We start from the raw sequence: 72,089 nt of genomic DNA, 5'->3' as shown, positions 1-72,089 counted from the left end.
ATAACCCAAATTAGTGGATATTATTTGGTCTTTGTGAAAGTTAGAGAGTCTACAAACTGTGGTGTGAATCACACAAAATTGATCACATCTGATGTACTGGTGGCCGATCTCATTTCTTGCGACCCGAACAAGCCAGGAAAGTACAAATATCCCCAATTGACCCCTTTTTTGAAAGTAGACATTCCAAGGTATTCAGTAAGAGGAATGATGAGCTTTTTGATGTTGTAATTTTTTCTCACAATTCTTTGCAAAATTAAGATTTTTTATTTTATTTTAATTTTTTTCCACAAAATTGTCATTGTAATAGGTTATTTCTCTCACGTGGCATGTGTATACCACAAATAATGCCCCAAAATAAATACTTCTACTCCTCCTGAGTATTACGATACCACATGTGTGGGACTTTTCCACAGCCTGGCCACATAGAGAGGCCCAACATACAGGGAGCACCATCACGTGTAACTTGTTGACTACCTATTGCACTTTTGAAGGCCCTGGAGCATCAGGACAATGACATGTGACATCGACGTGGCACTGATGACAGATGGCACTGATACGTGGCACTGATGACAGATGCCACTAATACGTGGCACTGATGAGACGTGACACTGACAGATGGCACTAATCTGTGGCACTGATGACAGATGGCACTTATACGTGGCAGTGAAGACACATGGCACTAACACGTGGCACTGATGATAGGTGGCACTAATACGTGGCACTGATAACACGTGGCACTGATGACAGATGGCACTGATAGCTGCCATTGATGACATGTGACACTAACAGATGGCACTGATGACAGATGGCACTGATACGTGGCACTGATGACAGATGGCACTAATATGGGGCTCTGATGACACGTGACACTGATATTGCACTTATGACAGATGGCACTATGTGGCACTGATGACACGTGGCATTGATGTGGCACTGATGTGGCACTGATGACAGATGGCACTATGTGGCACTGATGACAGGTGGCACTGATATGGCACTGATGACAGGTGGCACTGATGACAGATGGCACTTATACGTGGCACTGGGGACAGATGGCACTGAGGACAGGTTGCACTGATGACAGATGGCACTGATGACAGGTGGCAGTGGGGGCAGATGGCACTGACAGGTGGCAGTGGAGGCAAATGGCACTGACAGGTGGCAGTGGGGGCAGGTGGCAGTGGGGACAGATGGGCACTTTATTTTCTTTTTATTTATTTATTTTTTACACTAACCTCTGCATCTCTGCAGTGGTTCATCTCTCCCTCCTCACACACTGTCTGTGTGAGGAGGGAGAGTGGCGCTAAGAGATAATCTCATATGTTTACATATGAGATCATCTCTCATTGGGCACATCGATCGCGCTTTAAACGGCCGCTGTGATTGGGGGACACAGAACTTCCCCGATGTACGCCCGCGGCGGTGCGCAGAGGGGAAGTTAAAGGGAGGATGTCCAGGCACAGCCTCCCGGCAGATAGCGTCCGCGCTGCAGCCGTCTTTTGGCTATAGCGTGGGCACAAAGTGGTTAAAGACAATAACTGCAAATATTGTACAGTGGCTGGATAGTATGAAAGCAGCTTGGTAAGGTCACAATATAAGAGGGAGGAAGGAGGCAGGTTTTATCTTGAACTAAACATTAGAATGTATTATTTGAGCGACAATAACGACAATATTGTTCAGTCACTGGACAGCATGTGAGCATATTGGTAAAGTTGCAATGTAAGAGGCAGGAACTTTGAGACACAAGTCAGAATTTGTTCTGCATTGTAAAGACATCGCCAGTCATGATGCCCGTTGCCCACCGACTCACGGTAAGAAAAAAACAGCGGAACTGGTGCAAACTGATCCTGATGCTACTTCTCTCTAAGTAATAGCTTCCTGGGCTTTTATCAGCTATATAAGGGAAGGCTCAGTGGTGACATTTAGCTGTAATGGGAGAGGTTCTTCCAAGCTGGCATTGAGACACTAGGTATGGAAGTGATTTGTGGACATTTTTTTCTTTTGTTCCAGCAGCTGCAGAAAAGACATCTGCCTTGGGAAAAATGGAGCAGGAGACAGCAGGGTAGGTGTAGGAGAATTCTGCAAAGGTTCAAGCTTTCACTTGACCCTCCACAGTATGGTCCTATGATCCATCTCCCTGCCTAATTTTGTATATCCTAAGCCTTTGAAACCCCTTGTGAGACTTCCCTCCCTGTCATTAGGCCACAAATGATTCAGTAGATGCAGCAGGAGAATGCATAAAGTGAGTGCTGTAGAGGGGAAGGAGGACTGTGGGCCTTTTGTTGTCATATTTAGGCTTCCATGGAACTCTGTAATGCAGAGACATGTTTCCTCATACATGTGATACCCAAATGACTGGTGCTTTTACAACTGTTGATGCACTGCAGGTAGAGGCTGAAGACCCCAGCTGTGCTGTCAGCAGCAGATATATTGAAGAAGACTCACACTGCAGAGCTCTACAGATTGGTCCTAGGGATGCCAGTGGTCTACACCTGTGAGGCTGTCCTCTCCAATGGATTAATGGATGGTCACCCCCTCTAATACTCTGCTTCTACTTCCTCTTCTCCAATCTTTGGCACCCACTGAGGTCAGATGCCTCATCAGCTGCTGGAACTTCACTGCTTATTTCTGCTCCCTGTCAGGTGTCCCCTCCCTCTGTGGTCCTGGCTGGGAGTGCACAGTCACTAAACAGAAACAGTTGTTGCTGACAGACACACAACAGGTAGTCCTAAAAAGTACCGTATTTACTGGCGTATAACACGTGTCGGCGTATAACACGCACCCCAAATTTAGGATGGAATTTTAAGGAAAGAAACTTTTTAAGGAAAAAAACTTACATTTAAATGCCCATCAATGCAGCCTTATCAGTGTCCATCTGCATGCTTGTCAGTGTCATTTGCAGCCTTGCAGCCTTGTCAGTGTCCATCTGCAGCCTTTGTAGTGTCATTTGCAGCCTTGCAGCGTCCATCTGCAGCCTTGTCAGTGTCAATTGCAGCCTTGCAGCCTTGTCAGTGTCATTTGCAGCCTTGTCTGTGAATATCTGCAGCCTTCTCAGTGTCATTTGCAGCCTAGAAGTCTTGTCAGTGTCCATCTGCAGCCTTCTCATTGTCATTTGCAGCCTTGCCCAGGCTTCAGTTAAATTGAAGTGAAGGGAAGCGAAAGAAAAGCAGTGTGCAAGTGCAACACATTTGTGGGAACTTCAACACTGCAATAGTGTCTCAAATAACTTTTTGAAAAATATTTGGTTTTCAATGTAAAACTTTTGGCCAGTGTAAAGCTATATGAATGTAATGGTTACATGCATCTGCACTGTAGTACACATATTTGTGTGTGTGAATGATGGTGGGGGACCTTGGGGCCCCTGGTGGGATAGGTTTGATCGCAGTAAGCACTGCTCTCTGTAATGGCACATTGGCTATTGATTCAAGTGTGCATGCTTTACTTGACAGCGCATCACTGGTGTCTTTTTCTGTTACATATGTGGACTCCTCATTTTGCCTGCTGTGAATTTCAGGAGAAGATCTGGAAGCTCCTGAGCTGTCGAGCCTGGTATAGTGAATTAAAAATGCTCAGGGCATGGATAGCAAACTTAATAAAGAGGCTAGAGTAGAAGACATTGGTCAAATTTACCTTAGCAATCACCATTGTGTTTATTTTTTTTTCTTCTGGTGAGGCCACCCTATGTATTCAACAATTATTGCATTAGCAATATTCCCTAAAAGCGGTTGGGTAGTACCTTTTTGTGAGTGATTCGCTAAGCTAGGTACTGGGACAAGGAGTGATATCCCTAAGGAGCAAAGTAAATTTTGATATTGTCAAACCCAGCTGTACAAGAGTCTTGTATAACTTCTAATAACAGAACATTGCTACTTAATAATAAAGCATTCTCTTCGTGGAGTCAGTGTCATGTGCAGGAATTAGATGGACTTGTATCTTTTGTCAACCGGACTATGTAACTGTGAAACTAGTGGGCATACATAGTACATCTGTCTACACATAGATTTAAAAAAGAAATAGAAATTTAATTCTGACACATTATTATGGGGCAAACTGAAAGATGAAATAGGTAAGGATTAGGTCATACAGAAGGTAGTCATGCAGAATATTAACATAATTTTAAAAACTCTGCTAAGAATTCACTGCAGAAATGTGGCTCAGTCTATATTTCACAGGCTGATTTACTACATGTACAAATACAAAGTGATGGATTCCAGATTGGATAATCATATCACATTATTAGGGCCAAGTGAAATTTGTTGTGAAGAAATGCAGATGGCCCTAATAACATGATATGCTTTTTACACTATTTCATAGAATTTATGGCAAGTAGATTCAATTTCCTCATTGTTTGATTGTTTTATGTGGTTTCTTAGAAACATTATATACAGTAGCATGGGGAAAATGCAACTGTCCTACAGACCTTCATCTGTACTTTGGTGTGCTCTAAACGTTATGCCATATCATAAATACAGGAGCAATTTTATGACCATCTCCACAATAAGTGTATTAAAGGCACTTTGTAGAGAGACATAACTTTTACTGAAGGCAATATTCTAGAGTTTTAAAAAATGGAATACTGTAATTATACATTAAAATATAACCAGCACTATTTTAAGTGGTCGGCTTATGGCCATTTAAGACATTATGTGAAATTTATAACATAAATCAATAATATTAATAATATTCATAATAATATATAGTGAAACTAATAATCCCTAATCATTCTAATTCAGTAAAAGTCCAGTTCAAGTCAGTAAGGGACAAATGTTGCTGATAAACTCTTTATTTCAATCCTGCTGAGACAGTCCCTCTTTTCCATCCTTACAAGTGGTAGGAGTGTTCTTTAGTATAGTCTGATCTCATCAGACATCCAAATCACACATCCCTGTGTGAAGATACTCAGTCTGTTTACTTCTCTGAGTTCTTTCCTGATTGTGGTCAGCTATGGGAGGGATCTGGTCATTAATCAGCAGCCGCTCAGTCCCTTTCCCACATATATGCTTGCTTCGAGGACTGTCCCCTCACAGTGCAATGTAGCATCGTACAGAGTATGATGGCAGCAACCGTCATTGATCAACCCTCTTCTCCTGGGCTCAGCACAGCATCAGATAGCTCCAGCAAACTCTTGCCACACACCACTGTTCCCCCTCCACTGCAACCTTGTGGTATCTCTCAACGACTCAGCACAGGAAAATGGTTGCAGCAGGACATGGTCCCCAGAGTAGCTTCCCCCATGCATTCTGCAGGCAGATGGCACAAGAGACCCCCTTTCTTTAGCAGCCCCATTCACAGTCAACTTGCTCAGCTGCATCAGCCAATCACTGTAAAGCCAAGATTGCTGTCGCCTCCACTGGAGATACTCCATAGATGAGCATAACAAAGTGGTCTCCTTAAAGATGGCAGCTTCACTTCTGCAATAATGAATACACAGTTTAACCCTGTCCACACTGCAGAGGGTAATGCATCAGCAACAAACAAAGAACAGCAGTTATCAGCTACAGGTCACAATATCATTAGAGAACAATGGCAAACTGCTGGCAGAATATTATATGAAATACACTGGTTACACATCCTTACAGCGGAGATGCTAACTTTGAATATTAGAACACTTACCTGTCCAGGGAGCTCATGATGTCGGCACCGCAGCCAATTTTCGGACCCGCTGTTGGGTGCAGCCACCGCCATTGCCAGTAAGTGAACCTGGCAGTGAAGCCTTTCAGCTTCACAGCTGGTTTCCTACTGCAGATGGGCAAAGCGCGCTGCACTTTCTAATTGGCTTGGTGGCAGAGGAAGGAGGAGGGGGCCGAACTTCTGAGAGACGGGGTAGCAGCCCCAACTCTTGGAAGTGGAGATGCCAAAAACAGGTCCCTGTTCCCCCTCCCCCCCCCCCCCCCGGAAGGTGCCAAATGTGGTACCGGATGGGGGGAGGAGACGAACAAGCGTAAGTTCCACTTTTGGGTGGCAATAGATGGATTGAAATTTGGCCAGTTGAGCCATTTGATCCATCTATGGGCAGGCTGGTTGTACAGAAGTTGATCTATCAAATAAATTTAGTACAACCAGCCTGTTGGAAATTTTTCACTCAATCAGTTGCGGCCGGTGCTAATGAATGTTTTCTGATGACGGGGATACCTCCCGCTGTCAGAATACAATAGCTCCATGGGAGGGATTACATAGTTACATAGTTACATAGTTAGCTTGAAAAAAGACACAAGTCCATCCAGTTCAACCATAAAAAATTAATAAATAAAATAAAAAATATCATCATACAATCTCATATACCCAATCCTATGGCCAAAGTTGATCCAGAGGAAGGCAAAAAAACCCCCAGAAAAGCAGGATCCAATTTGCTACAGCAGGGGAAAAAATCCTTCCTGATTCCAGAGAGGCAATCAGATTTTCTTTACCAACTTTACCTATAAATGTTAGTGCCCAGTTATATTATCTAAATTTAGGAAAGAATCCAGGCCTTTCTTAAAGCAATCTACTGAGCTGGCCAGAACCACCTGTGGAGGGAGTCTATTCCACATTTTCACAGCGCTTACTCCGTATTTGGAGATGAAATCTCTTTTCCTCTAGACCAGGGATCTCCAAACTATGGCCCTTCAGCTATTGCAGAACTACACATACCATGAGGCATTGTAAAATTCTGACATTCACAGACATAACTAAGCATGATGGGAATTGTAGTTCCTTAACAACTAGAGGGTCGCAGTTTGGAGACCCCTGCTCTAGACGTGAAGAGTAGTGATGGCCGAACGGTTCGCCCGGCGGTCGTTTCGCGGCGAATTTCCGACTTTCGCCGTCCGCGGGTTCGAACGCCTTTTTCCGTCGTTCGCCCCGGCGGACTTACGTGTTTAATGTATACAAGAACTTTAACCTTTCGTGACACGTTTATCATGTGTTACAGGACAACCAATTGAGACATGACAGCTCATGGACACTTGGACATTCCCCCTAACCTATAAATACACCCGATCCGGTGGCCATTTTACATTCTTTCTTCTGTCACTGTAGGGAAAGGATCCTGTGTGGAGTAGGGACAGAGAAAACGCTAGCTATTTGGTACACAAAAGTTCTTTTCAGGACTGGTATAGGTGTTAGGTCAGCAGCCTGAGTTTCTTTTGTCAGTTTAGATAAAGGGACAGAGCGCTGTATGCTGCTATTTTAGGGACAGCTCAGCCAGATTAGTCTTTCTTCATCATCATCATCATCATCATCATTAGCTGTTACTATCAGGTCCACAAAAGAGCTGTTCCAGCTAATCGTTCCAGCCTACTCTTTTTTGCCAATTTGTATAGGGACAGGCAGGAAGCAGTGTGTCAGGCAGTGAGGATAATTTTAAAGACTTGCTGTTACTATTAGTTCCACAAAGGTTCTTTTCAGGACTGGTATCAGTGGTACGGTAATAGGCTTGTACACGTATAATATTCTTTCTTCCAAATATAGAAAGAATATTATACTTGACTGCTGCCCTTCTGCTGCAGTCTGCTAATCATTCACAACTCACTTGTTCCACAAAAGTTCTTATAAGGACTGGTAACTTGGTCTGTCTAGGGTGCTACGGTACATAGGCTTGGGTGCGGTACAGTCTGCTGTTCTGTAAGGACCGCTATCGGTCCACAATAGATAGGGTTGCCGTGCACTACTGCTGACCGCTGCCCTATACTGCAGCAGTCCTTCAGCGGTATAGGGACTGACGCACAGTCTGCTAAACACTAATACACAACCTGCTTGGTCCACAAAAGTTCTTATAAGGACTGGTAACTTGGTATAGGGTGCTACGGTACATAGGCCTGAGTGCGTTACAGTCTGCTGTTCTGTAAGGACCGCTATCGGTCCACAATACATAGGGTTGACGTGCACTACTGCTGACCGCTGCCCTATACTGCAGCAGTCCTTCAGCGGTATAGGGACTGACGCACAGTCTGCTAAACACTAACACACAACCTGCTTGGTCCACAAAAGTTCTTATAAGGACTGGTAACTTGGTATAGGGTGCTACGGTACATAGGCCTGAGTGCGTTACAGTCTGCTGTTCTGTAAGGACCGCTATCGGTCCACAATACATAGGGTTGCCGTGCACTACTGCTGACCGCTGCCCTATACTGCAGCAGTCCTTCATTGGTATAGGGACTGACGTACAGTCTGCTAATCACTAACACACAACCTGCTTGGTCCACAAAAGTTCTTATAAGGACTGGTAACTTGGTATAGGGTGCTACGGTACATAGGCCTGAGTGCGTTACAGTCTGCTGTTCTGTAAGGACCGCTATCGGTCCACAATACATAGGGTTGCCGTGCACTACTGCTGACCGCTGCCCTATACTGCAGCAGTCCTTCAGCGGTATAGGGACTGACGCACAGTCTGCTAAACACTAACACACAACCTGCTTGGTCCACAAAAGTTCTTATAAGGACTGGTAACTTGGTATAGGGTGCTACGGTACATAGGCCTGAGTGCAGTACAGTCTGCTGTTCTGTAAGGACCGCTATCGGTCCACAATACATAGGGTTGCCGTGCACTACTGCTGACCGCTGCCCTATACTGCAGCAGTCCTTCATTGGTATAGGGACTGACGTACAGTCTGCTAATCACTAACACACAACCTGCTTGGTCCACAAAAGTTCTTATAAGGACTGGTAACTTGGTATAGGGTGCTACGGTACATAGGCCTGAGTGCGTTACAGTCTGCTGTTCTGTAAGGACCGCTATCGGTCCACAATACATAGGGTTGCCGTGCACTACTGCTGACCGCTGCCCTATACTGCAGCAGTCCTTCATTGGTATAGGGACTGACGTACAGTCTGCTAATCACTAACACACAACCTGCTTGGTCCACAAAAGTTCTTATAAGGACTGGTAACTTGGTATAGGGTGCTACGGTACATAGGCCTGAGTGCGTTACAGTCTGCTGTTCTGTAAGGACCGCTATCGGTCCACAATACATAGGGTTGCCGTGCACTACTGCTGACCGCTGCCCTATACTGCAGCAGTCCTTCAGCGGTATAGGGACTGACGCACAGTCTGCTAAACACTAACACACAACCTGCTTGGTCCACAAAAGTTCTTATAAGGACTGGTAACTTGGTATAGGGTGCTACGGTACATAGGCCTGAGTGCAGTACAGTCTGCTGTTCTGTAAGGACCGCTATCGGTCCACAATACATAGGGTTGCCGTGCACTACTGCTGACCGCTGCCCTATACTGCAGCAGTCCTTCAGCGGTATAGGGACTGACGCACAGTCTGCTAAACACTAACACACAACCTGCTTGGTCCACAAAAGTTCTTATAAGGACTGGTAACTTGGTATAGGGTGCTACGGTACATAGGCCTGAGTGCGTTACAGTCTGCTGTTCTGTAAGGACCGCTATCGGTCCACAATACATAGGGTTGCCGTGCACTACTGCTGACCGCTGCCCTATACTGCAGCAGTCCTTCATTGGTATAGGGACTGACGTACAGTCTGCTAATCACTAACACACAACCTGCTTGGTCCACAAAAGTTCTTATAAGGACTGGTAACTTGGTATAGGGTGCTACGGTACATAGGCCTGAGTGCGTTACAGTCTGCTGTTCTGTAAGGACCGCTATCGGTCCACAATACATAGGGTTGCCGTGCACTACTGCTGACCGCTGCCCTATACTGCAGCAGTCCTTCATTGGTATAGGGACTGACGTACAGTCTGCTAATCACTAACACACAACCTGCTTGGTCCACAAAAGTTCTTATAAGGACTGGTAACTTGGTATAGGGTGCTACGGTACATAGGCCTGAGTGCGTTACAGTCTGCTGTTCTGTAAGGACCGCTATCGGTCCACAATACATAGGGTTGCCGTGCACTACTGCTGACCGCTGCCCTATACTGCAGCAGTCCTTCAGCGGTATAGGGACTGACGCACAGTCTGCTAAACACTAACACACAACCTGCTTGGTCCACAAAAGTTCTTATAAGGACTGGTAACTTGGTATAGGGTGCTACGGTACATAGGCCTGAGTGCAGTACAGTCTGCTGTTCTGTAAGGACCGCTATCGGTCCACAATACATAGGGTTGCCGTGCACTACTGCTGACCGCTGCCCTATACTGCAGCAGTCCTTCAGCGGTATAGGGACTGACGCACAGTCTGCTAAACACTAACACACAACCTGCTTGGTCCACAAAAGTTCTTATAAGGACTGGTAACTTGGTATAGGGTGCTACGGTACATAGGCCTGAGTGCAGTACAGTCTGCTGTTCTGTAAGGACCGCTATCGGTCCACAATACATAGGGTTGCCGTGCACTACTGCTGACCGCTGCCCTATACTGCAGCAGTCCTTCAGCGGTATAGGGACTGACGCACAGTCTGCTAAACACTAACACACAACCTGCTTGGTCCACAAAAGTTCTTATAAGGACTGGTAACTTGGTATAGGGTGCTACGGTACATAGGCCTGAGTGCAGTACAGTCTGCTGTTCTGTAAGGACCGCTATCGGTCCACAATACATAGGGTTGACGTGCACTACTGCTGACCGCTGCCCTATACTGCAGCAGTCCTTCATTGGTATAGGGACTGACGTACAGTCTGCTAATCACTAACACACAACCTGCTTGGTCCACAAAAGTTCTTATAAGGACTGGTAACTTGGTATAGGGTGCTACGGTACATAGGCCTGAGTGCAGTACAGTCTGCTGTTCTGTAAGGACCGCTATCGGTCCACAATACATAGGGTTGACGTGCACTACTGCTGACCGCTGCCCTATACTGCAGCAGTCCTTCATTGGTATAGGGACTGACGTACAGTCTGCTAATCACTAACACACAACCTGCTTGGTCCACAAAAGTTCTTATAAGGACTGGTAACTTGGTATAGGGTGCTACGGTACATAGGCCTGAGTGCAGTACAGTCTGCTGTTCTGTAAGGACCGCTATCGGTCCACAATACATAGGGTTGCCGTGCACTACTGCTGACCGCTGCCCTATACTGCAGCAGTCCTTCATTGGTATAGGGACTGACGTACAGTCTGCTAATCACTAACACACAACCTGCTTGGTCCACAAAAGTTTTTATAAGGACTGGTAACTTGGTATAGGGTGCTACGGTACATAGGCCTGAGTGCAGTACAGTCTGCTGTTCTGTAAGGACCGCTATCGGTCCACAATACATAGGGTTGACGTGCACTACTGCTGACCGCTGCCCTATACTGCAGCAGTCCTTCAGCGGTATAGGGACTAAGAGTTTTGTCACAGGGTGATTTAAAAAATGACAGGCAGAGGAAGAGGCAGGCCCTTCCGCAGGGGTGGTAGGGGTAGGGCAGGAGCAACAGCCTTGAGCCAAAGTGGGAAGTTGCAGAAGGTGCGTTCAATTACTTTAAAGGACGCACCAGACTTGGTTGAGTGGCTCACTCAGCCTTATTCTTCTGCACCCTCCTCATCCTCTCGATCTGCACCCTCTTCTTCACTCTCTGCTATGTGCACCCCCAAAGACACTACCACCAACAACACCACCACCACCACATACCTTCCGCTTGAGTGCAAATGGGGGCCTTCATGCTCCAGTGTTTTAATAGGGACCCCCGTATAAAAAGCATGAGGGTCAAGGACCAGTACTGGGTGGCAACGTACTTAGATCCCCGGTACAAACACAAAATGGCGGAAATGTTACCGCCGTCGCAGAGGGCTGTCAGAATGCAGCACTTCCAGGCCTTGCTTCGAGAAATGCTGCATTCTGCTTTTGCGTGCGCTGGCAGAGGAGCAATTCCCACTCCCAGAGAAGGATTTGCGGGTACCAATCCAACAGCGCCTGCAAGAAGAGGCCGGTTTGAAGATGTGTTGGTGACTTCGGATATGAGGTCATTCTTTCAGCCGACCCATCGACAGGTGTCATCCGGATCCAGCATCAGGGAACGCCTAGACCGTCAGGTGTCCGACTACATTGGGTTAACGGCCGATGTGGACGCTCTGAGGAGTGATGAACCCCTAGACTACTGGGTGGGCAGGCTTGACCTCTGGCCAGAGCTTGCCCAATTTGCAATCGAACTGTTGGCTTGCCCCTCATCCAGTGTCCTGTCCGAAAGGACGTTCAGCGCAGCAGGGGGGATTGTGACCGATAAGCGTACTCGCCTAGCTCACGACAGTGTTAACTACCTCACATTTCTAAAAATGAATGAGGCATGGATCTCGGAGGAATTCAACACATGTGATCAGTAGACCATGTATATGTCTATAAACAATTTTTGGAATCAAGCACACAGACCTTCTTAATTCATTTGGCTCACTTCCCTGACCCAAAAAAGCACACCGTACTATATGCCCCTACCCTCCTCTTTGAAGAGGTTGAGCGGTGTCATATTTCTACTGGGGCTGCTTATTATGAGGGGTTCCCACCATCCCTGTGCTGTGCTGACTTCCTCCTGGGTGTTCTTATTATGAGGGGCTCCCACCATCCCTGTGCTGTGCTGACTTCCTCCTGGGGGTTCTTATTATGAGGGGCTCCCACCATCCCTGTGCTGTGCTGACTTCCTCCTGGGGGTTCTTATTATGAGGGGATCACACCATCCCTGTGCTGTGCTGACTTCCTCCTGGGGCTGCTTACGGTGCTGCTGTCAGCGCTGTATGTCACGGAGCTGCTGTCAGCGCTGTATGTCACGGAGCTGCTGTCAGCGCTGTATGTCACGGAGCTGCTGTCAGCGCTGTATGTCACGGAGCTGCTGTCAGCGCTGTATGTCACGGAGCTGCTGTCAGCGCTGTATGTCACGGAGCTGCTGTCAGCGCTGTATGTCACGGAGCTGCTGTCAGCGCTGTATGTCACGGTGCTGCTGTCAGCGCTGTATGTCACGGAGCTGCTGTCAGCGCTGTATGTCACGGAGCTGCTGTCAGTGCTGTATGTCACGGAGCTGCTGTCAGCGCTGTATGTCACGGAGCTGCTGTCAGCGCTGTATGTCACGGAGCTGCTGTCAGCGCTGTATGTCACGGTGCTGCTGTCAGCGCTGTATGTCACGGAGCTGCTGTCAGCGCTGTATGTCACGGAGCTGCTGTCAGTGCTGTATGTCACGGAGCTGCTGTCAGCGCTGTATGTCACGGAGCTGCTGTCAGCGCTGTATGTCACGGAGCTGCTGTCAGCGCTGTATGTCACGGTGCTGCTGTCAGCGCTGTATGTCACGGAGCTGCTGTCAGCGCTGTATGTCACGGAGCTGCTGTCAGCGCTGTATGTCACGGAGCTGCTGTCAGCGCTGTATGTCACGGAGCTGCTGTCAGCGCTGTATGTCACGGAGCTGCTGTCAGCGCTGTATGTCACGGTGCTGATGTCAGTGCTCTGTATTACGGTGCTGCTGTCAGTGCTCTGTATCTCCTGCACCCTCTTGTTTGCCTACCCTGGTCCCTGACCTTCCCTCTCCTCCATTGCCTTCATTAGCTCCATAGTCCTGAATTGTCAGAACAATTTCCCAAATAAAAAAAAAATGCTTGTAGTTATCGATCCCAAATTCACCTCATACATGTATTATGCTATTGTCCAGGTGGTGGGACTACGTGCTACCCCCTAATAATTACCCCGTGGCCGCAAATTCGACCTAAAGGTTTGCGAAATTCGCCTCCCATTGAAGTCAATGGAGCCCGCGGCGAACGGTCGTTTTCGCGAACGTTTGTGCCCGTTCGCGTTTCGCGTTCGCGAAACGTCCCGTCGGAAGTTCGTCCATCACTAGTGAAGAGTGCCCCCTTGTCCTTAGTGATGACCGTAAAGTGAATAACTCAACACCAAGTTCACTATATGGACCCCTTAGCCCTTGTACACTCAGACATTCCGACAACAAAATCCGTCTGATTTTGTCCGAAACTTGTGTACACACGATCGGACAAAGTTGTCGGAAAATCCGATCGTGCGTAACGTGATGACGTTATTTCGTTACGATGGGACTACGTTCAGGCTAGTAGCCAATAGCTTTGGTCTAGGAATTTGTTCTGAGCATGCGTGGCACTTTGTCCGATCGGAATTCTCTACACACAATCGGAAGTCCGATCAGATCATGTTGTCGGAAAGTTTTATAGCCCAGCTCTAAAACTTTGTCCGTCGGATATCCGACGGAATCAGTCCGATGGAGCCCACACACAGTCGGATTATCCGACAACACGGTGATATTTTCCGTCGGAATGTCCGACTGTGTGTACAAGGGCTTATATATTTGAACATGTTGATCATATCATACCCCCCCCCCCCCCCAATATCAAATGTGAGGGTGGATGAATCAAGTCATTCTCTTTTATTCAACACCCTGGTTGATTGAAACAAAATGAATCATGTATGACCTGCCTAAGTTAAAATTTTTGTATTCCATGCATGATGAGATGAAAAAATGGCAGAATTACTCATGTCAGTAAAAGCACCAACATGTAATTATTTAAACGAAAAAAAAAATATTATAATAATATTAGATTAGATTAATAATATTAAAAAACAACGTTTCTGTAACGCATTAGTAGCATTGTGGTTTTTAATAACTCAAAGCGTATATTGTTTTCATATTTAGACATGTTTTATTGGCACATGACAGAGACCTTGATGTGTGATTTTTCTGTTTGCCATCCACCACAACTAAAGATCTTGTGCTGAGCAGGTGATTCCTGTCTTGATTGAATATAAAAAGATAAGAATATAAAGCACTAGATGATGTTTTCTGATGGCTCCACTACCAGACCTCTTATCAGCACTCTTAAGGGTTTTTAACAGCACGGGTGAGCGCTGTCTGTTGATGTCTTGTACTCTTTTGGACAGAGCTATCATCGGGCTTGATCCATGAGAAAAATAGGGAAGAGATGAATGGAAGAGACACTTGTCCTGTCACTCTGCAGAAAGCCATGATCTCATGTCTCATTCGCTCTCCAAATTTCATTTCTTATACATGGGACATAGAGGCCCTCAGGGTATGTGTTTAAGGATGCAGACAGAGCAGCAATACATTGCTCAATGTCTGCAAGTATAGCAATAAAGCACCAATTAGATAATTACACTATTTTTGTCTGCATTCTCCAAAACATAATCATAAATGGCATGGGAAGAGCAACTGGAAAGTCTCCTTTAACTAATCATTTATAAATAGATATTTAGAATGCACTCTTTTAGTAATGATGAAGACATGATTCATTCATTTAAATATAATTACAGTTTTGCTTACCTTTATAATATGTCAGCACTGTATAAGCATAAGTGTACTTTTTATGTAAAAATATAGATGCAAGTAGGAGACAGATAAATATAACAGGTATTTAAGGTAAGTAAGCAGAACAAAACTCTGGATAGCCACACACCGGAGAAAGACCTAAAATCCCATCTTTTATTAAAACAACGTAGGTTTCATCAAATCAAGAATCAAATAATCCACAGCAAGAAGATAACGGGGTAAAAAGAAAACTGACGTGTTTCGCACCGTGATCAGTGCTTACTCATAGTTGGGATTTAAGGTAGATCGTGTTATTTTTGTGAGCTATATTAGAAGCCAACAGGTAGAGGCTATGATGACTAGTGATGGCCGAACGGTTCGCCCGGCGGTCGTTTCGCGGCGAATTTCCGACATTCGCGGTCCGCACGTTCGAACGCCTTTTTCCGTCGTTCGCCGCGGCGGACTTACGTGTTTAATGTATACAAGAACTTTAACCTTTGGTGACACGTTTATCATGTGATACAGGACAGCCAATTGAGACATGACAGCACATGGACACTTGTACATTCCCCCTAACCTATAAATACACCCGATCCGGTGGCCATTTTACATTCTTTCTTCTGTTACGATAGGGACAGGTTCCTGTGTGGAGTAGGGAGAGATAAACCACTAGCTATTTGGTACACAAAAGTTCTTTTCAGGACTGGTATAGGTGTTAGGTGTTGATAGGTTTGCTGTGCTGCTGATTCTTGCAGCAGCCTGAGTGTCTTTTGTTAGTTTAGAGAAAGGGAAAGGACGGTGTATGCTACAGGGACAGCCAGATTAGTCTTTCATCATCATCATCATCATCATCATCATTAGCTGTTACTATCAAGGTCCACAAAAGAGCTGTTCCAGTAACCACTAATCGTTCTCTTTTTTTGCCAATTTGTATAGGGACAGGAAGGAAGCAGTGTTGTCAGGCAGTGAGGGTAATTTTAAAGACTTGCTGTTATTATTAGTTCCACAAAGGTTCTTTTCAGGACTGGTATCAGTGGTACAGTAATAGGCTTGTACATGTATAATATTCTTTCTTCCAAATATAGAAAGGATATTATACTTGACTGCTGCCCTTCTGCTGCAGTCTGCTAAACATTCACAACTCACTTGTTCCACAAAAGTTCTTATAAGGACTGGTAACTTGGTATAGGGTGCTACGGTACATAGGCTTGAGTGCGGTACAGTCTGCTGTTCTGTAAGGACCGCTATCGGTCCACAATAGATAGGGTTGACGTGCACCACTGCTGACCGCTGCCCTATACTGCAGCAGTCCTTCAGCGGTATAGGGACTGACGTACAGTCTGCTAAACACTAATACACAACCTGCTTGGTCCACAAAAGTTCTTATAAGGACTGGTAACTTGGTATAGGGTGCTACGGTACATAGGCTTGAGTGCGGTACAGTCTGCTGTTCTGTAAGGACCGCTATAGGTCCACAATAGATAGGGTTGACGTGCACCACTGCTGACCGCTCACCTATACTGCAGCAGTCCTTCAGCGGTATAGGGACTGACGTACAGTCTGCTAATCACTAACACACAACCTGCTTGTTCCACAAAAGTTCTTATAAGGACTGGTAACTTGGTATAGGGTGCTACGGTACATAGGCTTGAGTGCGGTACAGTCTGCTGTTCTGTAAGGACCGCTATCGGTCCACAATAGATAGGGTTGACGTGCACCACTGCTGACCGCTGCCCTATACTGCAGCAGTCCTTCAGCGGTATAGGGACTGACGTACAGTCTGCTAAACACTAATACACAACCTGCTTGGTCCACAAAAGTTCTTATAAGGACTGGTAACTTGGTATAGGGTGCTACGGTACATAGGCTTGAGTGCGGTACAGTCTGCTGTTCTGTAAGGACCGCTATCGGTCCACAATAGATAGGGTTGACGTGCACCACTGCTGACCGCTGCCCTATACTGCAGCAGTCCTTCAGCGGTATAGGGACTGACGTACAGTCTGCTAAACACTAATACACAACCTGCTTGGTCCACAAAAGTTCTTATAAGGACTGGTAACTTGGTATAGGGTGCTACGGTACATAGGCTTGAGTGCGGTACAGTCTGCTGTTCTGTAAGGACCGCTATAGGTCCACAATAGATAGGGTTGACGTGCACCACTGCTGACCGCTCACCTATACTGCAGCAGTCCTTCAGCGGTATAGGGACTGACGTACAGTCTGCTAATCACTAACACACAACCTGCTTGTTCCACAAAAGTTCTTATAAGGACTGGTAACTTGGTATAGGGTGCTACGGTACATAGGCTTGAGTGCGGTACAGTCTGCTGTTCTGTAAGGACCGCTATCGGTCCACAATAGATAGGGTTGACGTGCACCACTGCTGACCGCTGCCCTATACTGCAGCAGTCCTTCAGCGGTATAGGGACTGACGTACAGTCTGCTAATCACTAACACACAACCTGCTTGTTCCACAAAAGTTCTTATAAGGACTGGTAACTTGGTATAGGGTGCTACGGTACATAGGCTTGAGTGCGGTACAGTCTGCTGTTCTGTAAGGACTGCTATCGGTCCACAATAGATAGGGTTGACGTGCACCACTGCTGACCGCTGCCCTATACTGCAGCAGTCCTTCAGCGGTATAGGGACTGACGTACAGTCTGCTAAACACTAATACACAACCTGCTTGGTCCACAAAAGTTCTTATAAGGACTGGTAACTTGGTATAGGGTGCTACGGTACATAGGCTTGAGTGCGGTACAGTCTGCTGTTCTGTAAGGACCGCTATCGGTCCACAATAGATAGGGTTGACGTGCACCACTGCTGACCGCTGCCCTATACTGCAGCAGTCCTTCAGCGGTATAGGGACTGACGTACAGTCTGCTAATCACTAACACACAACCTGCTTGTTCCACAAAAGTTCTTATAAGGACTGGTAACTTGGTATAGGGTGCTACGGTACATAGGCTTGAGTGCGGTACAGTCTGCTGTTCTGTAAGGACCGCTATCGGTCCACAATAGATAGGGTTGACGTGCACCACTGCTGACCGCTGCCCTATACTGCAGCAGTCCTTCAGCGGTATAGGGACTGACGTACAGTCTGCTAATCACTAACACACAACCTGCTTGTTCCACAAAAGTTCTTATAAGGACTGGTAACTTGGTATAGGGTGCTACGGTACATAGGCTTGAGTGCGGTACAGTCTGCTGTTCTGTAAGGACCGCTATCGGTCCACAATAGATAGGGTTGACGTGCACCACTGCTGACCGCTGCCCTATACTGCAGCAGTCCTTCAGCGGTATAGGGACTGACGTACAGTCTGCTAAACACTAATACACAACCTGCTTGGTCCACAAAAGTTCTTATAAGGACTGGTAACTTGGTATAGGGTGCTACGGTACATAGGCTTGAGTGCGGTACAGTCTGCTGTTCTGTAAGGACCGCTATAGGTCCACAATAGATAGGGTTGACGTGCACCACTGCTGACCGCTCACCTATACTGCAGCAGTCCTTCAGCGGTATAGGGACTAAGAGTTTTGTCACAGGGTCATTTAAAAAATGACATGCAGAGGAAGAGGCAGGCCCTTCCGCAGGGGTGGTAGGGGTAGGGCAGGAGCAACAGGCTTGAGCCAAAGTGGGAAGTTGCAGAAGGTGCGTTCAATTACTTTAAAGGATGCACCAGACTTGGTTGAGTGGCTCGCTCAGCCTTACTCTTCTGCACCCTCCTCATCCTCTCGATCTGCACCCTCTTCTTCACTCTCTGCTATGTGCACCCCCAAAGACACTACCACCAACAACACGACCACCACCACCACCACCACATACCTTCCGCTTGAGTCACTGGAATTATTTTCCGATCCATATCAAGAGGACATTTCTGATGCGCAGCCACTCTTGGTATTGGATCAGGAAGAGGAGGTAGCAACAAGCGCTACTCAGCAGTCTGACGCCAGTACCCAGATCAGCCCAAGGAGGAGGTTGGTCCCCGGTGTTGCTGCCTACTCCGAGATCTCTACTTATAGCGGTGGGGAAGGTGACGTTGATGATGACGTGTCTAGTGATGTCACGTGGGTGCCCACAAGAGAGGAAGAGGAGGGGAGTTCAGAGGGAGATATGGACCAGCAGATAGGGAGGAGAAGCAGCAATGACTTACATTGCACAGCAGGGACAAAGCAGACTGCAAATGTATCAGGAGCGAGTCATCGACCATGTACGGTCACATCTGGCGCTCCCAGGACACCGGCACATGGCTCCGCAGTGTGGGCTTTTTTTAACGTGTCCGCTGCTGACAATAGCGTTGCCATCTGCAATCTTTGCAGTCAACGCGTTAGTCGCGGTAAGCCCAATACTCACCTAGGGACGACCGCCTTAAGAAGGCACATGAGCAGCCATCACCGAGCCCAGTGGGAGCAACGGAACACACAAAGCCACACTGCAGGCTCTCACCGTCCAGCCTCGTCTTCTACTTCTCCTTCTCCTCTCTCCTCACAATTGTCCTCCACTCCACCTTCCATCACGCCAAGCTCACATTTTTCTGCAAAAAGGCAGGCTTCCGTGGGCCTAATGTTTGAGCGTAAAAAAATGATGATGCCGGATAACCCTCTTGCCCAACGGTTGGCGGCTGGCTTGTCAGAACTCATAGCCCGCCAACTACTGCCATATAAACTGGTGGACTCGGAGGCCTTTCGCAAATTTGTGGCCATTGGAACACCACAATGGAAGGTCCCAGGAAGGAAGTATTTCTCAGAGAAGGGCATCCCAGAGCTATATGGCCATGTTCAGCGGCAAGTGAATGTATCTCTGGCACACAGTGTCGGTGCCAAGATACATCTGACCACAGACACGTGGTCTAGCAAACACGGGCAGGGAAGGTATATCAGTTTTACTGCCCACTGGGTGAACCTTCTGACGGCCGTCAAGCATGTAACCCGTGGCACCCGTGTAGATTTGGTTTTACCGCCACGGATTGCATGCAGGCCTGACTCTTCTTCTCCTCCTCCTACTCCATCCTCCTCCCTCTCCTCCTCAGCTGCCTCCTCCTTTTCCGCTGCTAGCGTCTCTTCCACTGCACCGCCCAAGCTCCCCAGAACCTATTCCACATGCCAGGTGAGACGTTGCCATGCCGTGCTGCGTCTGTTGTGCCTGGAAGCAAAGAGCCACACTGGCCCGGCACTCCTTTCAGCTTTGCGTTCACAGGCAGATGAGTGGCTAACACCGCTCAATTTGACAGTTGGTAAAGTGGTGTGTGACAACGGTGCCAATCTGCTTAGCGCATTGAAACAGGGCAAAATCACGCACGTGCCGTGCATGGCACACGTCTTAAACTTGGTCGTGCAGCGATTCCTTGTCAAATACCCTGGGGTCCAGGACATCTTGCGGCAGGCAAGGAAAATCTCGGCCCATTTCAGAAGATCTTACACGGCCATGGCTCGCCTTGCTGACATTCAGCGGCGACACCATCTGCCGGTCAGACGTCTTATTTGCGATTGCCCGACGCGATGGAACTCAACCTTCTATATGCTTGATAGGCTGCTCCAGCAGAAACGTGCAGTTAACGTCTACCTGTATGAACTCTGCGAAAGAAACGGTTCTGGGGAGCTGGGTTTTTTTTCACCGCGCCAGTGGCTGCTCATGCGCGACACATGCAGACTTCTGCGGCCATTTGAGGAGATCACCAAACTGGTCAGTCGCAGCCATGGCGCCATCAGTGACATGGTACCTTATGCCTTCTTTCTGGAGCGTGCATTGCGTCGTGTCATTGATCAGGCTGTGGAGGAGCAGGAGCGGGAAGATGAGGAAGTCGCAATGCTGGATGAATTCCCAGGGGGGGCTACTCTATCTGAGACAAGTCAACAACAGGAGTCTGATGAGGAGTCAGAGGAGGATGGTGCCGGGGCGGATGAGCAGGAGCAAGAAGAGCATGCTTTAAACCTTTCTGGGATCCCTGTTGTGCGTGGATGGGGAGAGGAGAATGAAGAGGACGACATTATCCTGGATGATGAGCAGGAGCCAGGCCACCACACCGCTTCCACTTTAGTGCAAATGGGGGCCTTCATGCTCCAGTGTTTTAATAGGGACCCCCGTATAAAAAGCATGAGGGTCAAGGACCAGTACTGGGTGGCAACGTACTTAGACCCCCGGTACAAACACAAAATGGCGGAAATGTTACCGCCGTCGCAGAGGGCTGTCAGAATGCAGCACTTCCAGGCCTTGCTTCGAGAAATGCTGCATTCTGCTTTTGCGTGCGCTGGCAGAGGAGCAATTCCCACTCCCAGAGAAGGATTTGCGGGTACCAATCCAACAGCGCCTGCAAGAAGAGGCCGGTTTGAAGATGTGTTGGTGACTTCGGATATGAGGTCATTCTTTCAGCCGACCCATCGACAGGTGTCATCCGGATCCAGCATCAGGGAACGCCTAGACCGTCAGGTGTCCGACTACATTGGGTTAACGGCCGATGTGGACGCTCTGAGGAGTGATGAACCCCTAGACTACTGGGTGGGCAGGCTTGACCTCTGGCCAGAGCTTGCCCAATTTGCAATCGAACTGTTGGCTTGCCCCTCATCCAGTGTCCTGTCCGAAAGGACGTTCAGCGCAGCAGGGGGGATTGTGACCGATAAGCGTACTCGCCTAGCTCACCACAGTGTTAACTACCTCACATTTCTAAAAATGAATGAGGCATGGATCTCGGAGGAATTCAACACATGTGACCAGTAGACCATGTATATGTCTATAAACTATTTTTTTAATCAAGCACACAGACCTTCTTAATTCATTTGGCTCACTTCCTTGACCCAAAAAAGCACACCGTACTATATGCCCCTACCCTCCTCTTTGAAGAGGTTGAGCGGTGTCATATTTCTACTGGGGCTGCTTATGATATCCCTGTGCTGTGCTGACTTCCTCCTGGGGGTTCTTATTATGAAGGGATCACACTATCCCTGTGCTGTGCTGACTTCCTCCTGGGGGTTCTTATTATGAGGGGATCACACCATCCCTGTGCTGTGCTGACTTCCTCCTGGGGCTGCTTACGGTGCTGCTGTCAGTGCTGTATGTCACGGTGCTGCTGTCAGCGCTGTATGTCACGGTGCTGCTGTCAGCGCTGTATGTCACGGTGCTGCTGTCAGCGCTGTATGTCACGGTGCTGCTGTCAGCGCTGTATGTCACGGTGCTGCTGTCAGCGCTGTATGTCACGGTGCTGCTGTCAGCGCTGTATGTCACGGTGCTGCTGTCAGCGCTGTATGTCACGGTGCTGCTGTCAGCGCTGTATGTCACGGTGCTGCTGTCAGCGCTGTATGTCACGGTGCTGCTGTCAGCGCTGTATGTCACGGTGCTGCTGTCAGCGCTGTATGTCACGGTGCTGCTGTCAGCGCTGTATGTCACGGTGCTGCTGTCAGTGCTCTGTATTACGGTGCTGCTGTCAGATGCCTCTATCACGGTGCATGTGTCATTCCGGTATGTCACGCTGCTGGTGATCATCTCCTGCACCCTCTTCTTTGCCTACCCTGGTCCCTGACCTTCCCTCTCCTCCATTGCCTTCATTAGCTCCATAGTCCTGAATTGTTAGAACAATTTCCCAAATAAAATAAAAATGCTTGTAGTTATCGATCCCAAATTCACCTCATACATGTATTATGTCATTGTCCAGATGGTGGGACTACGTTTTACCCCCTAATAATTACCACGTGGCCGCAAATTCGACATGAAGGTTTGCAAAGTTCGCCTCCCATTGAAGTCAATGGGGCCCGCGGCGAACGTTCTGTTTCGCGAACGTTTGGGTCCGTTCGCATTTCGCGTTCGCGAAACGTCCCGTCGGAAGTTCGTCCATCACTAATGATGACCCTGATTTACTAAAGGAGAAGAACATGCTGACTTCCAAAATAAATTTTTACTTACTGTATCTTAGTGAATGAGGGAAAGTTGTGTTGATTTTAAGTATGCAAATGTGTGTGTTTTTTTTTTTTTTTTAATGTTTGGGTATTCTTTACAGAGAAGCTTTACTATGTAGACTTCATTCACTAAGGCTAGGTTCATACATATGCAAATTGTATGCGTTTTGAACCGCATCCAATTTGCATGACATATGAAATAACATTGCTTTCTATAGTGCCTGTTCACATATGCCCAGTGTGTGGATTCAGTGCGAATTGAAAAAAAGTCCTGTCAGTTTTTTGAGCAGTGCGGTCCGGCGCTCAGGTGGGAATTTAGGCCTGTTAACTTCTATGGGAATGCTTCTGAATTGCACATGTCATTCAATTGTGAACAGGATCAAATCCTGACCTGATCCTGATGCAAACCTGACCTGATCCCGATCAAAAACTGACCTGAAACGCTGAACAACTACTTTGTCAATTAGCTGTGAAAACTGAGCTTTTTTCCACCGCACATGTGTGAACCCAGCCTTAGATAAGTGAAAATTCCCTTTAAAAATTTAAAGCTCACTTTGAAAGTGAAAATGTTCAACTCAACTATTAGCTAATCAACCCTCCTGGAGTAAAATATAGGGTGAGATTTACTGAAGCTGGTGCACACAGATTCTGGTGCAGCTGTGCATAGTAACCAATCAGCTTCTAAGTTTTAGCCCACATTCACACTGAGGGCCGGTTTGAAATCATGCGATTTCAGCTGAACTCGCACGATTTCAAATCGGCATTTTAGTCTGACTTCGGGGGCCATTTGACAGACATCTGTGTGGGTTCATGCGTGTCTATTCAAATTGTTCATGAAGTCACCAAAAGTAGTGCAGGAACTACTTTTGGGAATCGGTGTGCCGCCACAAAGTCAGCATCAAACCAACTCGAACGGTGCCATTGTCAGCAATAAGATCTGATTTGGCATGTCAAATCTCATGCGAAATTGGCCCAATGTGAATGTGGGCTTGTTGTCAAAGCTTAATTGAACAAGCTGAAGTTAGAATCTCATTGGATCCTATGCACAGCTGCATCCCATTCTAAGTGCGCCAGTTTTAGTAAATCCTCCCAATAGTGACATTATACCTTCCCCTCTTTCAAGATAGCAAGGGGGGTCATACAGTTTTAAAAACCCTAATAGCATTGCCTGCTGATGATCTATGCCTAGCCAAAAACAGGTCTGTATTTTTTCACAGATCTGTGCCATGCAGCCTGATTTGTACCAAGGGCAGCTCAGTTCTCTTTGGTCTATACTATGAATAGTGCCATAAATGACTAGAGAGAAGGATCAAAGAGGTGAAAGCCAAATTAAGTTAGTAAAAACAGCTCTGTGTAGACTCCAGCCAGATTTAAAATTGGAGCTTACCAAGGGCTGACTGTCTCCCAGCACCCATGTGACAGCGCTGCGCAAATCACCAGTGTTAAGGTAAATGAGAAAAGGGTTATTCCTGCGCCTAATCAGGGAAGAATCCGATAATCGTACTGCTGCATACACTGAAATGGGGATGCTTGGGTCCCAATAGCAGAGTAAAAAGGTAAAAAAGTAGTGATGCGCGGTACTATAATAGGGAGTTGGCCTAGGAGGCTTAATAAATTCTATAGGCACTAAGATTGTGCGTGATATGTATATTCCCGTATACAGTAAGAGAAAGGTATATAAAAAGTTGTGCGTATTTTTATAAGGGGGTGGTGGACAACTCTCACCACTATAGCATGATGATATTCAAGATAGGAGACAAATGTAATGAGTAAGAAAAAAAAAGAAAAAATTGCAATGCTTGGAATAAGTAATCCCTAATGCGATTTTATAACTGACAGAATCGCATAAAGTGCCAGTGCTAGACAATAAATAGAATCATGAAAGTATTAACTACACCATAGATTAAATAAAACAATATATATAAAGCAGTCACAAAGAATAGTGAATCGCAGTGCGATTTGTTCACGCTGACAAAATCGCATAAAGTGCCAGTGCTAAAGGTGAGAAGGTGTGTGGAATATTCTATTACACAATAAGGTAAATAGGATAATATGTATAAAACAATCACCAACTCGATAAAACGTATGTGCAAGAAATGGTGAGTTGTAGCTGCCAGAAGTCGCATAAAGTGCTAGTGTCACAGAAGTGGTAGAACAAGGTCCGTGCGGGTGTTCTCTACCATATAATCATCAAAACAATATTCCTGCGACCGTGAGCAGCTCAATAGTTCAATTGTGCAAAAAATGACAGAAAATCAAAATAAACGCATAAGTAATATTGGTGTTAAGGGAGTAAAGAGAATCCCACAAACTAATCAAAAAACTGTGTACGATACCTACAAGAAATTATATAAAAAATAACAATAGCATATATCAGAGTGTGACCATTCTGCTTTGTGCGATAAACGGTGGCGATTATGTCAAAAGTCGCATATATCGACAAATCGCATATAATGTCCGTGTCTGTATATAAGTGCACAGAGCAATATAATCGGTGATGGTGGTGAAAGAGGTGAATATATCCCACGTGGTCCTGTGTGGTTGGAGTATGGGTGTCCCCTTACCTTACAGCTGTAAGGTAACAGCGTGTGATATGTATATCCTCAGAACTCCTGTACTTTATCCCTCGAGGTCTTGTCCCGATATTTACAGATCCTGGTATCCACGGATCCTGGCGTCTCCTGCCTATCACGCTGTGTTGGTCCCTTTAAGTATTTGCTCAGCAGCACTCAGCGTGGGGGGGGGTGTAGGTTTACCTCGGCAATTGGTGCATATGTAAGGGGTTAAAGAAATAAGGAGGAAGGGAGCCCCATAGTGTAGTAATTCTCAACACATATGATTTATTACAGCAAAACAGTAATGTACTCACAAGCAGACAAGTTTCAAATGCAGTGTATAAACGAGCCTCGAGCTCGATTGCGTCACTTCCGGTAGCGTCCCGACGCGTGTTCGTCACGGTCACGTGACTTCCCCTGATGAAGTCACGTGACCGTGACGAACACGCGTCGGGACGCTACCGGAAGTGACGCAATCGAGCTCGAGGCTCGTTTATACACTGCATTTGAAACTTGTCTGCTTGTGAGTACATTACTGTTTTGCTGTAATAAATCATATGTGTTGAGAATTACTACACTATGGGGCTCCCTTCCTCCTTATTTCTTTAACCCCTTACATATGCACCAATTGCCGAGGTAAACCTACACCCCCCCCCACGCTGAGTGCTGCTGAGCAAATACTTAAAGGGACCAACACAGCGTGATAGGCAGGAGACGCCAGGATCCGTGGATACCAGGATCTGTAAATATCGGGACAAGACCTCGAGGGATAAAGTACAGGAGTTCTGAGGATATACATATCACACGCTGTTACCTTACAGCTGTAAGGTAAGGGGACACCCATACTCCAACCACACAGGACCACGTGGGATATATTCACCTCTTTCACCACCATCACCGATTATATTGCTCTGTGCACTTATATACAGACACGGACATTATATGCGATTTGTCGATATATATGCGACTTTTGACATAATCGCCACCGTTTATCGCACAAAGCAGAATGGTCACACTCTGATATATGCTATTGTTATTTTTTATATAATTTCTTGTAGGTATCGTACACAGTTTTTTGATTAGTTTGTGGGATTCTCTTTACTCCCTTAACACCAATATTACTTATGCGTTTATTTTGATTTTCTGTCATTTTTTGCACAATTGAACTATTGAGCTGCTCACGGTCGCAGGAATATTGTTTTGATGATTATATGGTAGAGAACACCCGCACGGACCTTGTTCTACCACTTCTGTGACACTAGCACTTTATGCGACTTCTGGCAGCTACAACTCACCATTTCTTGCACATACGTTTTATCGAGTTGGTGATTGTTTTATACATATTATCCTATTTACCTTATTGTGTAATAGAATATTCCACACACCTTCTCACCTTTAGCACTGGCACTTTATGCGATTTTGTCAGCGTGAACAAATCGCACTGCGATTCACTATTCTTTGTGACTGCTTTATATATATTGTTTTATTTAATCTATGGTGTAGTTAATACTTTCATGATTCTATTTATTGTCTAGCACTGGCACTTTATGCGATTCTGTCAGTTATAAAATCGCATTAGGGATTACTTATTCCAAGCATTGCAATTTTTTCTTTTTTTTTCTTACTCATTACATTTGTCTCCTATCTTGAATATCATCATGCTATAGTGGTGAGAGTTGTCCACCACCCCCTTATAAAAATACGCACAACTTTTTATATACCTTTCTCTTACTGTATACGGGAATATACATATCACGCACAATCTTAGTGCCTATAGAATTTATTAAGCCTCCTAGGCCAACTCCCTATTATAGTACCGCGCATCACTACTTTTTTACCTTTTCAAATCACCAGTGTTGTCACATTGGATTTGTCACATGCTCTTCCATAATGGGAACAATGACAGGGCAAAGGAAAGGTGAGCATATGCTGTGACCAGGCTTAAAAGCAGGGCATGGTGTAAACAAAAACTCAGCCAAGCTCTACCGCACAATTGTAGAGTAATGAGCTGAATATCGGTGCTCAGGCTTGTTGTGTCCCATGAACGTCAAAATAGCAAGAGATGCTGGCAACACGATTGCTTCTTCTTGCAAATCTTTATTTGGCACTAACAGCAGTGCTACATCTAAAGGCTAACGCGTTTTGGCCAAAGCCTTCCTTAAAAAGAGGGCATGCAGGGTTTTTTTTGTGTTTGTTTTTTTACATGATTTAAACTACCCATTATTAATATAAATAATATTTACCCATCACAAATTAGAATTATCATACTGAATTCCATAAAGAGGCACACAAAGCTGATTTGCCCACTTGAATATTTTCAGCCACATCACTTTTGCAACTGTCACATAAAAAAGAGAATAACTCAGCAACACACACCCTAACCCTGCTCTATACTATACCTTTAAATACTCCAGGTTTGTTTAAGGTATACAAATAATAATTTTCTAGTGACCAGATGACCCTACAAAGCTGGAAGTCCACATTCACCCATTGCTACCCCTGTATTTTTGTACAGTGTTGTCACTTCTACCTTCACTTCCATTACACAGTTTTGGCTAACACCAGCATCAGAGGGGATGCTTTTTAGGCCATATTTTGCAGCACACATTTATTTTTTATAAGCAAATACAAACTCCTTCAAAAGCAAAAACACATATAAACAAATTCACATGATATATTGTATTAAAACATGATGTACACTATGACCTTTTTCACTTAACACCGAATATCAGCCTTCTTCTTAAACTAACCTTACTATGACTACATTTATTAATGAGTATGTTTTGTAAAAATAATGATTCAAATATGGAATATAACACTTTACATGTCTGATGTAAGTGTTAGGTCCAACATTTATAATGATAAAATATCCTTTAATCAATTGAAAGCTCTTGGGTAATGACTTCATGCGTGGTTGCTGCATTTTTTAAGTCAATAGCACAAAATCTGCTTTCGTTTTAGACAGAAGTATGCTGTAAACATTGACCTAGTGATATTAGAGCAGAGGTCTAGTAGCTCTGTGTCTCAGTGTTTATGGAGCCAGACTAAAGATTAGGCTTGGCTTTGGATTTTTTTTTTTTCATCCCTGTAACTTTTCAGACCAGCTCATGTTGGAACGCAACAAGTCATTAGATTATCTAAAGGAAAGGCACCCAAAGTACAGCCCACAGGAGCAGAGTCTGTACAGACAGGGCAGGTAATCCTTGTTATCAGGAAGGTTGTCATTTGGCATTTGTATATCAGTGCACTCTTTCAATACCATTGAAGAAACTGTATATCTTAGACAAGAATACCAAATACTTATACAAGAGGATTCCATATCAGTGCCTCATAAACCAGTTATGTATAAACGAGGTGCATTTAGGGGATACCAAAGTGGATTGTATAGGACAAATATTCTGGAGTGGAATTCAAAAGTATATGTATACTTTAGCTTTGCAATTTTAGAATCAAGGCTGCTCTTGTAATCCATGAGAAAAACAATTCCAGGTTTGGCGTTATTATTATTATTCAGGCTTTATATAGTTCTAACAGTCTGCACAGTGCTTTACAACATGAGGGCAGACAGTACAGTTACAATACAATTCAATACAAGAGGAATCAGAGGGCCCTGCTCATTGGAGCTTATACTCTAAAAGGGAGGGTCAAGTGATACAAAAGGTATTAACTATTGAGAATGGGCTGATGGAGATAGTTTAAATACAGTTCAGTGGAGGTGGGAAAAGCTGCTCTGAAGAGAAGGATAATCAGGGATCACCTAAAAGGTGACAGAGTAGGAGATAGCCAGGCAGATGGGGGTACGGAGTTCCATAGGATGAGAGAGGCCCTGGAAACGTCCTGGAGGTGAGCATGAGAGGTGTTGACAAGGGAGCTAGAGAGCAGGAGGTCTTGGGAAGAAAAAAGAAAACAACTTGGTTGGTAGTTTGAGACAAGGTTAGTGATGTAGCTGGGGGGCCAGTTGTGGATTGCTTTGTAAGTTATTGTTAGTATTTTGAATTTAATCCATTGGGTGAGTGGCAGCCAATCAAGGGATTAGCAGAGGGAGGTAGCAGACACTGAACAGTTGGTAAGGTAGATAAGTCTGGCAGCAGCATTCATGATGAACTGAATGGAGAATAGCCTATGTGAAGGTGATTCAATGTGGAGAGATTGCAGCAGTCAAGGCAAGAGATGACCAGAGGGTCAATTGGAAGTTTTGTGTTGTCATTGGTTTGGAATGAGTGTATTTTGAAGATGTTGCAGAGGTTGAGATGCCAAGTTTTGTACAGTGACTGTGGGGACTAAAGGAGAGTTCATAATCTAGGATTAAACCTAGCACCCTGGCATAGGTGGACAGGATGATGGTTGTGTCATTGATCTTGATGCAGAAGTCAGGGGAAGGGGCACGTGAGTGAGGAAATATTATGAGCTTGGTTTTAGATAGTCGGTCAGTAAACTAGTAATGCGTGAGGAGACTGATGTTGTGAGTTGGGGGTTAAAGAGAAAGATTTGGGAGTCATCAGTGTAGAAATTATATTGAAGCTGACCCAGAGAGGAGGTGTAAATCAAGAATAGGAGAGGTTCAAGAACAGAACCTTGGGGGAAGGAGAAAGGAGGAAGAGAGATGGAAGTTACAGAGCCACACGCAGTAAAGCTTTTTTTTTTTTGAGGAGGGGGTGGTCAACCGTATCATAGGCAGTTGAAAGGTCCAGAAGTAGGAGTGCAGAATAGTGTCCCTTGGTTTTAGCTGTTAACAAATTGCTTGTGAGTTTTAGGAGAGCAGTTTCTGTTGAGTGTTGAGGGAAAAATCCAGACTGAAGGGGATCAAGAAGTTTATTCTTAATGAGGTAGTCACTCAGTTGTAGACCAGGCATTCAAAGAATTTGGAGGAAAAGGGGAGCAAGGAAATGGGGCGTAGGTTGTTTCAGATAGGAGGAGTCCAAGGAAGGCTTTTTAAGTGTGGGGGTGACTAGTGCATGTTTTAGAGAGTTTTCAAGACTTCAGAAGAGATGGAGAGATTGAAGATGTGAATAAGAGAGTGTAGAATAGAGCCAGAGGGTGACTACAGTATTTGAGAGAAAACAGGGTAAAGGGGGAAGGTGGTTAAGTGGGCGTTATAGAAAAGGTTTAGCAACCTCATCTTTAGTAGGGGGGTTGAAAGAGTGTGAAGTGTTAAGTGTACCCGTGGACATGGGGTGTTATGTGGGGGACATATCTGTACATTGGAGATCTCATCACAAATTGTATCAATCTTATTTTTTAACTGATTGACGATCTCCTGGGCAGTGAGTGAGTTAGTGGGTGGAGGCAGTGCAGGATGAAGTAGAGAGTTAAAAGAGAAGTATGTTTTTTTTTTATAATTATACTTACTTAGGTGGACGGAGCATCAGACAGATGTTGCAGCTGTCTCCTGGCCTCTCTGCACTGAACACCTTAGGTGGCTCAATTCTCACTCCTCCCCGAGCAGAGAGAGATGCTGCCTGTCAGTCAGCATCTCTCCTGCTCTGATCCTCCATGCTCACTGTAGCGATGAGCTGTGGAGGGACAGGGAGCGGCCATCTCAGCGGCTCGCTGAGACTCTGAAACTGCTATCAGTCAAGGCAGCTGGTGGATCCAGACTTTGGAAGCAGTGATAACTGATAACTGATAGCAGTGATGTTAGCGGAGAGCAGGCTTCAGACCACTCTCCGCTGAAAACGGGTCACAGGAAAACAAATTTCACTTCTGTGACCCATAGGAGAAGCCCAGCCTAAAAAGCTCAGACTGGACTTCTCCTTTAAAGGTAGAGAAGAGTTGACGGCAAGGTCGGACTGGTATCTTTATTGTAGGGGTCGGCAACCCTGTGGCACACAGTGGCACTTTGGATGGCACACGAGGGCCACAAAAGCGGCCAGCAGCTGCATACAGGGAGAGCAGTGAGGCTAGCTCATGCCTACTTCTTTTCCCACCCAATTATGTCCCATCAGTGCAGCCCATTAGTGCTACCTATCAGTGCCGCCTATCATTGCCCATCAGTGCTGCATATCAGTGCCACCTATCAATGCCCATCAGTGCCACCTATCAATGCCCATCAGTGCCACCTATCAGCGCCCATCAGTGCCACCTATCATTGCCTATCAGTGTTGCCTCATCAGTGCAGCCTATCAGTATCCATAAGTGCATCAGTGAAGCAGAAAAATTACCTGTTTGCAAAATTTTATAACAAACTATGAAAAACTTTTTCGTTCTTTCAAAATTTTTGTGTTTTTTTTTTCATTTGTTTAGCAAAAAATAAATAAAACAGTGCTGATTAAATACCATCACTCTATTTGTGTGAAAAAAATAATAAAAATGTAATTTGGGTACAGTGTTGCATGACCGCACAATTGTCATTCAAAGTGTGACAGCACCAAAAGCTTAAAATTGGCCTGGGCAGGAAGGGGTGAGAGTGTCCTGTAGGCAAGTGGTTAATCAGTACAGTATTCATACGAAAAAATCAGAAGACCATAACCACAAATGCTCAGACATTAAAGGATACACTACAATATGACACATTAAATCAGATCACATCACTTTCAAAGTTGTATTCTGTCGTACGTGAATTTTCCTAAACTTTGTAACCTCTTAATTTTCGATATGAGACTAGCATGCAAAAAAGAAACACTATCATTCGCTAGATATTCTCATCATGTGTAGGAGGCTTTACCGAGGTTAGCGATAACAGTGTGCATGTTGGAGGGGTGTAAAGCAGTTTTAGAGGTCATTGGACACCCCAATATCTGCAGGCTGCTTCTAAATGGTAGGATGCCCCCGATTGCAAGTAGGAGCTGCCACCCTTATCTGATCAAAGCAACTTGAAAATTGTTTTTTTGTTATCTGATCATCCATTGCAACTTTTAATGGGACTGTGCACTATTAGATCTCAATGGAAGCAGCTTGTAACAATCAAAGGGGTCCGTGGGCACCACGGTATTTACAGGCTGCTTCTGATTGGCAGGATGGCCCTTGATTGAATGTATAGTATCAGATGCTTCCCTTATATGATCATCCATTGCAACTTTTAAATGGATTGTGTGCTGTTAGATCTCAATGGAAGAGTCTTGTAGAAATAATAGGGAACGGTGGGCACCCTAATACCTACAGGCTACTTCTAATAGGTAATATGACAGCTTGGGAAATGTTATTTTGTGTTGTAGTGGTGTGTACCAACCTATGGGGTTTATAGACACCCATTATCTGCAAGGCTGGTTCTGGTTGGCAGGATGCCCCTGATGCCAACCTTCTATGATCGTGCAACTTCTGCGGGTTGCAGTGGTGACAATATGGTGTTTTTATGCCAGAACAAATTGCTTGGAATGCTCCCGCCCACATTATGAAGGTCTGTTGCATTAGTCTCTCATTTCATTAGGGTAATTTGGTTTATTATTTTGCTACTGCTTTGGAAATGTGAATATAGTTTGTCAGATTGAAAAGGCCTAGATGTGTTTTATTTTGTGCTCTTTTAAAATCTGCAATTTAATTTTACCCAAATATTTATTTTTGCTCCCAATTTGCTCTAAATTGTGTTCAGAGATTAATAGTGTATCCTGTGGATCACTCTGGATTGTTTTTGGTATATTTTGGAAATGTACTATTGTTGCATTTTTCTTTAATTTACATTTATTTTGAACATAGTGTAGAGAAATTCTGAAACAAACACATGTAATGTAGGCAGTGCAATATGTAGGTGGGGCTTTGTGTGGGTGTGGCTTGAGTGTGGGTGGGGACACGGGGGGTCCCATGATCTACTATTGCCCCACGAGTTGTCAATACCCCCCGATTTATGGGGACTGGGTGAGAAGTTGTTAATGAGATAAAATAGGCCTGCTTGGAAGTGTGTAGAAGTGGTAGAGGAAGACAGGGATAGAGCAATATTAATAAGTGGTGATCAGATAGAGGAAAATGATTGTTGGAGAGGATGCACGGAATGCATAAGTAGGAGAATATAAGGTCAATGGTATAGAAAGAGCACAAAATGGCTGGACGGCCACACTCTATTAAGACACCTTTATTGAAGTCAGATAAAATCCAAATAGTCACATACGTCTATGATTAAGCACCCACTTGGGGTGTGAAACATAAGCCTTGCCTTGTCCTGTTCCTCTGGGATTGATGTGATAGTTTGTGACTATTTGGATTTTATCTGACTTTGATAAAGGTGTCTTAATAGAGTGCGGCCATCCAGACATTTTTTGCTCTTTCTATGCACTTGCAGTGCCTGCACCTGTCTTTTGCTAGCAGGAGGTGTAATCCTGGGTTAGTTTGCCTAGAGCGGTGAGTTCCTATAATGCCAAGGGTGTTGACATCAGAGTGAGTATGAGCATGTATCCATTGCTTTAGGTCCAAAAAGGAAATGTGATATTATTGAAGGCAAGATGACTGATGGACTTTACGTATCACCTCACATGCGTTTATATGCAGGGAACTAAGGTGCAATCTGGTTCAGGTTTTCCAGGCCACCTTGACAGTGTTGGTTCCAGACCAGATTTTGCAGTCCGCTAGTGACCAGCAGCATGTGGTGTAAAAAGATCAGCACTGGAGCAAGAAAATTGATCTTGGTCTGGGACTCAGGAAGCCAAATCTTAGAGAGCTACTGATGTGAAGTTTTCTTTGCGAGAGAAAGAAAAACCTTTTCATTATCTTTGTTTTGTGGGTGACTGGGAGAAGCCCATCACCTATGAGTAAGGAACCTAAAATATTTAGTTGGTGCCTGGATGGCAAGCATTTATTTTCTGTTTTGTTTGTTTGATTTTTCATGCAATCTTTTAAATAAAACTGGCTACTACTTTAAAAAGAAAAACGCCATCTGAACTACCTTTTTCCCAAGGAAGATGATCCCCATTTGAGCCAGCCCCCACATATGGTGCAGGCAACTTCCTAAGCAAGTGGAAAGATGGAGGATGTAAGAAGAGCTCTGCTGCAATTCACTGCAACCTAGCAGGAAATCAATTGCCAGCAGCAGGAAACCAACCGCCAGCTCGCAGAGGCCACTGCAGCGCAGCAGGAGTCGAATCACCAGCAGCAGGAGGCCACTGCACTGCAGCAGGAGACAAATCGGCAGTTTGCAGAGCCCCTATTGGAATTAAAGAAGCAGTCTGCAGGTCCTTTAGCTGTAGAACAGAAAATAGTATGTGCCAGCTATTATGCCACAAGATGGCCCCTGCACGATGTGGAAGCTTACCTCGCAACTTTTGAAAGAGTTGCTGTTCTGTTTGTTTAATTTTGTTTTGTTTATTTGATTTTTTCATGCAACCTTTTAAATAAAACTGGCTACAAGTCAGATTTTAAGAAAGACCTGCTGTCTGGACTACAATTTTCCCTAGAGAAGGTGATAACCATTTGAGCTAACCCCACACAGAAGTTTGACTGAGAAGTTTAGAAGTAGCAGTAGTGTTAGTATTAGCAGGGATGTTGAAGTCACAGAGAATGATTTTGGGAATATCAGAAGAAAGAAAGTAGGGTAGCCAGGCAGAGAAGTCATCAAGGAAAGTTGATATCAGTCCAGGGAGCCAGTAGATCACAGCAATTCTTATAGAAATTTTAGAAAATAGACATATACAGTGAGGTTCACACGATGAGAGGGGCAGAGAGGAAAGAGAGTGAAGAACCTGAAACCTGCTGTATGGGAATAGGATTCCCACTTTATCTCCCTTTCATCCACTGAGTCTAGGAGAGTGATTCCAGAGAAAGCCACCATGGGAAGCAGAAGAAGCAGTGTCAGAATTATGAAGCCAGGTTTTAGTAACAGAAAGTAGATTAAAGGAGTTAGTGACAAAGAGGTCATGGACAGAGGTGAGTTTGTTGCAGACAGAGCGAGCGTTCCAAAGGGTGCAGGAGAAAGGGAGACTGGTTTTGGGTAGGAGAGGAATGGAAACTAAATTTTGTTGATTGCGGCTGCTGCCAGAGGGCACAGGGAGAGAGATGGATTGGATACAGATAAATTATGGATGCCCAGTGTTTGGGGATATATCCCCAGAGGTTGGAGAAGCAAAAGGATGAGGGAGGTGATATTGGAGAGCAATTTATATGCAGGGACATGCCTCAGTATACTATTTTCACGTAGGTTTTACTAGCAATTATATATATATGTATATACACACAGTATCTCACAAAAGTGAGTGCACCCCTCACATTTGTGTAAATATTTTATTATATCTTTTCATGTGACAACACTGAAGAAATCACACTTTGCTACAATGTAAAGTAATGAGTGTACAGCCTGTATAACAGTGTAAATTTGCTGTCCCCTCAAAATAACTCAACACAAAGCCATCAATGTCTAAACTGCTGGCAACAAAAGTGTAAATGTACAAATTGGGCCCAGCGTCAATATTTTGTGTGGCCACCATTATTTTCCAGCACTGCCTTAACCCTCTTGAGCATGGAATTCACCAGAGCTTCACAATTTGCCACTGGAGTCCTCTTCCACTCCTCCGTGATGACATCACAGAGCTGGTGGATGTTAGAGACCTTGCTCTCCTCCTCCTGCAGTTTGAGGATGCCCCACAGGTGCTCAAAAGGGTTTATGTCTGGAGACATGCTTGGCCAGTCCATCACCTTTACCCTCAGCTTCTTTAGCAAGGCAGTGGTCATCTTGGAGGTGTATTTGGGGTAGTTATGTTGGACTACTGCCCTGCGGCCCAGTCTCCGAAGGGTGGGGATCATGCTCTGCTTCAGTATATCACAGTAAATATTGGCATTCATGGTTCCCTCAATGAACTGTAGCTCCCCAGTGCCGGCAGCACTCGCTGTTTGCGGGCTTTCTTGTGCATCATCTTTAGAAGAGGCTTCCTTCTGAGACAAAAGCCATGCAGACCAATTTTAGTGTGTGGCGTATGGTCTGAGCACTGACAGGCTGACCCCCCCTCACCCCTTCAACCTCTCAATGTTGGCAGCAATCATAGTCTATTTCCCAAAGACAGCCTCTGGATATAACGCTGATCATGTGCACTCAACTTCTTTTGGTCTACCATGGCAAGGCCTGTTCTGAGTGGAACCTGTTCTGTTAAATCGCTGTATGGTCTTGGTCATCATTCCGCAGCTCAGTTTCAGGGTAGAGCAACATTTTTTTTTTTTCAGATCCTCAGACAGCTCTTTGCCATGAGGTGCCATTTTGAACTTCCAGTGACCAGTATGAGATAGTGGGAGCAATAACACCATACCTGCTCCCCATTCACACGTCAGACCTTGTAACACTAACAAGTTACATGACACCGTGGGAGGGAAAATGGCTAATTGGGCCCAATTTGGCCTTTTTTTACTTAGGGGTGTACTCAATTTTGACGTCAGTGGTTTAGACATTATTGGCTGTGTGTTGAGTTATTTTGAGGGGACAGCAAATTAAAATTTGTTATAGTTATGATATATATATAAACTGTATATGTATATATACTGTATTTATCGGCGTATAACACGCACTTTTTTCACCTTAAAAGCAGGGGAAACCATGGGTGCGTGTTATACGCAGATCCCCCGCAGTTCTGAGCCTCTGGGCGGCTTTCAGTTGCCTTCGGCTCTGCTCGGCGGCTTTCGGCCACCTTCGGCCATTCTCGCGGCTTTCGTCCACCTTCTGCAGAAGAGCTGAGAACTACCGCGTGCCACCGAGATACACAGGACATCTGGCTCTGTATCTCGGCAGCGGCATTTAAAAAAAGAGGCAAATAAAACAAGGCTGCAATGGTGGACAAGGCAAATAAAACAAGGCTGCAATGGTGGACAAGGCTGCATGACAAAGCTGCAAATGACACTGACAAGGCTGCAATGATGGACAAGACTGCAGATGGACAATGATAAGGCTGCATTGATGGGCATTTAAATGTATATATATATATATATATATATATATACACACACATACACACACACAAATATATATATATATATATATATATATATATATATATATATATATATTTTATACTGTATATATGCACTATATTGTCAAAAGTAGTGGGACGCCTGCCTTTACATGCGTATGGATTTAAAGAGGGATTCCACCAAAAAAAAAAATATTAAAAGCCAGCAGCTATAAATACTACAGCTGCTGACTTTTAATAAATGGTCACCTGTCCCGGGTTCCAGCGATCGCTCGGCTCTCGGCTGCTGCCGCCACCATTCTAGGTGAGGGAATCAGGAAGTGAAGCAAATCGGCTTCACTTCCCGGTTCCCTACTGCGCATGCGCAATAGGAAATCTCCGCGCTGTCACTGGGACCCGTGTGTGTCCCAGCAGACAGCGCGGCAGGGCAGGAAATGGCGTAGACTCCCACGGGAGTCTATGCCCGGAAGTGGGTGTAAATACCTGTCTTTGACAGGTATCTCCACCCCCCTCCCCCCTGAAAGGTGTCAATTGTGACACCGGGGGGGGGGGTCCGATCAGCGGAGGTTCCACTTTAGGGTGGAATCCCGCTTTAAATCACCAAATGATTTTCTCAATGGTCAAAATAATTTGGTGGAGGAGGGATTATTGTGGATTGCTTTTCAGGGGTTGGGCTTGGCCCCTGAGTTCCAGTGAAGGGAACTCTTAAGGCGTCAGCATACCAAGACATTGTGGGAACAATTTTGGGATTGGCCCTTTCTGTTCCAACATGACTGAGCACCAGTGCACAAAGGGGGGGGGGGGGCTTGACTGGCCTGTGTGTGTGTGTGTGTGTGTGTGTGTGTGTGTGTGTGTGTGTGTGTGTGTGTGTGTATATATATATATATATATATATATATATATATATATATATAATATAGTTGATCAACATGTTGGGGAAATAGTGCCAGGAGAGGTTAAAGAGAAAATATTCAAGCCCTGTTTGCAACCAGTTGAGGATCCAAGGAGCTCCACAAGGATTCATTGTAAGACTTAAGCCAGCCATAGAGCTGAACCCTCTTTCCAGTTTTGAGTACTGCAATAAAAGGTAAAAAGACCAAAGAGCATGGAGCTTGAATTTTTCCAGATATTTGTTGGTGAGCTGTTAGAGCCAGATACAGGGTGGGTAGCTATGAGACAAGAGAGAGAGGACACAGTTATACCCAGCAGCTACCTAGGGAGTCATCTTGACTACTTTCTATCCTTGGTACTGAAGAGTCTACTGGGAAGGTTCAGGCTTTCAAAAAAAGATACAATCACCTAGGTAGATGCAGCAGCGATCTGATGCTGGATCTGTCCCCTGCCAGCTCTGCACTGAGAACTGAGTGATCAAAGACCAATGATTGCTAAGTTCTCAGATCTACTCTGAGCACAGAGTGGTGACTGTCAGTCACCACTCTTTGCTCTATCCCTCCAGTACTGGAGCACTGAGCTGGAGAGGGGTGGTGTGCAGAGAAGCTAAGCCAGTTGCCAGTCCAGCATCTGGGTGGATGCTGACATGATTGTAAGGATGCCAGTAGAGCCTGAACTGAAATCATTTGACAATGGACTTTAGCATGCTGTCAGCTAAATCTGGTCACAGGAGTGCAGGACTAAGAGCTTTGGCATACTTCTCCTTTAAATGCATCTTCTAATGTGTGTCTATGATGTTGTCATTGTAGACTCATGCAGGGAGAAAGGGTTGGGAAAGCATAGATCATATTCTGCACTGTCAAGCAGCAAACATAGCTGTCCCCAGGTACATTTATAATTGCAACTATACCTAAGCTGGCCATACATTATAAAATGTTCTTATTCAATTTCCTTTAGATTTACCTTCAGCTATGTAGTGCAAGGGCCTGTCTGATTGCATACAAATTGAAAGTGTTTAGGTTTGTCCTTATATTATATGGTAGATCTAGGCTAGAGATTCCCTTAACCATACCAGAAAATGGCTATGTATAGATTTATAAGAACATGTTCATGTTGAATAGCTGCAGAAGCAGATAAATTAGATACAAGAATACTTACACAGACACTCAACCAATCCTAATACAATTTCTCTTAGTCTGCACCCAGCAGGTCAACTTATCATGATTCAGGAAAACAAGTTAACAATGCAGGGAATGTGCACTTCAGTGTTTCGCTATACTGTACACTACTTCAATTAGGAGGCATAGGCATAGCCATATAGGCAAAGCAGGCTGGTAAATCATGCAAGTAAGATAAATTGAAAGCCACATTGAGGGAACGTACTCTTTATATCCAAAAGATTTATGTGATAGTAACGCAAACCATCTCCTTCAATGGGAGCAAATAAAGATATTTTTTGCATACATTTCATAGGTCTAACATAAGTAAATCTTGCTGGCTGTCTATTCCCAAGGGCTAGGCTAAAAGTATTGTTTAAAAATCTAATATATGGTTTATTTACTCAATTTCTGCTGAGCACTACAGTTCCTTCAGGCTAGCTTCACCAGCCCATTACTCTATTAATGCTCCATTACTGAAATTAGTGCTGCAATTGCAAGGGGGAAGGGGACAAGGCTTAAAGGAGAAGGTCTTGTTTAATCCTATAAGAGATGAAACCATTAGGCAATTTGCTGTTTTTTTCTTTCTGACAATTTTCTAAACATGTTTTTTTTTTTACATAAAATGTTGCCGCATAATAAATATAGGTCACACTGTGAAGATACTAAGTACTTATCTGTATTAAAGGACACAGTTTTTCTTGAAAGACATGTGTCCAACAAGGGTGCTAAAAATGAATGAGACCTATGCAGATATCTACATAATACCCATGCAGCATGGTTAAGTAAGTTAATAAATATAATGTTAGGAATTATTTTTCAAGTTTGTCACATACATACCTGTTGATGGGTTGCACTAGAATGGCTTGTCATGCATGACTTAAATAATTTTTTCGTAAACCAGTCATAAGAGAAATACCAGTGCTACCACTGATGCCCTTTTGGCTGTCCCTGGCTTTAGGACTGTCTGAGCAAAAAAGAAGTATAAAACACCAACAGCCAAAAGCATGTCAATTCAATGTTGCTTTATTATACTTACATTTTGTCATGGACTAGGGTCTGTACCCACTGGGAATAGGACGGTCCAGGAGAGGATAGTGCACCAAGCTTCATGGAGATGTAATGAGAGAGAGGCACCCACGGTGCAGGAAAAACACAGTGAAATACTGGTTACCCAGAGGAGGCAGTGACACCAGAAGTACTAGGGTCTCTGGAGACACAGGAGGCTGCAGTCATTCGGAATGCTCAAGAGATACAGAGTGACCCCCAGATACTAAACTGACACAGAGTAACACCATGAGAACTTGGTGTGCTTATAAGTCGGGGGGACTGCAGTATATATACGGTATAGCAAAGGTGTGTGCCCTAAGGGGGGCTGAGACGCAAGGTCTAAGAAGCCACCTGGTATTCAGCAGACCACTCTGTAAGGGATGATGGACTTTGCTAAGTAAATATATAGTATATTCTAGAAGTACTGGTGATATAAGTTACAAGGGTCCCAGGATGCACAGGGAAGCAGGAGTATCTGGAAGCCCCGAGGTGCAAGGGTCACTGGAGGCACAAGATACAATGGTCATAGGATGTACAGGGGTGCACGAGTCTTTGGAAGCAATGCAGTGCAGGGGTCACTGGAGACACAGAATGCAACTGTGACAGGATGAACAGGGGCCCAGGAGTTTGTGGAAGCAATGGCTTGGAAGAGTCACTAGAGCCACAGGGACTAAGGGTCACTAAATGTATGGGGGTGAGGGAGTTACAGTAGTGAAGAGAAGCACAGAACATTAATGTTACAGAAGAGACACCTGAATGCTGGAGATCACAGGAACACTGGAATACACAGCACATGGGGCTTGGCAGCTAGCAAAAAGACATATCGCTCAAACACTACCAACGTGCCAGCTTAAGACAGCACCTGGTATAAGATTGCTTGCAGCATTGGAAGAAACTGAAAGCCAGTGGCGGTGTGCAGATTAAAAGCCCTGGAATCAGGAGCAGGTCATTATGACACTATTCCCCCTCCCCCTTTTATGAAAGGAACCTTAAGATGGCTTACCACCTTCTTGGTGGTGAGCCAATATTTATTCCTAGGTTAGGGAAGTGCTGATTCGGAAATTTGTAATGTTTTCATGAGGTAATTTCTGTACCTGGGGCCAGATTTGACTAAAGTGCAAAGTACACAAATCTCTGAAGCAAAAGGCATAGGCAAAGGAAGGTGAAGATGCCCACCATGAACCATGAAGAACAGAGTCTCTTGGGTGCTGGCTTTTTTGATGGTTGTTATGAGCTAATTCTGGCCAAGGCAAGAGAGCAAACAAGTTATCCTGATGAGCATGAGGTATTGTTCAAGAGTCTGGTTATTTCTCTCAGTTTGTTCATTTATCTGTAGATGTTGGGCCTGGGGAAAACTTCTGAGATATGTCCAAAGACTTACAGAGGGCCATCCAGAAACAGGAAGTAAATTGGACCCCACTACTGATCACAATATAAATAGGCATGATGTAAAGTCCCAGTCAAAACTGGTACCAGGCCTGAAGCTGAGGGCAGTGCAGTAAGGGGTACAAAATTTTTGAAAGCGCCATTTACTACTGCCTAGATTACCATATAGTCCTTATGTGGAGGGAGGTCGGTAATAGAGGGTGTCCACCAACAAATGATTCAAAGGTTCTTTAGGATTGGGTGGTAAAACAAGAGGACCAGGTGGTGTGTGGGTAGGAGATTTGGTTTCACATAGTTCTGCACATCTTTGCTGGGACTTGACCACCAGTAGTAACTGAATATAAAGTGAAGGTTCTGTGGACCACAGAAGTTTTGTTTTCAATCTTGAAGGCACAAAAGTCTTGATTTGAAGGATAGAAAAATTCTGAACAGAGGTCAAGACCAGGATACAAGTAGGAGGAATGATGAACACTGGCTCAACTTGAGCTTTGGAATATTGTGAGTTAAATTAACTGGGCAGTGTGTCACCTCTGGAATTGGCAGCCTCAGGCTCAAAAGTGATCAAAAAATTACAGACCAAGGCTTCATTTGAGCCCCAGACAGGCCAGCTGAAGATACTGAAGATTCTCATGATTCATGGAAAAGATGATGCTATAAGGCAACTCATCCAAGAGGTATCGCCACTCCTCCAGAGCCAGTTTGACAGTGAGTTAGTAAATCTCCAGTAGAATAATTATTTTGTATTGGGGAGAAGAAGGCATAGGACACCAGGCCCCATTGGGAAACTCATAAAGGAGGGCTCTACAGAAGAAACATCTACCTTGATTGGGAATGTCTTGGAAGTTTGTGGCCTCACAAATTAGAATGGATGTGGGGGGCGTGGCTTGGCGCGAGACCGTGATGGCCGCTTGAGAATGCTGCTCCGGCGACCAGGGCTACAGCACGAGCTCCCATTCAGCGTTAGTGCCCGAATCGACTCCGCGGGATGGCGGGGAGGAATGCTCACGTCCCCCGCTCGCAGTCAGAGCAGCACACGCAGCTGAGCAGGACCATACCCGAGGTTTTTCGGACCCAACAGACGGAGGCCTCCGCACAGGCCGCAGACATGGCGACACAAGCGGGCTCGCCTGATCCTCCAAGACATGTCGGATCCCCGGCGCATGGCGTTCAGCATTCGCCGTTACTCTGTCTGGCTGATCTACAGTCCGTAGCTGCGGACATCAAAGCTACCCTGACAGCGGCAGTGACTGACTTGAAAGCGGAGATCAGAGCGGTGGCGACCAGGCTAGACCACGTGGAGATGGCGGCCATGACTCATGGAGCAGCACTGCAACAGGTACAGCATGTAGTCGGTGTACAAGAACGAATCATGCTGGACATGCACAGGCACATTGAGGACTTAGATAATAGGGGGAGAAGGCATAACCTGAGGCTCAGGGGCATTCCTGAATCGGTGGAGAACCCCCAATTACAGCAAGCGGTCTGGGCTATTTTCAATACTCTCCTGGGTAGGCCTCCTGACGCCCCCATAGAGATGGAGAGGTGCCACAGAGCCCTCAGACCTAAAGGTCGGGACACTGACCCCCCAAGAGACGTGGTCTGTTGCCTGGTCAGTTTTAGCCAGAAAGAGGATATTCTGCGTCAAGCTCGAAACCAGGGCCCGATTCAACATGAGGGCGCGCAGATACAGATCTTCCAGGACCTGTCGGCCATTACCCTGCAACATAGAAGGGAACTTCGCCCCCTCCTGAATGTGTTGAGGGAAAGATGCATCGTCTATCGCTGGAAGTTTCCATTCTGCCTGGTAGCGACCGTTGGCAATCGATCTGCCTCACTACGCACTCCAGCTGATTTGTCTTCCTTCTGCGACAGCCTGGATATACCGAGAACAGAAGTTCCTGAGTGGTACAGCACACTTTTGCGGCCGGAACCCGTGGATTCAGGTCTCATCAGATTTGACACCACGCTCGCACCGCAGCAGACATCGCAGACGGAGATCGACATCCGGCTCATCACAGAGAGGCCTAGATGACATCTCAGACCGTGACCCAGGTGCCGTGCCTTCATCTATCCGTAGGCGCATGGAGGAGCGTCCTTAACTCGTCGCACCCTATTTACTTGCGATTTTGACTTTTTGCACCCCACCGAGGAGCAAGGTCAGTCTGTTCCACTGTTTATCCTCTTCAAATTAAGACCGGCCTTTTCTTTGCGGTCAAGATGTACGCCACATTACCCCCTCCGGCTGGTGAGTTCAGTTGGCAGCACCCGGACCTTGTGTGGCCGGATGTGGGCCCTTAGAGACGCCACTCTCCACTCCACATTACGGACCAAGTTCTGATCAGGTAACAGTGGATAGGATAACCCCTGCACTCCCCATGGGAAATGTATGCGAGACTTTGCTACTAGCCCCCCTTTCTTTTTACACGCTTACTGTGGGTCAGCTATGCTTGTCAGTACAGTAGACAGTATGGGGGGGCGTTTTTTGTTTTTTTTACTTTTGCCCCACTTACGCCCAGGATATGACTGACCCCCCCCTCTACACTGGAAGGTTTGCTGCACCTAGTTTTACCTTAGCGGAATGTGGACTGCATTTGCTAATCAAGTGGAACTGTAGGCTGTGAACTGTCTATCACATAAATCCCTTTTTTTTTGGCCGCATCTTGCATCCTACTACCTGTTAGGTATAATATCTATTGGTGGCTTGGGACGTGTACACACCGGCCGGGTATAGCCAACGCTTGTCTTCAAGTACATAGGACGCATTTTATTTTTTATTTATTTATTTATTTATTTTTGACTGTATTAGGTTAATATGCTTATTAGATGGCGGGGTGCCAAATATGGTTTATGTTTCTCCTTTTTTCCTGCTAATGTCACTGTTCACATGTTAATTCTGTTGTCTGTTCTATTTGTTTGACTACAATTCAGTGGGTTAATGACATCCCAAATGCATCAGTGTAACTTTTTCATCCTGTTATGCTTCTTGACTCTCTGGGGGAGACCCTGCGGTCTGGAGCCTTCCCCAAAGGTTTGAGGGGAGTGGGCCGCATCGTGGGAACTCCTCCGGACAGTCCGGGCCTCATAGTTGAAGGTTATATTTTATTTTACATTGTGGAAACTTAGTTTCCCCTGGAGGCCTCCTCTGAGGAGGCTCTGCGCCTCTTGGCTCGGGTCTTGCTGATCTCGAGTTCGGACGCTGTGAGTGAGGTCCCTGGAGGTTACCGGCTTAAAGTGGGTGGTCCCTCGGTTTCCCGCTCTGGGCTCCTTCTAGGGGGAGCGCGGGGTCGGAAGCTTTGCGGACAAGGTGCACACTTCTCCCCTCATGGGGGGGGGGCAGAGCGGAAAGCTTGGACTCCCGCATGGATTCGCATTAGCCTTATGCTTCAAGTAGCCACTATTGCTGTCATGCCCTGGTTTGCCGTAGCAAATACTTAGTTATCGCGCCAGGCTTACTCCCTAACCCAGAGGGGCAGGTTCCTCTCCGACTACTGCCGGCCTTCCTGTCGCCCTTAGACGGGTCAGCAGGCTTGTCCCCGTCTCCGGCACTTGTTACGGGGCACACGGTGTCTTTGAGTGTACCCCGTCCCATCAGGTATAGACTTACTGTCCCGAGTTTATCAGCTCCAGTCCTATCTGTGAGTTCTACTACCTGTCTCCTGTCGTACCCCCTGTTCCAGCCCCCTTTCTTCTTCTATCTCCCTTTTGTCTCTTCCTCTCCCTTCCCCTGCTTTCCTTCTCATTTCTTTCCTCTTTTTTCCTCTTTCACTCTCCCCTCTCTTCCTTCTGTTCCTGCTCATTCGCCAGCTGCCCTCGCCAGCAATAGTACTCGAGAAGCGTTTTTCAGGCACTATACCCTGTAAGTTATCCAGGCAAAGTCAATTATGGCTAGTGTACGCACAGAATCAACTCCTCTATCTCTGAAAGTCCTATCCCTTAATGCCAAGGGATTGAATGTCCCCGAAAAGCGCAGCAGTATATTAGCTGAAGCCCGCCGACTTAAAGCGCAAGTTCTCTTTTTACAAGAGACGCACTTTAAATCTGGATCGGTCCCTCACTGTGCCAACAAAAGTTTCCCGGTGGCGTCCCACGCCTCCACACATAACTCAAAATCAAAAGGAGTTTCCATTTTACTTTCCAAAACCCTCCCCTTAGTGGTTGAAGACAAACTGATCGATGAGGACGGGAGGTTTATCTTCCTTAGAGGCACTTGGAATGACAGACCTTTGACGCTAGCAAATGTTTATTGTCCTAACACCAAACAGGTGACCTTTATGAGAGAAGTTACGGCGAAGCTTACCCTATTTCAATCTGGCATTCTTATTCTAGGGGGAGATTTTAATGTCCCCCTGGACCCCCTAATTGACACGTCCACTGGCTCCTCAACCCTCCCCTATTCAGCCTTACACCAAATTAAAGCCCAATTAGCCTCGTTGTCCCTACATGATGGGTGGAGGACTCTACACCCGAAAGACCGCGATTATACTTTCTTCTCGCCACCCCATAACCGTTATTCCCGACTGGACTATCTCTTTTTGTCTCAGGCGGACCTGCCATGCCTACGTGAAGCCACTATTGAAAATATGGTTCTATCCGACCATCATCCCATTACAATGTCTCTAGTATTCCCTGAAACTGTGACCTCTTCCAAGATTTGGAGACTGGACGCGTCCACGTTGACAGACCCTGGTGACTTAGCGGACTTGCAGTTAGGCCTACGGGAGTTTTTCATGCTCAACGATACCCCTGATGTCTCGGCAATGACCCAATGGGAAGCACATAAATGTGTAGTGAGAGGCCAGCTTTTAGCGATCTCCGCGAGGAGGAAGAGAGAGAGTCAAGCCTTGATCCTAGATCTCTCTACCAGACTGCGCAAATTGGAGACTGTCCACAAGCGCACTCTGGCAGTGGAGACTGCGCAGGAACTGGTGGAAACCCGGTCACAACTGTGGGTGGAAATTCATAAACGGGCACGGCGTCGCAATATTCTCGCACATAAATTGTTCTATGAACAGGGCAATAAGCCAGGCCGCTTACTAGCAAGAGCCACTCAGCAACGTAAGACCGCACATACCATTCATCATTTAGTGGATTCTGGCGGTACGTCTCACTCCAAAAATGACGATATAGCGAAACAATTTCGGACATTTTATGATAAGCTCTATAACTTACACCCGGAACACCTGGAACCGGGAGTTGCAGCCAAGCGAGCGAATCTGATTGGAGAGTTCCTCAAGGCGCACAGTCCCAAAGCCCTTTCAGCAGTTGACACCCAAGCGTTAGAAGCCCCATTATCCCACGAGGAGTTTATGGCTGCACTGAAAGCTACAAAACCGGGTAAGAGTCCGGGCCCGGACGGATTCACGGCACTGTATTACAAGACGTTCGCAGAGATCTTGTCACTTAGATTCCTCCGAGCGTTCAACTCCCTTTCTACTAGTTCCTGCGCCTCGGAAAGACTACTGGAAGCCTATGTGGTGGTCATCCCCAAAGAGGGGAAAGATCACACTAACGTAGCCAGCTACCGTCCAATTTCACTTTTAAATGCAGACGTAAAAGTGTACGCTAGGATCTTGGTGTCTCACCTAGCTCAACATGTACCTACATGGATAGGCTTGGATCAAGTGGGCTTTGTCCCTGGCCGTGAAGCCAGGGACAACACCATTAAAGCGCTGAATCTACACCACTGGCTCACCTCTTCCTCCTCGCGGAGAGGCTTCTTTCTTTCATTGGATGTGGAGAAGGCGTTCGACAGGCTGGCCTGGGATTACATGGACGCGGTCTTAGGCACAATAGGCCTGGGACCTGGTATGAGGACCCGAATTATGTCCCTGTATGCTAATCCCAGTGCTCGGGTCAAGGTTAACGGCTGCCTGTCGGACGCCTTCTCCATACACAATGGCACCAGACAGGGCTGCCCATTATCCCCCCTCCTTTATATCCTCTCGCTTGAGCCCCTTCTACGTTGTATACGAGCCAACCCAGACATCAGGGGTATTCGGGTACATGACCATGAATATAAGATAGCCGCTTTTGCGGACGATATCCTCTTCTTTCTCTCCTCACCCTTGACTTCCTTACCCAACCTTTTGAAGGTCCTTGACCAATTTGGATCTCTTTCAAATTTAAAAATTAACTATACTAAATCCTTTGCACTTAACATCTCCCTTCCAGTAGAGCTGATGACTCAATGCCAACATACCTTCCCCTTTCAGTGGAAACGGGATGCGATTACGTATTTAGGCATTCAACTTCCGGCTGATCTGTCACAACTGTATAACAGAAACTTTCTGACTGAAATCCAACACATGAGACAAAATGTGCCAAAATGGGACAAGTCTAGTATTTCATGGTTTGGAAGAGCGTCTATACTTAAAATGTCTATTCTCCCACGCTTTTTATATAAATTGCAGACCCTACCCATACATTTGCCGGTTTCTTTCTTTGGCATGTACAAATCAACATGTAGGGCCTTTTTGTGGCATGGCAGGCCCGCACGTATTAGTTGGGATAAGCTGACACTAACTAAAGATAAAGGGGGTATAGGCTTACCTGACCTACAACGCTACTATTGGGCGGCGCATCTTGCGCGCATTGTTGATTGGAATATACACACGAGATGCAAAGCTTGGGTGGATCTAGAGAGACAGATGGTTCACCCGGAACTACAGTATCTACCGTGGCTGGCCAAGGAGCACATACCGGCCAAGGCATGGGCTCATCCTCTTACGGGACCGACCTTGACCTCCTTTGACAGGACCTGCAACAAATTTGACATTTCGGCAAAGGTTTGCCCTATCACTCCAGTTTGCTACAATCCAGACTTACCGCCGGGCTTATCAGAATCCTTTCTAGGAGCGGAATGGCCACATAGCCAAATGTTGGCTAAGCACTTTTTTTATAGGGGCCGATTCCTTACGCAATCGGCTCTGGCGAACATCTCTCGCACGGGCTCCTTCCCTGTTCTGGCCCTATACCCAATTAAGACATCTCCTTGACCACCCCACCCGTAGAAGAGGTTTTGGCCGGAGTCCAACAGTGCTGGAATCTCTCTGTACAAACGCTTCCCCTCAGAAACACCTTATTTCCATCCTATACGGGACCCTCCAAGGGGAAACGCCGGCAAGTCTGGTGGCGGAGCGCGCGTATTGGGAGAAGGCTCTTGGGACTGAAATAGGAGACGAGGACTGGAACAGAATCAACTTTTTTTTACACAAGGGGTCCTTGAACGTCTCGGTACAAGAGAATGGGTACAAGGTGAGAACACGTTGGTACAGAACACCAGAGGTGCTCCATAGATTTGCCCCGGATGTACCAAAAGAGTGCTGGCGTTGTGGTGCAGAGACGGGCACGTTCCTCCATATATGGTGGAGCTGTCCCTCTCTGGTACCATTTTGGCAGGGCGTTCATGAGGTGTTGACGATAGTATCTACCTTTCCTTTGAATTTCTCTCCCGCGCAGTATCTTCTACACTTGTCTGAGATTCCCCGAAAAAAATATCATAGATCACTTGCACTACATATGATCAATGCGGCTAGAATGTGTATACCGATCCATTGGCGAGCGGCTTCTGTGCCGACCTTAACTGAATGGTTCCATCGCATTGACAGAGTGGCAGAGATGGAGGAGCTGATTCATACTTCACTGGATAAGACTGCCTTGTACGCTGCAACTTGGGGCAACTGGTTATCTTTTAAGGCCTCCCAGATATATCAAAATACCATGGAATTGTCCACTTTAAAGCAGGTCTACCCCGTAAGGAGTTTTCTTGGCTGTAAGTGATCCACAGTTGCCGTTGTACAGTAGAACTTTTGTTGATTGTGAGCCTAGGGGAGGGCAGCAGGTGAAGACCTCACTCCCTCCCCCCTTCTATCTTCTATCATCCCTTCTCTGCGAATCTCATCTTTGATGCCATCTCATCCATATCTCCTTAGGCGTCATAATACACCCTCCCCCCCCCCCCATACCCCCCTCTCTTTTCCTTCTTATATCTACCTCTGTCTCTTTAACTACCCCACTATTTGAAGTGGCCAGTGTTTATGTCTACATCTGACTTGGTTCGGATCGCTAGGGTTCTTCGGGCCTGAGGCTCAAATTTCTGTAACTGAATTAGCCATTTCCCCCTCCTTGGACATATTGTATGTGTTTTACTCTTGTCATTGTATACATGAGTCTTAGGCGCGATCTAGCATAACTGCACATTTGTTTATGTGGAATAATCACTGGCTGTAAATGTTTGCTCCTTTTATGTATATCTCCTTATTTTCAATAAAATGTTTACGGAAAAAAAAAAAAAAAAAAAGAATGGATGTGTTGTGTGTGAGTGAAGAAGATCTCAGAAGATTTCATTGACAAAATGTTTAAGGACTGCAGGGTCATTACAAAGACCAAAAGGCATAACAATGTATTAGTAAGGGTCATCTCTGGTGTTATATGTAGTCTTCACTTGATGCAAATTGAGTTGTATGTACTCCATAGATTCGTTTTGTGAAAACCTGGGCTCCATGGAGATGACTGATCAGTTCTGTAATAAGAGTTAGTGGGTGGTAATTCTCAACTATAATACCATCAAGTCTGCAGTAAGCAATGCACGTTATACGGACCCATCTTTTTTTTTCAACCAAGAAGAAACCCACTCCAGCAGCAGAAGGGGACCTGTGGATAAACCCATTTTCAAGGTTCTCAGCAATATACCCTGATATTGCCTTGGTCTCAGGAAGACTAATGGCATATACCTATCCGCTAGGAATGCCCAGAATTAAATTAATGGGAAATCATATGGGTGAATGTCATGGTAGTTGATCTGCTTTGAATTTTGAAAAAACATCCAGGAATTCCACATAATGGACTGGCACGAGATATGTAATCTCAGGGGAAGCCAAAACAAGGGGCTTACGGGAACACTTTGGTGAGACACCCTGAAAAACAGGAGAGTCCCTAGGTTAGCAAGTGAGAGGAAAGCCAGTCTATATCTGTGGAAAAATACTGGAGTCAGGGGAGGCCCAGGACTAGTTTAGAAGTGGCTTTGGCCAAAACAAGGAAGAAGATGACTTTGTGATGGAGCACTCCCCTGTTGATGTTGAGGGGTGTGGTATGGAATGGTTAGGTCGACATGAAAGAATAATGCCATCTATAACCGAGACTCAAAGGGATTAAGAAAATGTCTCAAGAAGCCAGGCAAATATAACAAGGCATCTGAAATGAAATTGCAAGCTGCACCAGAATCAATGAATGCTCCCACAGTGGAATGGCAAAATGCAACTGCGCTGGTATGGAGGGATGTTGAGAAGAAAGGTAAGAGTGACAGTCCAGCATGCCCCCCACTAGACATACTAGATGTTGCTGTTTCCTGAATGTTTTGGATTTCTCTTTAGGAAAGGTCTCTTTTATCCATGATAGATGCATAGGTCCTGGTCTAAGTGTCAAGTTCCTTTGATAAATGTGCTAATTGCATAGGCTTTCAAGGGAATGTAGAATGCAGGTAGGTAGGGATCAGGCAATGTGTAAAGGCTTTTTTCAAGCGAGAACTCTCTTTTAAGTAGAGGATGTCTATTTGGATGGCTAGAGAAACAAGGTTATCAAGAATGGTAGGGATCTCATGACCCAGTTAATCTTAATCTGTTCCACCAATCCCTGCCAGAAGGTGGCCATGAGGGCTTCCCTTTTTCTGGAGAGTTCTGCTGTAGCAATTTTATTTATCATAGGTTTACCCCTCTCCCAAAGAAAAGAGGCCCAGGCCAAGGCTTCCATATAGAGCAGGGAAATTTGAAATGCTACTTTAACACAGTGTCTCTAGGGAAGTTCTGTGGCTGCAGTTCAAAATTAATGTTGCACTGATGCACAAAACGGTGGCAGGCCTTGGGATCTCCAAATAAATGTGACAACAGCAGCAAGTGTAAGGTGGAAGCCACAGATAAATAGATAGCTGTGCTGGAGAAAGCAGCAATGTGGCCAGAGGTTCAGGAGCTGCCACAAGGAATGCCTGACCCTGATCCAGACAGGTCAAGAGGGTATAGAGTTGGAAAAGCATCTGGACTTGGCTGGCTTCCTGGACATTGAGCCTTTGTAGAAAGAGTTCAATAGAATCTTCAGATGGCTGGGGCACTTCAGACATGTTTCAACCAAACTGTCAGAGAAGACAGAACACCAAGCTGCATTAAAATGCAGGTAAGAGAGGTGTCAGGGCACATTAGAAATACAGTGTAATACAGGTTACCCAGAAGAGGCAGTGACACCACTAGGTTCCTCAGCAGACACATTAGGTCACATGAAATGCTCAGCATATACAGCGTGACTCTGGATGCTGAAGAGACACAGAGTGACACCAGATGCTGGGGAGAGATGGAATACTGTAGTTATAGTTAAGCTGCGAGCCATAGGAATGGCTAACATTTAGGGACTAAAGAGATGTTTGGCACAGAGCATCTCTTGAGTAATAATGGACAGCTCCCAGGTTGTGGCCCTTGGGCACACCCGTGAAAGCACTAGCTTAGTAGATACACTTAATCATTTGGAAGCACTAGGATGCAAAGGTCACTGAAGACACGGGGTACAATGGTCACAGGATTCACAGTGGTGTAGGAGTCTTTGGAAGCACTGGGGTGCAAGGGTCACTGGAACCATAGGGTACAAGTGTCACAGAATGAACAGAAATGCAGAAATACCTGGAACCACTGGGGTGCAAGGGTCACTGGAACCATAAGGTACAAGCAGGCATGTACTGGCCATCGGGACTACAGTGGGCCGATGGCTCAGTGGGCCGGTCGGGTGCAGTCCTGGGGCCGCTCCTCTCTGACAGTGAGTGATCGCGATTTCACTCCTGTTAGATGAAGCAGCTGCCATCACTTGCTGGAGAGAGCATTAGGCTTTCTGCTCCCTCCAGCTTGTAGGGGGAGATAGACAGCTGGCAGACGTTCCCTCCTCTCTCCCCTTATCACTTATCACATGGCTGGAGAGAGGAATGAGAAGCTGCCTTCAAAACTGTGAGTACACGTGGGAGGAGGAGGAGAGGGAGGACACTCTGATGTAAGGGGAAGTGCCGATGGAGACACTCAAAATGAAAGTGGGCCGTTCATGATGAAGTCCAGGGCCAAATTTTTGTCCCAGTCCAGCCCTGGGTACAAGTGTCACAAAATGGACAGAAATTCAGAAATCCCTGGAGTCACTGGGGTGCAAGGGTCACTGGAGCCACAGACATACAGGATGCACAGGGGTGCAGAAGTCACAGGAGTGCAGAGCTACATAGAGCACTGGATTGAAAGGAGAGACAAAATACACTGAGTACACATCACAGGGGGCTCAGTGGCTATTAAGAAGACATGATGCTCAAGAACTGAGCTACATGCCAGCTGGCCTATTTAAAAAAGGCCTGGTCCAGGACTGGCTGAGGCTCTGCCAGAATTCCGAAGCTGGCATCCACACACAGATGAAACAACACCGTGCTGAACTGAGGAGCAAAAGAGTGTGACAGTTTTATTTAAAAGTTAGGTGTACTTTTAGACAAAAATCACCCCCAGTCACTATAGCTGCTGACTTTTAATAAAATGACACATACCTGTACAGGAATCCAGTGCTGCCCTCATTCAGGCTGTGACTCCTTGCAACTTCACAGCCAGCACCCCACTGCGCATGCACGAGTCACACTGAATCCTGTGAATGGTCATGCAGCCTCCTGGGACCTGTGACGTGGTGCAAGAGGACTGCACTTTAGTTTGTTATTGAATGTTATTATTATTGGTTTAATTGCATTTAAACAATCACTTAGTAATTTAGAGCGTCCTCTTCATTTATTTTATTAATACTATGTCCATACTATGGCCACTCCTTTGTCTAAGGTTTTACTTACCTCCTCAATCCTCATAAAAAGAGATTTGTTTGACAACTTCTGTCTTTCAGTAATCCATGCTGGCCATTGCTTTTTTTTTCTAGAAAAAACTGATCTATGTGGTCTTTTTTTTAACTCCCCAGTATCTTCCCAACTATGGAAGTAACTGTTCTATAGTTACTTGGTAAAAACGTTGACCCCTTTTTAAATATAGGCCTTATGCCAATCCAGTGGTACTATGCCAATCCTTAAAGTCCCTAAAAATTAGAAGCAATGGCTTTGAAATGACAGAGTTTAACTCTTTTAGGGCCCGTGGGTGTATGCCATCCGATTCAGGTGCCTTATTCACCTTCATTCTGTCTTCATAATTCTGGACCATATACATTTTGAGCCCTAGGGGTTTATTTGGGGCTATGTCAATATCATCCCCATTAATGACATGAGCTCTCCCATGCTCCTTTGTATACACAGAGCTGAAGAAGATATTTAATAAATGTGCCTTTTCTTTGTCCCCAGTCACCCACTCCAGATTATTTTGCAAAGGGCCTACCTGACTTTTTTACTATTAATATATTTGAAGTTTTTTTTTTAGGGTTTTGTCCTGCTATCTTTTGCAATCTGTAGTTCGTTTTTAATTTTTGCAGCCTTGATTTCCTTTTTACATATCCTATTGTATTCCTTGTAACATTTAAATGATAATAGTGTTCCAGTCCGTGTATTGGAAAATCATGCACAGATGAATGATTATGCCATTTTGTAAAAACTTTACCTTTTCACTTCCAATGTTTTTGTGATTTTGGGATTCTATCTAATACTGGAAGGATCTGGATCCTAATAGATCTTTCCCTTATAAGTTGTTCACTCGTCTGTGCAGCGTCACAACACTATCTTAAAAGACAATCCATTACATTGCAGCTCTGTAATCATAAATACATTAGTGATGGTAGTTTTTAAATACTAACAGTTTAAGTACCCTAATTTGACCTTGTGTCAGCCTCTTGCAAGTCCCAGTACAGTATAGCTGGAGTATGAATGGAAGTAGCAGCTCAAGGAGCCAATTAGTTCACATGCTTAAAAAAAAAAAAGCATGCTAATAGGAAAGGGAGCAGAACGACTGAGAGATGAACTTATAACTGTGCTGCTCTTTCTTTCACTGACCAGTTACAGGCTGGGATGGATCCAGGATGTCCTGGGCTCAAAGGAAGTTGATTGAATAATGCTGGTGTGCAGATATGGCGAACTATCAAAATTGGTAATGGAAGTGGCGCTCCGTTGCCGCCATCTTGCTACACCCCGCACTCCTCCACAGTAACAATACATAGAGAAGGGGGCAAGCGGACATCTTGTTACGGCCACTGGAGTTTTGCATTTCACAGTTATTTTTAACAGTAAACGCAGCTTATAAGGTGAAATACAGTATTTAAAAAAATTTGATGGACTGTTTAGATGTTGAATTTTAAAAGCAGCAGCAAACCTGCTGGTCTCACAGGATTTCTAATGTGCTGCTTTTATAATTCAACATGTAAACAGTCCAATGGATTTCCAAATCCTGTATTTCACCATATATGCTCCATTTCCTGTTAAAAATAACTGTGAAATGCAAAACTCCAGTGGGTGTAACAAGATGTCCGCTTGCCCTTTCTCTGTGTATCATTACTGTGGAGGAGTGTGGGGTGTAGCAAGATGACGGCGATAGAATGTCACTTCCGTTACCGATTCTGATGGGTCACCTAATCTGACGGAGCACTGGCCACCACACAGAAAACATCTACTGGCAGACAAAAAAGTACAGCAGGGAGATTCTCTTAAGTGATGGTGAATATTGCTACAAAAGCAAGTTTTGTTAATTTTGTTTAATGTGCTATTCATTTTTATAATCTGGTTATTATTGGCTTGAGTTCTTTTTTAAAGGCATCAAGATCCTAGATCAGTGATGGTGAACCCTGGCACCCCAGATGTGTTGGAACTACATTTCCCATGATTCTCATGCACTCTGCAGTGTAGTTGAGCATCATGGGAAATGAAGTTCCAAAACATCTGGGGTGCCAAGGTTCGCCATCACTGTCCTAGATACACAGTACATCGAACAGATACATTTGATACATTTTAAAACCTGTATGTATTCCATAACACAAGCAGTTATCTGTCCACCTCCTGTTTATATTTACCATCTCTTCGCTTCTCCTGTTGTGCTTTTTTCACCCACCTGTGTGAAGTACATTCAAGAAATGAAGAATGGGTGAAATACATGGTATGGAGGAACTTATGTGTCTCTCCCCTTCCTCTCTTGATGCAGTTCCTGGGTACCTAAGAAGCCAGTCACTAGGCTTGACAGCTGTTATGAGGACAGGAAGAAAAGAGTATATACCTTTATGTAAGCTCTGAACACACCTACTTGAAGCTTACATAGGGATTATTCTCTGTGCCCCAGCTACCAAACAAGGTGCCAGCCGAGCAATAAGACAGAAGCTGAGCGTTAATCTGTTGCTTTTCCTTACATGGGTTACATGGGAAAAATCAAGCTCTATATTATGTGTAGGGCATAAGATTTCTCACATCTTTTTGTGACCCAGCCACATCACAAGGGGTGGAGTCTCATGGTGATGTCACTGGATGGTCACGCCCCATGACTATATAAGAACTGGCAGACATTGGAGATGTCACAAAGGCGAGAGCCAGCATCGGTGGAGGACCGGGTTGGCAGTGGAGAAGATGGAAGAAAATTTGAAATGACTGCACTTACCACAAAATATTTTAAACGTACAGCAGCTGACAAAATTGTATAGGTGAATAAAGCAAAAAGTGCAGCGCTAATTAACATAAGTAAGTGTACCATATGTTATAATGTGTGAACATCAATAATGTCTGAACATCGGTATATCTATACTGATAGAGCAATGTATAAAGTGCATATAAACTGATGCAAGGAATGTGAAATATGTGAACATTAACACAATATAGGCAACGTATACCAATATTTAACCCCTTAATGACTGGGAAAATTTAACCTCTTAATGACCAGGCCATTTTTTGCGATACGGCACTGCATAGCCCCCCTGCCCCAAAGTACCCACCCTCCCATGTTGAGGGCAGTGGCATCGGCGGGGGGGCTGAGGAATCTGGAGTCTCAAGTGGGCCCCCAAAAAGCCCTTGGTCTCTGGCATTCACAATACTATTATCAACCCCGAGCCCGAGCGGGGACTGATCTGACTCTGAGTGTGGCCGAGTGACATAGCAGGTCCCGCCTTCTGGAGCCTGCAGGGCCTATGATGGGCGTCCCACTGACCCAATGCCGGGACTGCGGGACTTGTGATGTCCATCATAGGTGCTGCAGGCTCCAGAAGGCGGGAATTACAATGTGGCCGTGTCGCGCACTAGGAGATTCCCACTTGGTGCTCGGGCGGGCCGCTCTCCTCTCCTGTCTCTGCCTGACTGCTGTCTACTGGGATGGGTGTGCCACACACTAAGGCTGAGCTGCAAGAGGAGGTCATCTGAAGTCTGACGTGTAATGGTCAGGTAGGCCAGTGCATGTCAGTGTGTGTCAGATGGTCAGTGTGTGTCAGGTAGGTCAGTGTGCGTCAGGTAGGTCAGTGTAATGGTAAGGTAGGTCAGTGTGTGTCATATAGGTCAGTGTGGGTCAGATCGGTCAGTGTAATGATCAGTGTGTGTCAGGTAGGTCAGTGTAATGGTCAGTGTGGGTCAGGCAGGTCAGTGTAATGGTCAGGTAGATCAGTGTGTGTCAGGTAGGTGAGTGTGGGTCAGATAGGTGAGTGTGGGTCAGGTAAGTCAGTGTGGGTCAGTGTAATGATCAGTGTGTGTCAGGTAGATCAGTGTGTGTCAGGTAGGCCAGTGTGGGTCAGTGTAATGATCAGTGTGTGTCAGGTAGGTTAGTGTGGGTCAGTGTAATGATCAGTGTGTGCCAGGTAGGTCAGTGTGGGCCAGGTAGGTCAGTGTGGGTCAGGTGGGTCAGTGTGGGTCAGGTGGGTCAGTGTGCGTCAGTGTAATGATCAGTGTGTGTCAGGTAGATCAGTGTGGGTCAGTGTACTGATCAGTGTGTGTCAGGTAGGTCAGTGTGGGTCAGGTAGGTCAGTGTAATGGTCAGTGTGTCAGGTAGGTCAGTGTGGGTCAATGTAATGATCAGTATGTGTCAGGTAGGTCAGTGCGAGTCAGGTAGGTCAGTGTAATGGTTAGTGTGTGTCAGGTAGGTCAGTGTGTGTCAGGTAGGTTAGTGTAATGGTCAGTGTGTCAGGTAGGTCAGTTTTTAGTGGTCAACATTGATGGGCACTGGTAAGCGAGGCATCAACCAGCAAGTGAGCTTACCCCCCCCCCCCCCCGGTGTCAGGCTTCGGGTTGAAGCCCCTGGTCTTTTTCCCACTTAGCAATGCCCCATGTTGAGGGCACGTGGCCTGGTTTGGTCCAGGAAGGGGGGGGGGGGGGGAGTGCTCACTCATCCCCCTCATTTCCTGACCTGCTGGGCTGCATGCTCAGATAAGGGTCTGGTATGGATTTTGGGGCCAGTTAAGATGGCTCTCATAGGGAACCATTGATTTTGACATGCCATGCGACTTATGCTCTGAAAGTCAGAGCACATGTCGGATCAGTGTTAAAGCAAATTTTTCTTGCCACCACATATGCATTATTTGGTCGGAGGTTAAAGCTATACATGTTACCAGCTTTGGCAGAACAGATAGGAGCAACACCCCAAACTAATTTGATTTGATTATAGTGATAGTAAAGGCTCCAACTTTAAAAAAAAATTAAAATAATAATAATAATATTAAAATAAACTGGTTTCTACTTAACTACTCTGTACAATGGTTTTGCACAGAACAGCCCCAATCCTCCTCTTCTTGGGTGTCCTGGTGCTTCTGGCCCCTCCCCCTTGCTGAGTGCCCCCATAACAACCCATAAGACACACATAGCACTCCTCGGCCCACCCCCGCTTCCTCCTTACTGAACATTATTGACAGCAGCTGTAGTCTATGGCTCCCCCTACTGTGTCTCAGCCAATGAGGAGGCAGGGACATAAGAGAGTAGCTGCTCTCATGCACATCGCTGGATCAAGATGGGCCTTGGGAAAGTACTAGATGGGGCTGTGGGGGGATCTGCACATAGAAGGTAAAAGAAAAAACTTTCAGCCTTTATAACCATTTTAATTTAATTAAAAAACTGAAGTTTGGGCAGTCTTAGCAGTGATATATTTGTTTTGGCGAAATGGTAGCTCTAAAAAAAAATGTAAATGTCATAAAAAAGGCTTTTTTTCTTACAATTTGACTGGAAAAAGGTATAGATACAAAAAGCCAAAATGTAGAGTGGAAAACCGCAGGGGGCTTTGTATCTCCCTGTGGAAATGAAAATACACAACTCCAAAACTACCACTCCCTTCATATATTTTTTTACTGTGAAACTATGAAACAGGGACTAAGGGTGCCAAGGGCACTAGGGGTCAGCATCAAAATCCAACTGCAACATATTTTCTGTTTCAAAAGTTTTTATTTGGTTTTAACAAGTGGTAAATATGCAAAAGTTCTGCCCACGCAGGGGCTAGCGTTGAGGCTGGAACAGGTATTAGCTCATAAGAAGGGCAAAAGGAAAATGACACAAACAAAAAAGAAAAGAGCTAACACAACAGTAGTAAATTTAAAGGGGTTGTAAAGGTTCATGTATTTTTCACCTTAAGGCATCCTGTGCTTTAAGGTGAAAAGAAACCTGGCAGTCACCAGCCCCCCAGCCCCCGTTTAACTTACATGAGCCCCTTCATCTTTTTCAGCGGGGACGTGCCACTCTTCTCTCCACGGAGTCCCGGCTTTGATTGGATAGAGCCCAAAATCCAAAAGGTGGTAATTGCAACACATTTTAGCACAATTCTAGGAATTCCACTTGACTCAAGTTCAAATCTTAAAGCGGTAGAAAACCACTGAAAAAAACAAAACAAAAAAACAACAAAAAAAACAACCTGCAAGACAATGGCATAATGTGCTAGTTTGCATAGCATACTAGCACATTATGAAATCTTTACCTTAGAATGATGTCCGGTCACTGCTAAGAGGGCTGACATGTTCCCCTGGCCTTTCTTCCAGGTTCACGATGTGAGTGGCTGGAGCCAAGATGATGAGCCTTCAGTTCCGGCAAGAAGCTCTGAAGGTCTGGCACAGTATTTGGAACCTTCAGCGTGCGTGTGGTCCCGCTGATGTCAGCGGCTGCATGCAGGGTGAATATCTCCTAGACTGTGCAAGTTTAGGACACACCTGACACACACTGACCTACCTACCTGACACACATACACTGACCAACCTACCTGACACGCACTGATCTACCTGACACGCACTGTACTACCTGACATACACTGACCTACATGACACACACTGACCTACCTGACATACATACACTGATCTACATACACTGACGTTAGTGACACACACTGACCTACCTGACCAGGAGACAGACTTCATGTGTCCTGCAGCAGCAGCTCAGGTCAGCCGTGGTGTGCGGTATGCGGTGCGCCCATCATCACAGCAGGCAGCCAGAGGAGGAGAGCCGAGCGGGGAGCTCACAGTGGCGCGGTGTCCGCATTGCAATTCCCGCCTTCTGGAGCCTGCAGCGCCTATGATGGATGTCACATATCCTGCGGTCCCACGGACCAGTGGGATGTCCATCATAGGCTATGCAGGCTCCAGAAGTCAGGACCTGCTATGTGACTCAGCCGCACTCGTCATCAGATTGGTCCCCGTTCGGCGGTGCTCAGGGCTACTAATACAGTTATGCATCCCTGAGACCCGGGGCTTTTCGGGGACCCATTCAGGACATCAGCCCCCCCCCCTCCCGATGCCACTGCCTGTAGGTAAAATAACAAAGCAGGGTTTAAAACTGCCTTAATATCAATACATGTTGCCATCAGATGTGTGCACCTTATCAATTTAAATGAGCATCTTCCCAAATTCATAATATCAGCCAGTTATACTACTTACCAATCTTTAACTCATTTGACTTTTCACAGAAAAAGGTCATGAGTTTATGCTAAGACCAGGAACACACAAACATCAAAAAAAGTTAAGTCAGGTTGACGTCTCCTTTTTGGCTTAAGCAAAGTGCCCCTGGAAATCATTTTCAGATGTTTGCAAATTCTCCGCTCTGGATGTGTAGAGGTCAGAAAATACGGGTTTACTAAAATGATACTTTTTTTTCAACTTAACCTTTCACCTGAAACTGTATTTCTTGGGGGGAACTGTTAAAATGTATTGTCTCCGTGAACCAGAAAACCATCATCAAATTATCACTCTCCAAACAGGGCATGGAGCTCCTTCAGAGCAGCAGCCGCCAAGATTATTAATGTCTCCATCTAACAATGTGTCTGAGTACAGCCTAGAGAACACTGCACTTTGGCACTTTCAAGTTATTTGAAAGAACAGCAAAGGAAGGGGGTGGAGGCAGGAAGACAGAGGAGAAAGTGAGAGAGTAATGCTCTTATATTTTCACAGTTCAAACCAGAGCCTACTACTGGTAATGTGAGAGGCCTGGATCAGGCGCCAAGTGGATAAGACTGTAGACAGTGGGGCCTAAAATTCTGATATTTGCCAGCACCTGCAAATAGGAGGCAAATAATTGGAACATGTAAGCAAGAAAAAAAAAAAAAAAACTTGTTAGATGATAGTATTTTGTAACCGCCTCTGGCAGGGGTTCCTGCAAGGAATTTAATCAGCAGAGTTGTTTAAACTGAGCTTTGAAGACAGCCCAGGGCTGCTACTTCATATCATCTACAACTCCTGTTTGCTGACGACATTCAATTTGTTAATTCTGCAGCTGGTGATAGGGGTAAGATATCGAAGTGATGAGTTTTTTTTTTCCCCCTTAGTTCATTGTTTGCTTAAATATATCTAATTAGTTCCTGTAGGAGACACTTGGTCACTGAAAGAGCGAATAGTAAAGGATTTATAATCCTGTGCTGCCACCTATTTACACCACGTATGTACGGTACATAACAAATATCTCCACACCACCGTTACCGAAATTCCAGCTTATTTATGCAAAACATGGAATAATAGGAAAATATTTCAGATCATTTTCACATTTAATTTCAGTCAATGACATGTAAAAAAAAAATAAAAAATTAATATTTTTGGATAAAGCCTTTTGGCAGTGTTTCTATTGAATGATATACTAAGACCCCTTTCACACTGGGGCAGTTTTCAGTTGCTTCGGCGCTGCAAATACCCTTTGCTAAGCACCTGAAAAGTGCCTCTTATGCATTCCAGTGTGACTTTAAGGCCTGATTCACACTTATGCATTTTTTGCAAATTTGCACCACAGTACATTTGCCATGGTTTCCTATGGAACATGTTCTATAGTGCAAATCTGCAAAATGCAAAAAGCACTGAAAATGCATAAGTGTGAATCAGGCCTAAACACTGGGGCGGTGCGCTTGTGGGATGGGGAAAAAAAGTCCTGCAAGCAGAATCTTTGGGGCATTGGAATGAATGAGCAGCGCTTTCAAAGCACCTTAAAGAGGTGGTCCACCTAAAAAAAAATATATATATTAAAAGCCAGCAGCTACAAATACTGCAGCTGCTGACTTTTAATAAATGGACACTTACCTGTCCCAGGGTCCAGCGATCCATCTCTTGGCTCTCGGCGTTGCGGCTTCACTTCCCGGTTCCCTACTGCGCATGTGCGAGTCATGCTGCGCATCCTAACTGGTCCCGATATCTTCCGGGATCCATGTGTGTCCCAGCAGACAGCGCAGGGGGACAGGAAGAGGCGTAGGTGCCAAATGTGACACGGAGGGGGGGAGGGTCCCGAAAAGCGGAGGTTCAATTTTTGTGTGAACCTCCGCTTTAAAAGCACTTTGAAAGCGCTGCAAAATGGGAGTTTTCTTTGGGGTTAAAAGCTCCCCGCTAGCGGCCGAAAAGCGCTGCTTAAACAGCCCAATAGCGCTGCTAAAATGAACGGCTGCAGCCCCAGTGTGAAAGGCATACCTCCCAACATTTTGAGATGGGAATGAGGAACACCTACTAACAAACGTATGTAGGCATAGGACATGCCCCCGCCAATCTCCTTAAAGAAGAATTAACCAAGGACTTTTTTTTACCACTACGATTCCTTTAAAAGTAAAAAAATTAAAAGTGCATTTTGTATACAACCATATGGATCAGACCAAAATGAGGGACAAATGAGGGGGAAAGAGGGACAGAAGAAAATTGCTCCAAATCAGGGACAGTCCCTCAAAATCAGGGACAGTTGGAAACTATGTGAAAGGGGTCTAATTTGCAAAATACAGTACCTTTAACACATGCTCCTTTGTTCTCATTATAAACTAATGATCAGCTTGACACTTTTCCTTTGGGCTGTGATGTGGGTCAATTAAAGCAGAACTTCACTCAAAAAGTGAACTCCCGCTGGTTTGCTCCCTCCCCCAGCCTGTAAGTGAGTACCAGTTTTTTCTTGGGTAGAGAGTAGGGTTGCCACCCCATCCCTTTAAAACTGAACACATATGCATTACACAGGTTCTGTGGCTGATTAAGGTGGTAATTAAACTCACTTTGTGTCTTCTCTGCATTAAATTAGCATCAGAACCTGTGTAATTCATATGTGTTTAAAGGGATGAGGTGGCAACTCTAGTGGGGAGCAAGTACCAATTTTTATTGATACCTACTCCCACATCGGCAATCCTCACCTATGCGAGGATGATACCCCTTTCTCTGCCCCCTTGCCTCCTGGGACACTTCAAAAAAATCTGCACTTGCCCATGCACAGCCGCCTCCCATACTCAAGATGATGCTGCCAGCAACCCGCAGCGATAAGAAATACCGGCTGCAGGAAAACACTGCTGAACCCCAGGAGAGGGCAAGTACCTGTTTTTTAAAAGTCGACAGCTGCAGTATTTATAGCTGGTAATTAAAAAAAAAAAATCAAACTGAACTTCATCCTTAGCTGGCCTCAGCTTTCATTAGACTGCATGTGACTTTCTAGCTTTAAACATTCAAATATGCCTTCTAAGACAGGACACCACTAATGCCGTGTACACACGGCCAGACTTTTCGGCAGCAAAGGTCCGACAGAATGAATCCGTTGGACAATTAAACAGTGTGTGGCCTTCATCGGCCCTTTGCTGTCGAAAAATCAGATGGGCTTTAGATTTAGAACATTTCAAATCTTTCCGACGGACTCGAGTCTGGTTGAAAAATCAGATTGTCTGTATGCTAGTCCAACGGCCGAAAAACCGACGCTAGGGCAGCTATGGGCTACTGGCTATGAACTTCCTTATTCTAGTCCAGTCGTACGTCATCACGTTCAAATCCATCGGACTTTGGTGTGATTGTGTGTGGCCAAGTCCGATTCGATGGAAGTCCATCGAAAGTCCGTCAAAAGTCCATCGAAAAGTCAAATGGAATTCAGTCCGTCGAAAAGACAGGTCGTGTGTACACGGCATAAGCGTTTATTGTCTTTATTATTTATGATAGCATCTTCTGTGTCCCTCTCTGTTTTATTTTGTTACTGAGGCTTGGAACTTCTTAAACTGTCTAAACTCTCCCCAATTCCATTTTCACTGCCCAAAGAGTCTGAATTAGCAGGCAGGCAGTAAGTACACTCTGATTGGTCAAGGGGCTTTGCAGTCGGTGGAGCTTACAGATGAAATCCTTCCACTGACAACCAAAATCAGGGGCAGTACCTAATCACTGTGATGTGTACACTGATGTAAATTACATAATCCTGGCAACTGTACACTGTTGTGCAATACATGCTTCTGACCACTGCACTGTGTATGCTGTAGTGTATGTTACTCATAAATGCTGCACGTTGTAAGCTGTGCTGTACTTTTTACAAACTGTTAACTAGTGTGCCCAGTATGTTCTGATGTATGCTACATACAGTGTTATTGACTGCTGCACTCTGTACACTGGGCTATATGTTACCTACATCTGCAATGTTATATATTGTATGCTCCTGATCCCTGCACTCTACATACTGTGCTGTATGTTATATACTTCTGTCTAGGGTTGCACCAATACCAGTTTTTATCGGCAAGTACAAGTAACAATACTTTTGGTCAAGTACTCAACGATAATGAGTACCAATACTTTGTGGTGCAATTTGGCTCAATACACAAAAAATTGGCGCAATTCGCACTGAAAAGAATCACATGCGATTTGAACAGGAATGCAACAGGATTTGAACAGGAATGCAGGGTAATTCCTGTTCAAATCACATGCGATTTCCCCCCACTGCTCCTGTGTGTGTGTATAGAAAGAGATTGCCATTTAGTGGGCAGTTAAAAAAAATTTAGAACTCATACTACATATCTGGCCAAATAATCTACACAGGAGGATCCCGTGGGTATAGGGCGAAAGCAATGGCAGCTTAGGGGCAGACCGCCTCTACATCTCCTCCAGCCTTTTGAGCACTTCCAGGGAAAGAAAACAGGATTACGGTCAGGAGGCAAACGAAGGTAAGCAACAGATATACAGCAATATCATGGTCAGGAAACAAGCCAACTTCAGCAACAATTAATCAGCATGATCATGATCAAGAAGCAAATCATGGTCAGAAATGAGTAGACAGATAAACCAAGGTCAGAATCAAGCCAGATCACAACAGAAGGTTAGAGCAGAGAAGAATACAGAGACAAGTCAGGTCAGCAATAAGACATTGAAAATAGAACACATATTCAGGACACAGGGAACAGCTGAAGATTATCAAGCCAACCTCATGCTTTAGCACTCTTTTTTAACTAGACGGTCTAGAGTCAAGTCCGAAATCTGCCATGTGTGGTGCTCATGTGCCCATTTAACCTGCTGGAAAAGATACTTGTTCTGTGTATTGGCACACACACACATCTTTTACTGAAGCAGTCTTTAGAGTAAGTTACATATTTCTGACCACTGCAGGCTATATGCTATGTAGTACATTACACATTCCTGACCACTGTACTTGTGCTGTACCTTACATACCGTATTTTTCCGTGTATAAGACGCTACTTTATCCTTAAATTGTTAGACTGAAATTCGAGCAGCATCTTATACATGGTCAGTCAGCCTGGGAGAGAGCCGTGCGGGTGTGTAGATGGTCATAGCTTGTGTTCGGCTTCCTCCAATCACGAGCCATATGTTAGTGACGTCAGCTGGAGGTAGAGGCGGAGGTGGAGAGTGCGCAGATACGATCCCGTTCGACGTGGAGACTGTGCAAATGCAGAAAGCGGAGCGTTTTGAGCCCAAGATGTCACAGAATAATAAAAGTAAGAGACTGTCTTATTCTGCAAAATTTAAACTCAGTGTAGTTAGCTATGCAAAAGAGCATGGGAATAGAGCTGCAGAGAGACAGTTGACTGTGACTCAGAAGACAGCAGTGATGCAAAAGAAGTTGAAGAAATTCTGTCAGAGGTTGAATAAAGTGATATGATGCATAATATACTGGTATGTAAACGTTAATTACTAAATAAAACTGTGTTCTGTTTTACCTGTTTAAAATATGGATTTCTTAATTCTGGGCTGCAAAAGTGGGGGGCGTCTCATACATGGGGGTGTCTTATACACGGAAAAATATGGTACTCCTGAACACTGCACTCTCTATGCTATGTTGTATGTTAAATATAGTATAGAGCACTGACTGCTAAAAAAAATGGTAAATTTTCTGTACAACACATACTCCTGACCAGAATATTAAGGTCCAACTCCAGGAAATTAACAACCCCCTCCCACCCCTCTCTAACTAATTGCTGCTATTGAAAAGAAAATCCAAACGCCCATTTTAATTACCTGAAGCCATGTGATAATCCTTCCTTCTTCTTCTGTTTACTTCCTGGGGTTTTTTTTTTTGATGTCCACATAACTGCCTACATGATGTGGACACCTCTAATTATTTTAGATAACAATTACAGTTGCCAGGTCTCATAGACTCCAGAGGCAAATATAGGGGGGCAGTGGAGGGGATCAGTACCCACGAAGATAACAAGCAGAGAAGAATGTCTGATTCCTAGGGCAGGAAATTAACTTGGCTCATAGAAGAAACTGTGATGTTGATCATTACACTTTAGGATGGCTTAGGAAGAAATATTTGCAATCAAGGCAGAGGAGTAAGATAACTGAAGCACAATGCATGTTTATATTTATTTGTTGTCTGGACCTGGGCTTTAAAGTGGAACTTTAGTCAAAAAAAATAAGCTCAGGGGCTCTGGGCTTCAACAAAATGGCAGCCTCCAGCAATTAGAAACAGGAGCCAATGCCCGAAGCAATTTACATCACACGCTAATTTTGGTAGCATAAATATTAAAGTGGAATGTACTGTATGCTCCTTGCTAAAGAACATTATTTTTTATCAAGTTGTTTTGGGTAAAGTTCCACTTTTAAGTGCTAAGTACCCAGGACTGGATTATCCATTAGGCCGAATAGTCTGTGCCTATAGGTGACAAAGGCAAACAAATCGTTTTCCCTGTATATTTATCAGCAGTACATTTGTTCCCATCATCTGTAGAAAAACAGTCAGCTTATAAAGCTTTTTTAAAAGTGCACATGTGCCCAAACTATGGACATTAAAGTTTTTGCATATTTTTAACAATCAATAAAATAGCTTTAAATCAAGCCATTCGTTTCTCTCTGATTTTAATGTAAAATGATTAATTCACAAAGATCCTCAAAGACCACGGCAAGGTTTCAGTTGGTTTCTGACAGCTTAAATCAGAATTTCACTTTCTCAATCAACATTGACTATTTTAATCCTTATGCTGCTAGCTTTAGTAAATAGGCAGGAAAGAATACCATATTTACTTGTTTTAAACTTTTTTTTTTACCTTTATTCAGTTGTTTCCTGGTTTCCAGGCCTAGGCAAATGTCATACATCCCAGGTGTCTTCAGGAGGGGAGGGGGAGTTTTCTCAGCTATGCATGCCCTCCTGCCTGTATGTCTGAGCTAAGGGCAGATGGATTCTAGGAAGTAAATGCTACATCAATCATCTGCCCTTACTCAAGTTGACCATGGCCAGAAGGGAGTTTTTTTCAAAGTGATTCCTCACTCACAAAGCATGGAGACATGGATGGATGGAGTGAGCTTGCTCTGAATATTAAAAATGAATTATATAGCATTTTTGGTTTGTGGTGTAGGGAAAAGTAGTGGTGTGGAGTGCTGTGCATGCTGCATCATAGGGTGGGTGGGGCCAAATTGCACTAACAGTGGGAGGGTCTTAAAAGGGCATTATTAACCCCACCGTTCACTACTCGTCATCTCTACCCCTCGCCCAAAACTCACCTCTGCACCCCTGTCCACCCCTCTGCACCCCACTATGGACAGCTTCCTTCTGCATGTCCATCCACAGTTCACCTTTACACCTCCTTTCCACAACTCACCTCTGCACCCCTGATCTACAATTCACTCCTGCACCCCCATCCACAACCTTCCACAACTTTTCTTTGCATACCCATACAAAACTCACATCTGAAATCTCATCCACAACTCGCCTCTGCAAACCCTCCTCAACTCTCTGCAGCTCACCTCTGCAACCACATTCACAACTCACCTCTGCAACCCCTCCTCAACTCTCCGTAGCTCACTTCTACAACCACATTCACAACTCACCTCTGCAACCACTCCTCAACTCTCCACAACTCACCTCTGCAACCCCTCCTCATTTTTCCACAGCTCACCTCTGCAACCACATCTACAACTCACCTCTGCACTCCTGTCCACAACTCACCTCTGTACTCCTGTCCACAACTCACCACTGCACTCCTGTCCACAACTCACCTCTGCACTCCTGTCCACAACTCACTTCTGCACTCCTGTCCACAACTCACCTCTGCATGCCTGTCCACAACTCACCTCTGCGTCCCTGTCCACAACTCACCTCTGCACAGCTTGTTTTACTCATACAGTGAAGGACTGCACTCATTTGGGGCTTCCGCCTCTCCCCAGTGGCCAGCAGTGAGATTATCAGGTGGGGGCATCAGCGACCCTGCACCAGGATGCAATTCAGAGCATGATGCCCCTCTTCAAGCCCATGAACACACTAAGCCCAGGCAGCTCCCACTCACTTCTGCCCACCCTGAGTGCAGGGAAGGATCTGTGTTTACAAGTAACAGTAGTTAGTGGTGAACACAGAGCCAACCAGTGCTGGAGGTGGTGGAACGGACTTGGAAACTATTGAAATGAGAGGATCAGTAGTTGACAATTGCAGTGCCCATACTTGACTAAGTAAAGGATTACTTTCAGTAAAATGTAAATGTGTATATTTGCACATACATACACAGGGGCGGACTGACAACTGATGGGGCCCCCGGGCAATAGAAGATCATGGGGCCCCCTGCGTCCCAAGCCACACCTGGACAGGGGGACATTTGGGGGGAGCACACAGGGGGGAGCACACAGGGAGACCCTGGGAGGGGGAGAGTGCACAGGGGAACACTGGCGGAGGGGGAGAGCACACGGTGGACCCTGTGGGGTTGGAGAGCACATGGGGGACACTGTGGGGGGGGAAGCACATAGAGGGACACTGGGGAGGGGGAAACCACACAGGGGGACACTGGAGGGAGCACACAGGGAGACCCTGGGAAGGGGAGAGGGCACAGGGGGGCACTGGGGGAGGGGGAAAGCACACGGGGGACACTGTAGGGTTGGGGAGATAACAGGGTCACTGGGGGAGAGCACACAGAGGGACACAGTGGGGGGAGAGCATACAGGGAGACCCTAAGGAGGGGGGAAATCACACGGGGGACACTGGGGGAGCACACAGGAAGACACTGTGGGGGGTGGGGAGCACACAGGAGGACACTGTGGGGGGGGAGAACACAGGAGGACACTGTGGGGGGGGGAGAACACAGGAGGACACTGTGGGGGGAGGGGAGCACACAGGAGGACACTCTGGGGGAGGGGAGCACACAGGAGGACACTCTGGGGGGAGGGGAGCACACAGGAGGACACTGTGGGGGGAGGGGAGCACACAGGAGGACACTGTGGGGGGAGCACACAGGGGAACACTGGGGGGGAGGACAGTGGGACACTTTGGGGGGGAGAGCACACAAGGGAACACTGGGGGGGGAGCACACAGGAAGACACTGTGGGGGGAGCACACAGGAAGACACTGTGGGGGGAGCACACAGGGGAACACTGGGGGGGAGGACAGTGGGACACTTTGGGGGGGAGAGCACACAAGGGAACACTGGGGGGAGAGCACACAAGGGAACACTGGGGGGGGAGAGCACATAGTGGGACACTGCGGGGGAGCACACAGGGAACACTGGGGGGAGCACACAGGGGAATACTGGGGGGAGCACACAGGGGACCCTGTGGGGGGGAGCACACACAGGGGGACACTGGGGGAGCACACACAGGTGGGGACACACAGGGGAACACTGGGGGACACACAGGGGAATACTGGGGAGGGGACACACAGGGGGACACTGGGGAGGGGACACTGGGGAGGGGACACACAGGGGGACACTGGGGAGGGGACACACAGGGGAATACTGGGGAGGGGACACACAGGGGAACACACACAGGGGAATACTGGGGGGGGGGACACTGGGGAGGGGACACACACTGGGGGGACACACACTGGGGGACATTGGGGGGGACACATTTGGACACTGGGGAGGGGGACACACAGGGCAACACTGTGGGGGGAGAGCATACAGGGGGTTAGTGTGGAGAGGGGAGAGAGCACACTGAAGACTGGCCCGGGCTCCATACATCTGTACTGGTCACCCCCTCCCTCCGATGGCGGCCCTGTAGTAAAAAAAGTTTCACTCACCCCGGCCATGCCTGTAATCAATACCGCTAACGGCGCGCTGCTCCCCGCCGGCCCCTCCTCCCTTCTCGTCCGTCCTAGGTAATGTAGTATACAGTGCAAGCACCGGCGACGGACGGGAGGGAAGGAGGAGCCGGCGGGGAGCAGCGCGCTGTTAGCAGTATTATTACAGCCGCTTCAAGGGTCCTCTCGTTGGGACGGCCACGGGCCCCTAATTGCTCCGGGCCCTCGGGCGGCGACCGTATGACCGATGGGTCAGTCCGCCCCTGTACATACAGTATTCGAAAAAACATTCAGATACATTTTTGGAGAAGCTCCCATAAGTGGTAATGCTATAGCTAGCAGGCCTTATACATTATGAAAACGTCATTAATGCCAGAAACAATAACACTTCAGTATGCATCAATATACTAGCGCAAGTATTAGACTTTGTAAAGTCCACATTCATATTTTGTAGCTATTTATAACATACCAACAACTCTTTTCACTTTCTGAGCAATTACACCAAATTATAATAGGTATTTTCTTTTTCACCTCCAGTTAATTTATTAACCATTAAGACATATTCTGTATTCATTGTAAATGTGTTCAGCATTTGTGGAATTAACACTATCTCTTTTTTTTTTTTACTTTCATGGAATGAGTTTTCTGCCTCTCAAGGGCACAACATGTTCATTCGGATTAGTAGAAGTTGGTCTTTAATTTGATATGATTGATGGTTTCACATTACAGCTTAAGCGTCCAAAACATTATAAGAGCATGGTCATCAATCACCACTGATAATCACTACTGTACGCTAGCTTGCATGCTGCATATCTTCACTTAAGGTTTTCATTAGGAATCTATTTTAAGGAATCAATGTTTAAAAATAAACTTTTAAAAAACACCAGCTTGGCTCTAACTTTTCATTGTCCATTCATGTTTATTTAAATTTTTTGCAGCAATGCAAGCATTCAGTGCTGTTGCATTCTCTGAAAAACCTCCTTAAATTAATTGTAAAACAATGTTTCAACTGTGCATAAAATCAAACACAGAAAGTGAAATGAAATAGCAATATTTCTAATATTATTCCTTGATTTTACAGTGCAAATACAGTAAGCAGTGGGCCGAACTAAGTGTGGTCAGCTTGACAAGCTCCAGGCTTGTGAATCAGCAATGACAATGCTGATAGCCATGTCCCCTACAACAACATTCTACCGTAGTGCAAATAGGCATAACCAAAAGGAGAGCTATGCTGTGCTGAATTCAGAAGCATTGCAGCATCATTGCCAAACCATCACAGGAAGCTCCATTAGTAGAGTTTCACTGGCATGCTCAACTGGTTTTTGTGAGTCTTTACAAGCAGACTAAGAACAGATGCACTTATTTCTAAGTGCAGCAACATTTTATTTTATTTTTTTTGGAGGCCATAGTTTTTTTCATAAAATAATTGTTTATTAAAGGGTTAACATAGTGTACGAGTAGAAATCATCAGTTTTTATAACCCCTAAAAAAAAAACTAACAATGGGCATACAATTACAAGTGCAAGCTGGTAGGACATAACATAAATATTTGGAGCAATGCAAGTACATTCCTGTACCTATCCACAATACAAAAGGATACACAGTAAAGAAAGGTGGAATACTTAATAAATACAAGTTACTAATGAAATTACATCTGGG

This window comes from Lithobates pipiens, unplaced genomic scaffold, assembly GCF_037356315.1.
Source record: "Lithobates pipiens isolate NorthernLeopardFrog02 unplaced genomic scaffold, aLitPip1_a1.2 Scaffold_19, whole genome shotgun sequence".
Taxonomy (NCBI): Eukaryota; Metazoa; Chordata; class Amphibia; order Anura; family Ranidae; genus Lithobates; species Lithobates pipiens.
Note: the sequence above shows the minus strand (reverse complement) of the source record.